General features: G+C 32.3%; 1 pseudogene across 2 annotated transcripts; it reads left to right on the top strand.

The window, feature by feature from the left end:
* Nucleotides 1-19,039: 19,039 nt before the first annotated feature.
* Nucleotides 19,040-71,565, top strand: LOC143239469 (sex peptide receptor pseudogene; annotated as a pseudogene). Of its 2 annotated transcripts, none has more exons than XR_013021196.1 (3): nucleotides 19,040-19,233; nucleotides 68,543-68,622; nucleotides 69,492-71,565. The product of XR_013021196.1 is annotated as a sex peptide receptor pseudogene, transcript variant X2 (transcript). The 2 variants fall into 2 exon arrangements; XR_013021195.1 differs by lacking the exon at nucleotides 19,040-19,233 and adding an exon at nucleotides 66,084-66,163.
* Nucleotides 71,566-72,089: the final 524 nt, after the last annotated feature.

Genomic DNA, 72,089 nt, shown 5'->3' with positions numbered 1-72,089 from the left:
TACCTGATTGTTTAAAAAATAAATTATTATTATAAGTACATAAACTTGACATATATTTTTTTTTGAGGTAAAGTTCTCTCTTCAAGTAATACAAAAATGTTATAGTATTGTTCTATTAAGAAATTCATTATCAAAATTAAATCTTTCAATGGAATTGCAGTGTATAGAATGTTAACATCAAATGTTTGAATAGTCCAAACTTGACCAGAAGGTAGAAGAAGTATTCTAAAATAGGTTGATTATTTTTCATTATCTGTTTATTTTTATTTTTATGTCTTGCAGAGAGACATACTATTTTTCTATTATTTCTCCTTTCAAATCATTTTTAATCGATCATTATTCTGTCGTGTCTCAGCTGATTAAGTTGAAATTTGGTAAGGTAAAAACATGGTCCTTTAAGTCAAGATATTGTTTTAGTGAGTTTTTTTTATTTAGACGACCTTTTTGAGAATATTATGCAATCAAAATTAAAAGAACCCAAAAATGTATATACTGAGCTTTTATACGGTTATATTAACAGCAATCAAGAAGAAAATTGGCATATGTATATAAATTTCCGTTTGCCAAACAGATTGACTTTTAAAAAAAGTTGAACTTTTTCATTTTGAGACTTTTTAATACGGGCCAGAGCTCACAACTTTTGTTGTTGTCAATTTCTCGGCCGTATTTTGATCAATTTACAAAAGAAATTTGGTACAAAGACACTTTTTCACATGTTCCAAACCAAGATATAAACAATTATGGAATTTTCGTCTTTCCTCATTTTGCAGCGTAAAATTTGGGGTTTTCGTGAACTATTCACGTTTATGTTAACCGATTTACATCAGATTTGACATAAAAATACATTATTGAAGATCCCAAGCACAAGTATAGACAGTTTTTGATTTTTCTGTTGCCAAGGTTAACTGCGCTGGGATTGCATTGACTCTCTATTTAAATTACCCTCTCCAGTGGCACAGCGGTATTTCTATGGAGTTAAAACGCTAAAAACCAGTTTTCGATACCCGTGGTGGGCAGAGCACAAAGAGCCTACTGTGTAGCTTTGTGCTTAATTCGAAACAACAACTAATTTAAATTTTTAAATATATCAAATAAAATTTTATGTAAGTTATTTAATACAACGGCTTGATGTTTAATAACTTTTATTGTGGTGGCGTTTTGCATTGTTAGTTTCGACTTGTGTTCCAGTAAATGCTCCTGAAGAAGTTGTAAAGCGAAACTTGAGTGTCTAATTAAAGTAAAACAACATTTTGTTGTATAAGGTTTTTTTATTTCACGTATTAATATGCCTTCTGTATTCCAGTATACACTGAGATTCCTGTGGGGAATTTATCTAAATTTATGACATAATTTAAATATTATTTTATTAAGTATATAAAACTTTCATTTGGAAAACCACGGATAAATGAATATAAGATGTAATATAATTAAGTTTCAAAATGTAATTATCAGTATTGTTTTCAATATATTTTACAACAGACTGCATATTACATTTTGTTGAAATTCTGTATTCAGACCCGTTTCTAATAATTTCACACAACAGTTTATCTTTTACAATCTTTACGTTACCAGTAGTAACATTTTTGTGAAAAGTATCATTAAATATACTGTTTTACATTCACATGGTATGTTATTTACTTTTACAGTCAAATTATTTCAAAAAATCTCATAATTATATAATTTATAATGGGCAAATTGGAAGTCTGTATTTATAGCTAAAAAGGGAAGCTTTACGTTTTAGCAAGAAAAACATTATTTCTTACACATTAATGAGTAATATTAGAAATCTGTAAATTATTAAACATTTTACTGAGGGTCCTACTTCTGCAGTCACCTCCAAAACCCAGGGCACATCTTATATCGCACATTGTAGCCTGTGTTCTAGTAATCTTTTTAATACATGCAGCGTTTTTGTTGTAGTTGTTTGTTTAGTGTGTGTGTGTGTTTTTCTTATAGCAAAGTCACATCGGGCTATCTGCTGAGCCCACCAAGGGGAATCGAACCCCTGATTTTAGCGTTATGAATCCGTAGACTTACCGCTGTACTAGCGGGGGGCTGTTTTTTTGGTTTGTTTTGAATTTCACGCAAAGCTACACGAGGGCTATCTGCGATAGCTGTCCCCTAATCTAGCAGTGTTAAACTAGAGGAAAGGCAGCTAGTCATCACCACCCATCGCCAACTCTTGTACTATTTTACCAACGAATAGTGGGATTGATCGTCATATTATAACGCCTCCACGACTGAAAGGACGACCATGTTTGGTGTGACAGGGATTCAAACCCACGACCCTCAGATTACGAGTCGAGTGCCTTAACCACCTGGCCATGCCGAGCCTTGTAGTTGTTAAGGCTTGTTTTGATAATTGCCATATATGTTCGTATATTTACATACGAACTTGAATCTCAATTTCAAGGTTAGTACACCAATAATTTGCCATATAAAAAAGCAACTTCAGGTAAATATTTTTGTTACTATTATTTCTTCTGTTCCAGAATAAAATATTGAAAAAATAGTATGAAGATTGCTTTGAAGTTCGGTTCGAAAATCGGTTGCGGCTGTACAAAGTGAGAAAGCGACTGACTTTTGGTCAGTTCGTATTATGGGGTAAAAACAGTAAGTTATCGAGCTCTTTCTAAATTCAGCGGATTTGAAGCTAAAAAGGACCCGTATGATTTTGATACGTTTAAAATCTGATGTTGTATTTGACGTGGTTTGAAGAAAGATTTGTAAAAGTCAAGGCGATCAACTATAAAGAGAAAGACCAGGAGATGTGAGAGTAGACAAATAAATATAGCTAGAGAAGCAAAGTAAAAAATGTTGCCGGTAAGAACCAAAACTAATTCTAAGCCTAATTAATTTTATTATGTGTCATTGAGACAATAGTTAACATAAACTTGTTATGTGTAAATTTGGTATAAGTCAGTTCCTGATAGAAATAAGTAAAACCTTAAAAACGTCGAAGAGAAAGCAGTGTACACGTATAGCCCGATTGCAACAAAGTCGAACCCTAATAAAGTGGCGTCAGAACATAGATACCACTGAATTTTTGTTAGCTGAGAGTGTATAAGAAAACAAGCATTAGGTTTATTAATTAGTTCACGATTTTAGTTTTAGCATGATTAGTATATTTGTACTGTATTAGATTATAACTTGAGTATTTTTTGGTAATTATATCTGACGAAGTGAAGCAAATGCTAATCTAAACTTCACTGTAATCGCAGTTATATCAGTATTATATCCATACCATAGTATTTGTGTTTTGCGACAAAAACCTTTTCTGAACTGTTACATATTTTTATTAATTATTACGTATTTGCTACAACTGAGTCATTACGAAGTAAACTGTATTGTAACATATGGAAACCATATAGATACTTTCTTTGATCTATCACACAAACGTAATCTTACATCCTTTCAGATAGAAAAAAAAATTGCATTGTTGTATTCTAGCACTGTAGAGTCATATTCTCAGCCTCCCCTCCAAAGTGGCTCAACGACAAGTCTGAAGACTAATTACGCTTAAAATCGGGTTTTGATACCAATGGTAGAAACAGCACAGATTATGCAGTGTTGCGGTTTAGAACAAACAAAACACGCTCACAGCTAGGGAATTGACGCTTTCAAGAAATTAAAAAAATAAAATTCAAAAGCTTTCAATTAATTTTTTGGAGTGCGTTTGAGCGTTTTTCTTATAGCAAAGCTACATCGGGCTATTTGCTGAGTCCACTGAGGGGAATCGAATCCCCTGATTTTAGCGTTGTAAATTCGTAGATTTATCGCTGTACGAGCGCGGGATAGTATTCTTTTTTTCTAAAAAAATCAGAATGTTTGTGGAGTTAATTTTATTAAGTTCTTCAGAACACGACGACGTGATAATATATTTATAACTATGCGTTCTTAAGTATAAATAGCTCGTTTTGTGTGTTTTTGAATTTCGCACAAAGCTACTCGAGGGCTATCTGTGCTAGTCATCCCTAATTTAGCAGTGTAAGACTAGAGGGAAGTCAGCTAGTCATCACCACCCACCGCCAACTCTTGGGTTGCTCTTTTACTAACGAATAGTGAGATTGACCGTCACATTATAACGCCCTTACGACTGAACGAGCAAGCATGTTTGGTGCGACAGGGATTTGAACCCGCGACCCTCAGATTACGAGTTGCACGCCTTAACACGCGTGGCTATGCCTGGCCGAGTATCAATACACCTAGTTTAAATGTTTTTTTTTCAGTGTGACAGTTTGATAAATAGCAGATCAAAGCTGAAGTTGTAATTCAGTTTCTAAGATATAATTTACATCAATCTGGAGATGAATTATGAAATGTGGACACGCTAGCATGGTTTATTAACTACGATAATAAATACACTTGCTATTTTCCGATTTATCTTAAACCTAAAAACGTGCTTCTTTCTAAAACGTTTAACCTAAGATAATTACCATTGAAAATAAATAAATATTTAAACCGTGCATCGAGAATATAGTACTTGGCTATTATAAGACAAATTTAAGTAAGAAATTCAGGATATATTCGTATGATTTCGAATATATTAAAACTTGCTTAAAAAGAAGAATTCGAAAGTTTGTTATTCGAGTTAATTGTATATTAAAAATATTATTCGTGTAGAGTTTTAACAGAGAAATGATTGATGCAGATTATGCTTGTATTTCGTTTTAACATTTATATTTGCACCCATTCTTTTGTGTGAGTTTATCAGTGTATTATGGTTGTGGTAATCGTATTCGTGATTCCTGTTGCTGCATTACAAGTAAAAATGGTCGGGCATGGCCAGATGGTTAAGGCTCTTGATTCGTAATCTGAGGGTCGTGAGCTCGAATCCCCGTCACACCACACATGCTCGCCCTTTCAGCTGTGGGGGCGTTATAATGTAACGATCAATCCCACTATTCGTTGGTAAAAGACTAGCCCAAGAGTTGGAGGTGGGTGGCTATGACTAGCTGCCTTCCCCCTAGTCTTACACTGCTAAATTAGAGACAATTAGCTTAGATAGCCCTCGTGTAGGTTTGCGCGAAATTCAAAAACAAACAAACAATTAAACGTTTACTGCATACACTGTACACTCTAATATAGAAGTGCGAAAAACAACAACAACAGAGCCTTAATCTAGCGTGCCTAATGCACCCTATTCTTATTTTCATAAACAATATAATTAAGAAAGAGGAACATATAAATAAAACTGTTTTCACCAATAAACACTTGTTTTGCGTTTTAATTATGCCTTTCGCTGTATTGCTATTTGTTTGACAAATTGTAATGTTTTCTTGATATAAAGATGACAAAAAACAAAAACAACACATTTACATCTCTTAAATTAGATTCAGTTACAGGTCCTTAGAATATTTAGTCACCACCAAAAGATTTTTCATTTCATCGGTATATTTTATATTTTTTCAACTGACATTAAATATTATGATTAATATGACTTCCCGTAAGATTAATGTATCTTTTTGAGACATAGGAATTTAGTTACAGGCAGCCATATTTAATGTATTTGGCGTACAAAAAGTTTATACTGAAGTGAAACAGAAGACGACAAGAACAGTTTGCGTGCAATTGTGTCCCCATTTAAGCATATAAAAGTTTCAGATGTTTTTAAAGTTTTGTTTCTGTTAATCAATACCATAAAATATGTTAAGTTTTACGATATGGACTCGCTTTATTTGAAGCACATCAAATATTGTTTGCCTTACCATTCTTTCCAAAGGAAAAACTTTTAGCTTAAAAATTTATCATGTGATAAGAAATATCCGGAAAGAATTGCTGTAAACAATGACAGTAAAAATGGTTTCAGCTTTTTCCTGAAGAGCTGAAAATAATCTATTTGTATAAATTCACAGACGCTGCTTTTAAATTATACTGCGCTCATCTGAAGACCTACGACGGTATTAGCGAGAAGTTTACGATTATTTCGCTAAACTATTGCAAATACCAAATATAATTATTATGTGATTAAAACTATACCAAATTACAGGTGTTTTATGCTACAGCATGGGTTTTACGCGGTGGGAGGAACAACACACAACATCTCCAGTTGAATACTAGACAAAAAAATGTCAAGTTTTTGGTTTTGTTTTCAGTAACTCATAATTATGTTTCCTGCATAATTCCTCTGACTCAACGCGTGAAACTCTGCATTGTTATAAGTTTTCTTTCAAGAAATTGAGCGTATAGAAACGCATGCATTTTTTTCAGTGAAATCATTAAAAGTATAAACTATTTAAATATGTATTTGTAAAACTATACACTGTAATATATATGTATATTTCTACAAATAATTTAATACATGAAATAACACATCAGATATTTTTATTGTTACTTGAAATAATTTTACTTTCATATTCCATAGACCAATCAAAATCATTGTAATCACTAAATTTTTCTTGCATGTTCTGATTATTTCTTTGTTCTTAAGCACAAAGCGATTGCACAATGAATTTTAACTTGGTGAAGTTTAGTGTTAGAAGTCTTTCTACCCTCTGAAAGCTCAGCGGCAAATCTTAGGGGTTATAACGTTAAAACTATAAGTAAAGTAAATCAGTTTCTAAATTGAATTTTGTAATCTTTTCAGTGGTCACCATCGTATTTTACATCACATTTTCCGTGATTAACAAATCATTACTTCTAAAGAATTCTTACCGTATATTTATCTGACTGACAAATCAAAGTTTCTCTTTATTTCTCAGATTTCAGAGAGAAATACTTAAATGCCACACAATATACTTTTAGCAAGAAATGAACAAAAGTGTCTTATAAGACACAAGTGGAGCTTCGAAGCATAAATAAAAAAATAAATATATTAATGAAGGATGCTTAAACCTTATACTTAAGTGCTTAAAATAATTACATTAACTTGCAGTAAACTTCGTTGAAGTGTTATTATGTAACATTCATTATTTTTCTAGAATAAAATTTGTGTGCGTGTGTGTTTCATAGCAAAGCCACATCGGGCTATCTGCTGTGTCTACCGTGGGGAATCGAACCTCTGATTTTAGCGTCGTATATTCGAAGACTTACTGCTGTTCCAGCGGGGAACAAATAATCTTTATTTAATTTCTGTAGTACAGTATGGTGTGTAGGAGACAGCTTAATGATGGAAATAAACAATCTGCTGTTATAAGGTCGTTCATTTCTAGTAATTGAATCATCTTTGGTTCAGCATTCATTGCTTATCATTTTTTTAGCACAAAGTTACCCTATATGTTGTCTATTCTTTGTTCATTAAGGGAGTTAAAACCGCTGAATTTAGGACTGTAAGTTTATAAACTTATCGCTGAACCAAGGAGAGGGACATAACCTTTCGTTTTTGTAGTTGTGTTTGCTCAGTAGAGCACTTTTGAAAATTTTTTAAAAAACATTCATTTGGTTGTTGTTAAGCACAAAGATACACAACAGGTTATCTATACATTGCTTTCCACTGGTATCGAACCCAGTCTGTGGACTTGCCGCTGGGGAGGAGCTTTTAAAAACAAGTGGTAATATCTGGAATATTGCTACTTTGTTCTATCTACGTCTAGGTAGCTAGTGGTTCAAAATAATAACCAAACAATAAGAACTTACTTATGGAAACAGTAATAAGTAATAGCTGAAGCTCAGTTTAGGATTGCTATTTGTGGAATGTACGTGTCTAGTAGGTTTTTATTAATATAAAAGCTTATGGAGGCAGTAATCCACCAGCCAATTCAGTTCATAAGTGATTCTACTAATGTATCTTCACTGCTTAAGACCACTGTTAGAATACATAGTCCCAATTATTATTATTACTCTAATATTCTACAAAACGTTCTCTGTATTTTACTTGAATTATTTTGATTAATTAAAATTGTCAACTTTCTAATTAACGTTCAATACAATCACAAAACTGTTTGCCATTCATTCACATGTCACATGATATGAAAGGATAAACAGTGAAGTTTTAAAATACTACTATCAGATGTTTCTGTAATTATTGTCTCTGCTTGTTTGTTTATTTTAAATTTCACGCGTAGCTATACTAGGGCTATCAACTATAGCCGTCCCTAATTTAGCAGTGTAAGACTAGAGGGAAGGCAATTAGTCATCATCATCCATCGCTAACTCTTGGGCTACCTTTTAATAACAAGTAGTGGGATTGACTGACACATTATAATGCCTCCATGGCTGAAAGGGCGAGCATATTTGGTGTAACAGGAATTCGTACCCGCAATCCTTAGATTATGATTCGAGCGCCCTAACAACCGGCCCGGACATTTAAAGTATATTTTTAATATACTTAAAATATATTAAGTGGCACAATATATTTTACTGACTTTGTTTTATTTTGTGCTTGGTTGATCACCTATTCTACTCTCTTTAAAAAACACAAGACTGACTTTCGAATATGACGGCTTGTAGGATATGTTTGTGTGTGTTTTCCTTATAACAGATCTACATCGGGATATTTGCTGTGTCCTCCGAGGGAAATCGAGCAACCTGATTTTAATGTTGTAAATTGGTAGACTTACTGCTGTCCCAGCTGGGAGACGGAAGTGTGTGCTATTTATAAATATGATATACTTCGTTACGCTAGGAGCAATAAGATTCATTGACATAAAATTAGAACAAACATAAAAGATGAAAACTATGAGAAAAAATTCTTCATTATGAATATTTCAAACAAATTAATCATACATTCTTTTACAGTATAAATATCTGAAAACTGAGAAATAGGTATAATTGATATAATTAAAATGTACAGATGAATTTCGAAACAGTATGTATAATTAAGCAGTTGGGGAAATTTTCTACAGTTAAAATAAATTAAAGACTGTCTCCGGAACATCTTTCCACTAATATAATGGAACTGAAACATAAACTAAGTTTAATATTTATACCATACCAGCAGTTTTTACATATATGTTGTTCTCTACAAGTTGGTTTTCTTATCATCACTGATAAACTAAGTTTATTCTAATGATCCAACAAAACTATTAACATAGAAAGAAGCATAAGATTAGTGTCTCCCGCTCGATATATGTTGAAAATCTAAGAAGAGAAAAGTCTGAAAAATATGTAGCAGATGGTGCTACTTTTTGAGACGTTAGATTAAATTGAGTATTCCCCTTCCCAGTGGCAGAGCGGAATGTCTGTGGACTTACTTCGCTATAAACCGGGTTTCGATACTCATGTTGGACATAGCACACAAAGCCACTTGTGTAGCTTTGTGCTTAACTTCAAACAAATTGAATTTAATAAAATTTAGAGAAAGAAATGAAAAGGAAGGAGAACGGAGATCTCCAGGTATTTACAACAAACTTTGAAAGTAATCACTTTGAGCAGAAACATTCTTTAGTATCTAGAACTTCAAGTAATTTTTAGGAAACACATTATGGCTCCAGAGACACCTATCTTTATAAATACTTTATCCCCCGATGTTGGCTGCAACCTTGGAGAGTGATCGATTCCATTGCCACAACACACTGATATTAAGCAGTCGACGTTAAAACTGCTTCTTACGTTATTTAGGATTCAACTCTCTACCGCGTTGTTTATTTACTTTACTTTTTATATTAAAACTATTATAGTTTAGTGTTGTGTTAATGATGAACTATGCTTTCAAAGTATAAGTAAAATTAGTGTGGTTTTGAACAACAAATAAATAAATGTTTGTAAGTATCAATTTATAAATACAATTTTTAAGAAACTTAGATATACCAGGCGTAAAAATCTGCAAAGTTGTTGAGTAAAATTTGATTTTTATGAATAATCTTAAAGCATATTTTGACAAAACATACTATAAGACTTTTTACAAGTTGTTAATTTTATCCATATAGTTTTGTCACGATGACTTGCTGAAGGTACTCATGACGTCACTAACTCTAAGTAACTTGCACTATTTACACTTTCTTACTCTTGAGAGCTGATGAAAGAAACTACATTTTCAAAGCGGTAGAGTTACTTATGTTGGGTTTGGTTTGATATCACAAGGCAGCTAGTTTCCATCACCCACCGCCAACTCTTTGGCTACTATTTTACTAACGAGTAGTAGGATTGACCATCACATTATAAAGCCACCACGGCTGAAAGGGCGAACATGTTTGGTGTGACGGGGATTCGAACTCGCAACCCTCGGATTACGAGTCGAGTGCCTTAACCAACTGGCCATACCGGGCTCCTTATTTTGGGATTCAACTGTTTGTTAGCCTATATAATTTCTTAATGTTCGCTGGTGGGACAGGGGTAAGTCTTCGGTTTTATAATACTAAAAGTAGAGGTTCGATTCTCTTCCGTAGATACAGTACTTATTATGCAGTTTTACTTTAAGAAAACACATACACTGAATTTTTTAATATCACAGATGGTGTAATATATTTTTCATTTGCTTAAAATTTTAATTAAATTGTTAATACCGTTAAGATAAAACATTTTTTTCACAGTCATTAAATAAGCTATAGAAAAAGGATCTCAAGAATAAGTAAATATATTTGATATTTTGGATGCTTTGAGTTCCTAGCTGAACAAGAAAATGAGAACCAAACTGGTTTTATAAAACGGTGTTAAGTATTAAACATTAAGTTCTTGAAAGAACGCTTAACAACTTTAATTTATTTTCTCACTTTTCTATATCATAATAATATAATTTTGGTATTTTTACGAGCTAGACAAGATATGAATGTAAACGAATACCTATGAAATTGTGAATATAACTCTTAACGCTAGAATTAATGTGCTTTAAGTTCACTTAATGTACATTTTCATATGTGATCCGTAAAATGTATCCCACTTAGTACAGTGTGTGACAATTGTATGTTTCTGAAATAAGATAGTTTCGATGTTCGTTATGTCTTCCCAATGCAGGTGGCCCGACACGACTAGGTGGTTAAAGCACTCGACTCGTGATTTGAGGGTCGCGGGTTCGAATCCATGTCATACCAAACATGCTCGCTTTTTTAGCTGTGGGGGCTTTATAATGTGACGGTCAATCCCACTATTCGTTGGTAAAAGAGTAGCCCAAGAGTTGGCGATGGGTGGTGATGATTAGCTGTCTTCCTTTTAGTCTTACACGGCTATCTCAGATAGGATAACCCCTGTGTAGCTTTGCGCGAAATTCAAAACAAACAAAACCAAACCCACTGCAGGTAACAAACACGGTTGTTAGTAACCCATCAACTTAAAAGCAAAGGACTCTTTCTTCATAACCTTATTTGAGCCATAAACTTAAAATACATAATATAAAATGTAAGCATTTTCAGTAGAAAAGAACTTTTTTAGCAATAAATACATACTTTTTTATTTTAACGTAACATTATTTATTCAGATTACAACTATAGCCTGGCAAGAAATAACTGTTCTAGTTGTTAATTTTGCATAATTAAATTATAAAACTGAATGAAAATAAAGTATTTCTAATGGCACCTAAAAAAGAAACGCTCGTTTTTTCTTCTCACAGTTTAATCAAAATAGTTATGTACATATTTGTATCGAAACTTATTTTAATACAAAAAAAACAAACAAACAGAAAAATTCGGTCAAATAAGGATAATAACGAGATTTAATTCTTTGTAATTGGGACTGTTTCCGATTTGTACCATTTGTGAATAGTATATAAAACGTAACCTTTTTCTTGCACGTTTTTCAAAAAAGGCCTACGTTGTCTGCCATTTTTTAATAAAGATAATAAGTTGCAATAAACACGCCTTTTAAGAACAACCCTTTATTCTATCTATGTTGACGAAAGTCTGGTAATTTCTTTTTTAAAAAAAAACCGCTATTCTATAGGTACTGTTTGAGAAGAGGTAGAGTCACACAAAAATAGTGTACGTTATAAGTTGGCAAAAAACAATGTTTAGTAACTATAAAAATATAGTTTATTTCAAAACACAAGAGACTAGCACATTTGCTCAAAATTTTAGATTTTTTCCGTCTATTTTTGGGAATGTGCTGGTTAAGACTGATTTGTTTGTTTTTGCACCAATTACGCAATGAGCTATTTGTATTCTGTTCATCGTGGGGAATCTAGCCTCACATTTTAATGCTATAAATTCTTGAACTTACCCTTGACCTACAGGGTACAGAGTATTTTTATAGCTGTCTGATTTTGTTTGTTTGAAGTTAAGCACAGAGCTACCAAATGGCTATCTATGCTCTGGAAACTACGGGTATCGAACCCCAGTTTCTAGCGTTGTAAATCCACAGACATACCGCTGTGCAATTGGTTATCAAGTATATCTAACAGACACAAGAGATTAGGCATTTATATATTTTTAAAACATATTTTTTTCGCCAGGTGTTTATAAATAGTCATATGGAAACGAGCTAACTATGAGACGTAAAAGTATTTTAAAACATTAAAATAAAACGCCTGAAATAAAGGCATGAAATGTTTATGTTTAAGTATTTAAGTAATGAGAACTTAGACAAGTAAACTTAAAACAATCCTGAACGCTTCATGTGTTCAATTTTATTGTTTGTTTATAGTTAAGCACAAAACTTCATTATGGCTACATTTTCTGTTCCCACCACAAGTATCATAACCTGGTTTCTATTATAAGTCCCCAAACTTGCCGTTGTGACACTGTGGGCATTAATGTTATAAAAAAAATAGTTTGTTTTTTGCATTTCGTTCAAGGCTGCTCGAGGGCTATCTGCGCTAGCCGTTCCTAATTTAGCAATGTAAGATTGGAGTGAAGGCAGCTAGTCACCACCACCCACCGCCAACTCTTGGGGTGCTCTTTTACCAACGAATAGTGGGATTGACAGTCACATTAAAACACCTTTACGGCTGGAAGGGTGAGCATGTTTGGTATGACTGAGATTAGAACCCGCGAGCCTCAGAGTTCGAGTCGAGAGCCTTAACTACGTGGCCATGCCGAGCGAAGAACATAGTTAGAGCTTTCGATGATATCTCTTGTGAATCATATCTTATACAACTGTGTCACCAATAATTTTATATTGTTAATGCTATTTTATTTTTACAGTTAGTACAACATTCTATAAAATTTAATTCGTATTATTAACACACTGTAAATCTAACATCTTAGGGTCAGGTTTACAGTGTTATTCAAAATAGTAATTCTTACAACATATGATTTGAACTATTTCAAATATTTAACATACTTTGATCAAATTATCTAAAAAATTCCGAATTTTCATCGCACATGGTTTAATTTAATGACATTTTCCTCTTAGTTTTTGTGAACACTATACAGTACGCTATATTGGAAAAACAATGCAAATACTTAATTAACGAATATAAATTAATTGCATTTCTGTTTGGAGATTTCTGTATGTAGAATCCGATATTTTCTTTAAGAAAAATTAGATAACACTAGTAAAATGGAATAATGAAAACAACTGCTTTAGAAGTTTTATTAATTTTAAACTGATTCGTTATTTGAAGTTATTAAATGAAATATAAACACTTTAAACGCTATTCAACCACTTTCCAGTGAAACAGTTAATAACCTCGCTACAATTAAGCGTCCATTCATTTGAAATCAGACTGACAATGACACGCTGGTGTGCACATTGAGCCCACTTTCTATGTTATCTGTTCTTTGAACTTTGCGCAAAGCTACGCGAAAGCTATCTGCGCTAGCAATCTCTAATTCAAACAGTAAAAGCTAGAGGGAAGACAGCTTGCCATCTCCGGTCAACGCCAAGTCTTGGGTTACTCTTTTTACCAAGGAATAGTGGGGCTGTGGATAACATTATAACGCCCTCACAGCTAAAAGGGCGAGAATATTGGTATAACGGAAATTCCAACCTCAGATTGCGAGTCAATATCATACGGAACCACAAAAATATCATTTTAAGAGTAAAATATTCGACAATATTTACCATACCTTTTAAATTTATTATATTCGTTGAATGCATTGAATAATATAAATGTTTGTAAAGGTCGAACTGTAGCCTTATTTATGTGCTATAAATTGACAGCATTATGCGAGATATAATAGAGAATAAGATTGAAAATGACTTTACCAGAAGGGTATCAAGGTGATGATTCAATACAATTGTACTTGTTATATTTATGTTAGGCTGAATAACCTGTATTTTAAACTGCAACATGTTATTTAATCACTTAAAATTCAGCTCTAAATATGGAGTAATGGACTTATACAATATATATTATTACTTATACTTAGCACTGTTCATGGAAGTATAGTTAATTTTAAATTAGTTCCGCTTTTTTTTTGTGACATTTTGAATAGCATTTAGCCGTTGTTTTCTCTTTCAGACTAGCTCTAGGCTGAAACTTTGTAGAATGGACGACAACTGCCTGTTGTGGACACACAAGTGTAGAGGACGACGTTTCGAAAGTCTTCCGCCTTTCGTCTTCAGGTCAGCGTGTTTGTAAGGTGTTGTCGGTCAAACGACCTGAAGACGAAAGGCGGAAGATTTTGGAACGTCGTCCTCTCCACGTGAGTCTCCACATCAGGCAGTTGCCGTCCATTCTACAAAATTTCTTCATAAATACTCAGCTCAAACAATCTATCAAAGAATAGCTCTGGGCTATTGACGATGTTACGTAATGATTTAAACCTGCTTAATCTATATGGAGGGGATGCTGGAAATAAAGAATTGATCCACAAACTAAGAAGTTTCTAATCACTAGAAGCTGGGAAAGATGACTTGTAGACATATCGTTTCGTTAAGACTTTTGAGAATAAAATGGTAGCAGTTTTGTTTGCCGTTATTTCAAGCTGTATTTTATAGTAAGATATTTAGCGGTATAAGTAATCTTATGTAAATCAGTAATCAAATAAAACTGCTTTAAAATTATTTTCGCTAACACTAAATACCAACTCTCGTCACATTAGGAGTTTAAGAGATATATATATTTTCAGAACTACTGCATTACGTCCAAATGAATATAAAATACTGTAGTTCTATGAGAGGCTTTGTAGCCTTACTTACTTATTAATATTTTATATTAATTCAATTTATAGCTTTATATGTATGGTCAGCTAACTCCTCTTACAGTTCTGTAACTAGTAGGATAAAACTTGACCCACGGACTCTGTGTGTCCTTATCTATATGACGTAACCTCTATCAAGGTGGCTAAAACGCCCTCGAAATGTTATAAAGGTGGAATGGGGATTTGTGAATAGATTTGGAGGGTTACTGATCTTTAATCTGGCATCGAAATTTGTGCTTTTAGCTTCCGTCAGGGTCACCTGGGTAGGTCATATTTTAAGCCTACAAACTAGCAGGGCCAAACTTGGCACATGCTCTCAAGTACTATGAGCGAATGTTTTAAAAAGGTTTGTTTTGAGCACACTTACCTCTTCAGTTTGGGGTACTTTAAAAGTAATTTGGAATAATGGAGAAGCTTGGCCGGTACATTAGGGCTACTATGAATCGCCATGAAATCTTCGAACCTCGTTCAAAGGAAGCTTAGATACGTTTGGTAGTTATATTAAGTATTTCAATATAGTAATGGGCTGCCTTAAGTGAATTTTTTATGTATTATGTTTTATCTTATGTTAGTTGTTATCCTAACAAAAGTAGTAAATTTTACTCATAAGTGTATGTTTTCTTATATCAAAGCCACATCGAGCTATCTGCTGTGTCCAGCGACAAGAATCGAACCCCTGATTTTAGAGTTGTAAATCTGAAGACTTACTGCTGTCCCAGCAGTGGACTTATTAAGTAATGTAATATTTTTTACTGTACCTCTCTCACAAAAAAGATTTTCTTAGAAATTAGCGTCTTCTTAATATCCTATAAACTCGTTTACGCGCTCCAATTATTTCAGCAATGTGCATTTAGGTATTTAATAAAAATTACTCTCACATAATCGTGGGTCTAAATATTTAAAACGTTTATGTTTTAGAACTTCCATTTAGTTAAGTTATGATAAGTATTTTTCGTCCATCTTGAATCTACTTAAAATAGAAACTAATTTATAAATTTTGAAGTCGAAAAACTATACATTCAACCAAATTAGTATTTGTACAATCAATAATTTTTATAATAAAATTTTAATATAAATTGTAAATTTTTTATTGGCACCGAACAATTTGTTTTTGCACAAATTAATGTACCGTCTTTTACGAAATGTTTGCACTATTTCAGAAGAGCTCACTTTTAAAAACAAAATAGGTCTTTTTAACATCATCTTCTGACATGTGTCAATAAATAGGAATGAAATAAAAAAATAAAAGTTTAAGAGGCTATTTTAACTCATATTCATATATACTAAATGTACTTCCACAGGGTTCCCGAAAGTGTTCTACTTGAAGAGTAAATAAAATCAAAATTAAGAATAACGAATATTTTTATTTCTTGTTTTGGAAGCTCACATGTCATACTGTCTTGTAGACTATAGAGTACATAATTTTCTCGTGATTCCTGGCTTGAAAAACATTTTACCTGCATCACAAAACTGCAAACTGCAATGTTAAGCGTCTCCTATGTGACGTCTTTTTAATGTCTATTGACTGACTGACAGATAACATGTCACTGTATGGTGATGCAACTGGTTAAGACAGGTGACCCTCTCCAGGTGAACTTCGATTCCTCTTTCGGAGAAATAAGTGTATTTTACGAAATGAACATATGTCGCATTTTATCAGATGTTAAACTTTTAAGGAAAGTGTATGGGTAACCCCTCCTCCTCAAGTAACAAAATTACTCCATTTAACGAGATTTCTTTAGTATAATACGATTACAAAACGCAACATTTTGAGTTTTGTACTGATTGAAAAATTTCTTCTTAGAACCATCTGCTGGTAGTTCTCTTTATAAAACAGCAATTATAATTTGCTATATACTTAAGCTATTACTTATTTATAGTTGCTTTTATTCGTATGGAGCTAATTCTTGTCAACTATTCTTATAGAGATAACTGAAGTTTGCACGAAAATATCATTAGAATGTAAAAATAAAAAAGATAAAAAATTACTTTAGATTAAAGATTTGAACATTTAAATGTTAAGTGAACAGAAAAAAGTCAAGTTAACATGGTCTACAGACACACGGTTCCTCTTTATGTTTTTATTTTATAACAATTTATCAAAATAACGAATATACATAATCAGATGTTATTATGTAGGTTGGGTTGCAGAAATTATTGAATCATTTAAATGTTAGATTAAGTAAGGGAAAAGCTCATTTTTCTTAAGTATTAATTATATAGAATAACTTGGTCTATTCTAAGTCCACGATAGAATTAGACACAAGTATGCTGGGTTTCTGTTGTCGGCCTCGGTTGGTTAAGCACTGTAGGTTATACAACTTAAGATTAATTGTAGAAAATTTGAAATCAAATGTAAATTGACTTAATCATGTAAAGAAATAAAAGACGAAAAGTATTCACTTCGTTTTAGCTCAATAACTACTAAATGTTTTGCCACAGTATAAAGTTGATGACTTATACATATTCAGAAAATAATCTACATATTTGTTCCACTCGACAGTGACGAAAATATACATAAGTTTTAATTTTATACAGTAATGTCTCTTTCTAATTGCTTTTGTATTATCCTCAAAAACATAATTACGTCCAATACATAAATATTAATGGGAACCATATAATTATTTCACCTTATTGTTTTGAAGTAAAGAACTTAAAACGTTTAGCAAATGAAATGACTTCAAGGTTCCACAGAAACGAATTTGTTATAAATGTATGGTTGGGAGTGTTAATTCTATAAAAATCATTTGACTTTGTTAAATGCATTTAAAGCCCTTGAATGTTAGCTTTTTTACATTTCCTATTAGAGCGTCTCATGGTATAAAATTAAGTTTAATGGGTAAACATCTAATTAAACATTATCAGACACTGAAGAATTTTAAATCACATTCTTTTACAAATACGGCTTCGAATATCATATATTAAAACAAAGATGTTTAATAGTTAATATCATTATCAGCTATACATTGGATTTTGTTTTGCAATTGAAACTGCAATTCATAGGAGCAAACCGTCATCAGACGATGTATGGTTAACAACAATCACAAATTCAAAGGATAACGGTTATACCTGGTATAATACCTATTGAATTATAAGCATTCAACCTAGGTGTCAACAATTACTTATAAAATACAAAATTACAAAATGTGATAAGGAATTATATGAATAACAATTAGTAGGGATAGGGGAAAGTTCTGGAACATTTATTGATCATTTTTTTATCATTAAAGCTTCTACGATTTTTCTTTATGTTTATATTAGTTCCACTTTGTAACTTTTTGAGTGCGGAGTGTTTGATTTCTTTTTAATGTTGTTAAACACAATGTAGTCCTTAAAATATTCCCTTTCCTTCTTTTTCCTTCCATCTAAGTAAATTCGTTCATACGTATGACATTTAATTTCATATTTTATTTCTTTGACGCCATTTTGTTTGGAATAATTTGATCATTTTTTTGTGTGTGAGAAGATGAAAACGCCTCACTCAAATAAAGTTTTTCTGAACTACAGTATTTACCTAAGAAAGTCTAATTTATTTAATTTCTAAACAAAGTTTTGATAGATGATATCAAAACAGTGGACGCCATTACAATTGCGTGTGTTTTGAAATCAGAATACAACTTTTATATCACTACTTTCCACTCATAGAAATAATAACTATTTTCAACATTTTTATTATTTTTATGATGCTCTGTATTTTCACAATTATTAAAAGTAGGATTGGATTTACCTGATGTAGAAAGTCGAAACTGTTCATTAATAAAGAAGCATTATCATCATTCTAATTTCTTAAGAACAAAAATGTTCCATTTGCATATTATAATTTTAATTATGACAAACTTACTTCTAAAACGTAGGATAATATCCATTGTTCATCTTTGTTGAGAATGTATGGTGGATGAGTCTTTCTTTCATGTTAATTCTAAAAAAAAAAAAAAAAAACACATTACAAATACCGTATTATATTGGAAATAATTCTAACCTTTGGCCTTTGGAAACAGAAGATCTTGGGACTGGCTGTAAAGACAGTGTAGATTATTAAATTACATACTGCGCATGTTTCCAACGCAGCCGCACTGAAAACTGGGAGCTAGAAAAGATACGGTTGGCGGTTCTTACAGATGCAACGCAGAAGCAGCTCAGCGACCAAGATCATTTTTCAGAAGAGAAGTCTGTAAACTCCATTAAGTCAGCACCATATAAAACATACAGTAGCAGTTTCAAAGACAACCTACATATGTATAAATACGAAAAACTAACAAACAAATAAACAGTTAATGAGTTTTTTCCCCAAAATTATTAGAATTAGGCTATAATCGAAGTTTAGCTTGTCATGCTGAAGGTAAGGAATTTCTATAATTAATACTTTTCCTTTGCTACTCAATAGCTGCTATTTTCATATAGTGGTTTTGTTGTAGACTAACTCTTAAGGCACATAAAGGTTCCAAAACGAGGAGCGTGATTTTGCGGCAGGAGGACGCGAACCGTGGATTATCTGCTTTTTAGATTGTTAGGCTAACCACAGGCCACAACCATACGAGAAATTTATTCGTGTAATGATGATACTTAGATACCTATTGTGTGATAATTATACAGCATTTTGGGCAATATAGGCGAGTTTTGTGCGTTTCAAACCTGTTTATGTTTAAAGGTGAAATATTAAACTTAGAATATTAAAAATGTTGAATTATGTTTGTTTAACCACTTAATAATCACTTAATTATAATATATTTTATCATATTTTATTAGCCGTGGCATAGCGGTTCATAGAATAGCTGATTTCTTTACAAGTTTGGTTTCTTTTGAATTTCGCGCAAAGCTACACGAGAGCTATCTATGGTAGCCGTCCCTAATTTAGCAGTGTAAGACTAGAGAGAAGGCAACTAGTCTTCACCACCCACCACTAACTACTTAACTACTCTTTTACCAACGAATAGTGGGATTGACCGTCACATTATAAAGCCCCCACTGCTGAAAGGGCGAGCATAATTGGTGTGACGGGGATTCGAACCCGAGACTCTCAAACTACAAGTTGAGTGCCTTAACCACCTGGTCATGCCAGTCCTTCCGTTTAAGCATAAATTTTCAGCTCAAAGATCCATCTTTTGACCGATTTTATATCTAATTACACTCTCGGCTACTGAGGAGTCTCTCTTGTTTTTAGTCGTGCTCATAGAATGACCCTGAATTTTTTTGATTTTTCATGAACCAACTTTTAACTAGTGGCTTTTTCATCTATTGACCGATTTGAGATATAATTACAGTAGCCGAGGGTGTAATTAGGTCTAAAATCGCTCAAAAGATGGATCTTTGAGCTGAAAATTTATACTTAAAAAGAAGGCGTGGCATGGTCAGGTGGTTAAAGTCTCATAGATTAATTTACTCTAATCCTGCTTAGAATAATTTCAATTTCAGTGTAGATTGGTAAAGATCCTGATGAGTAATAAAATCGAATTGGGTATACGCATACTCAACATTTGATATTGCTGGCGCAGTAAAATATAGTTAACAACAACTGAAAAAGCTTCATAGACTACTTTATTCCAATCCTGCCTAAAATAATTTTAAATGCCGATGCTATTGAGGATTCCCACTTGTTTGATGTTTTTATATTGTATTTAATTTGTAAGAGATAGTTTTGACCTAACTCAAGCCAATGTGTTATATTCATTTTTTTGCACAATGAATGAGACATTTACGCTATGCAAGCCATAGGAATCGAAATCCGAATTTTAGCTAGTAAGCGATCGAGCTTGCTGTTAACACTGGGAGAGGCTTTGAATTATGAAGTTATTCTACACATACACACATATATAAGTGTGAGTATACGTAATATTCTTGCAAACTATGTATGTAGTCAAGCATACTTTTTTGTAGAATTAACTATTCTTCAGTATTATGATGGCATAATACATTAAATTAAGATGAGTTATGCTTTTAGACTTAAAGCTTATTAGTTATTGTAGATATTAATGCAATTGAACAAAGATGCGGTTTAAATGTTAAAGTATATATTATAGAATGGTTAATACCGGCGAAATAATGATGAATTTAAAATATAAAGTAGTGAAAAAGTATAAAATATGCAGTGAATATCAGTTGCTTCAACTATAAAGTTTTCTGATTGACAAAAATGCACGTAATAACAAATTTATTTTATTTGTATCTATATTCAGTAGAAATTAAATCAGTACAATGATTCTCATTTTTGATTATAAGTATAATCGTAAGTTCAAAATAATTTCGCTACTTACAGTATTGATTTTTCAATAATTTACAACATTTTTACCGAAAAGTTCAAATTATTTTTAGGTTTGTTCAGACGAAGACTACATTTGTAAACTCGTTATTATAACTTATGTTTATAATATAATCACGAAGTTATGAAACATAAATTTGTTACTTAATTTCATATATTTCTACCCTATTACGCTAAATATTTGATAACTTCGTTTTGGTACTAATATTTAATAATCGTTGCGTTAAATTTCTGAAGTGCTAAAAATTGTTTGTTGTTAAATCGCACAACTACATAAAAAGCTACCTGTACTGTGCTTATCGCTATTATTGTAATTAAATTTTTAGTGTTATAATCCATTAAACTTACCTCTTAAAAACCGATAAGCTGATACAAGTAAAGAGAATACCTTTATTAATTATTGCCGTGACTACAGAATTTCTGCTTTCAACTTTTAATATGATCATCCGTTAAACGAATATTAAATGTACATTTGCTTTTACGTCTGTAATTGAAAAAAAGTTAATATAAAGGTTTTAATTTTTTTAAATATCTGTTTATGATATATGATATAAGGAGTGTTTAATCTGGTAAACTGAAATTAGAAGAATGATCGAGTTTTATTAATTTTACTCTCGATTAAACTACAAGTTTCTAGTGCTATTTTAGTAAATTGATGAAACTTCAGAATGCTGGATCAGTTTGTTAATTACTTTCATGCTCATTAACTATCAACTAACTTTCTTAATGATTGGTAAACATAAGAAAAAGTATTAGTGAAGGCTACTCATTTTTAACTATTTCTGCTCTCCAATGTAACAAGTAGACATTGGAAAATTCATAATTAAAGTCTAGGGTAACTTGCCTTAATGATTCTGCATTTTTAAAAACTTAACTTATATTTCACCAAGTTTAATTGCTTTATAATTAGATCTTTAAATATGCATTGAATAATTAACTATCGTTCAGATATGTTAAATATGCACCAGTTTAGTGTATAACTAAATTATTTCATAAAATATAATTTATTGATTATAATAATGTTACATTTTACGTTTTGGTCTAGTAAAATGCAAAATGCATGTTCTTAATGTTGTTAAACATTAAAATTATTTTATGATTCTTACACATTTGATTGTTATCATTGTTAATAATATTAGTACCAGTAACGGACATAAAAATCATCGTAGATCCTTTCTCAAAGCATGGTTTATAGTATATACAATTCATATATATGAGTGTGTGTGTGTGTGTGTGTGTGAATTCTTTGTAATTGGCTTTGTTTATTTATTTTCTTATTTGAGGAAAGCTACTCCAGGCTCATCTGAACTAGTCGTGCTTAATTTGGAACTGTCAGACAAGAAGGCATGCAGGTAATAAACAGCATTCATCGCTAACACTTAGGCCACCCTTTACCAATACATAGTGCGGTGAATCGTCACGTTATTATGTCCCCCACGGCTGAAATGGCGATCACATTTGGTGTCATGTTTCGATCGCGCGACCCAAAGATTGTGAGTCACGGTTAGCAAATTTTGTAAATAAATTTTCATTGTGCTCATTTTGAAAACATTTGATAATGATGAGAAGTAATATGTTTATAAAGTTAATAATATACAGTTGTACAGTTCTCGGCAAAATATAATATTTATTCAGTTAATATTATTTGGAACTTATTTATTTTATCTCTGAAAAAAATTGAAACGGTATTAGAAACAGATGTTCCGTATATAGAGATATAGACTAAGCTACACAAATACGAAATATCTCAAGACCTTTCATACATTGCGAATATTCAGAATTTCTGCATGTGCAGAAAAGCTGAACTTTGAAGTATATAATGACGTATTGCCTTTCCAGTGGGCCCGGCATGGCCTAGCGCGTAAGGCGTGCGACTCGTAATCCGAGGGTCGCGGGTTCGCGCCCGTGTCGCGCTAAACATGCTCGCCCTCCCAGCCGTGGGGGTGTATAATGTGACGGTCAATCCCACTATTCGTTGGTAAAGAGTAGCCCAAGAGTTGGCGGTGGGTGGTGATGACTAGCTGCCTTCCCTCTAGTCTTACACTGCTAAATTAGGGACGGCTAGCACAGATAGCCCTCGAGTAGCTTTGTGCGAAATTTCCAAACAAACAAACAAGCCTTTCCATTTTAACTTTCCAGTGAACCAGTTACACATAACTACACCTCTTTAGCAACAAAGAGAAAAGACGCTAGTTGTACGTAGTACTAACTATAACAAAATAACATTACGACTCTCTGTCGCCGAAAACAGCAAATTCCTTTATAATATTAACTATGACAAAATAACATTACGATTCTCTGTCGCCGAAAACAGCAAATTCCTTTATAATATTAACTATGACAAAATAACATTACGGCTCTTTGTTGTTGAAAACAAATTTCCTCATAATATTATCTATGGCCAAATAACATTACGGCTCTCTGTCCTTGAAACAACAACTTCCTTCATAATATTAACTATGGCAAAATAACATTAAGCCTCTTAACTGCTAAAAATAACAAATTTCTTTATAATATTAAGTATGGCAAAATAACATTACGTCTCTCTATTGTTGAAAACATCAAATTCCTTTATAAGATTAACTACGACAAAATAACATTACTGCTCTCTAATGCAGAGAATAGCAAATTTTTTCACATTCCAAAATAATATTACGGTTTTATGTTGTTTAAAACAGTAAGCATCTTCATAATATTAACTATGGCAATATAAGATAACGGTTCTCTGTTGAAGCAAACAACAAATTCCTTCATAAGAAAATGAAGGTAAACTCAGATCTTATCTTCGTAGTTGACAGAGGAAGAAAACAAGACCAGTGAGATATATTCATAACAAAAGCTTACTGTAGTAGTCTAAAGCTTGGTTTATTGTTAATTATTTTATACCGTAGTGTTAGTGAAAATTTTTTGGGTTGTTTGCAGTTAATCACAGAGCTACACAATAGGTTATCTGTGTTGTGCCAACCACTGGTATGGAAACTCGGTTTATAGTGTTGTAAGTACGCAGACTTATCGCTGTGCACGCAATCTCTTGATCGTCTTTTTATTTTTAATTGTTTCTCACAATTAGTAGTTCTATAAGCAAAAATGAAAGGTAATTAATGCTCCACTAAGTACTCATAGACTGTCGTTGGTGTTTAACTGTTTTTTTCCCATTCGTTAGTACTCTGTTATAATAAAAACCTCATTATATAGCTGAACATAATAATACATTAAATATATTATTAAGAAGGACGAAATTCATCATTTTAAGTAACACTATATCGTAGTTTTGGTTTGGATTTCAGTGGAAAGGTGATGGTATTCCTCAAAACTGGTTTAAACCTCTTTTGTGAAACAAAACTTGTAACTGGTCTTTTACTGTTTTCTTCTAGATATTGGTAGAGAAAACACAGATTAAGTAATTCTGATTAAATTTATTTGAAATTTTTTTATGAGATGTATAGGGTCCAATTATTGCGAATCTTACCATATAAATTATTCAGTCGTAAAATCTCTCAAACACAAATTGTCTTCCAAGACATTCAATTAAACAATAGTCATATATTTTAGCACATTGCTTTTGGAAGTTCTGAACCGTTAAGTGAAAAAAAAAGAAAGTGAAATGTCTCATCTGGTGCCTACGAAATAATAAGTGATGGCGCATTCATTTAATGCTACTACTCGACAGAGTGCGACACCTACCATTTTAATATGTAAAGATTTCATATAAGTATTTCCATTACTATTCTAAACTACATACTTTTCAGTGACGAACGCAAAATACAAGAAAGTCGTTATTTGGGAGCTTCACGTTATTATTCTTACGTAGAAGCTAGCATGAATGATATTAAAAGTTTTGTGTACCCTAATAACAGATGAATTAATATATATCGGTTTCGTTTTTACTTTGTTTCTCAAAAGGTTGAGAAATTTAAAATACGTCTGAGTACCGAAAAACATATAATCCATTACCTCAGCTTCATTATATTCACAATCTCAGCAATATTGAAATATATATATCTTTTCTTACAAATGTATATATATATATATATATTTTAGTCATTCAAAAACTTTAGAATGAGATTCATTGCATATTAACCTAAGTAATTTTAGAAATTAATAGAAAGACTGCTTAAAGGTAAACAGTACTTTTCAGGAATACTTTAAATAAGTATAAGCTACGTAGTCTTACATTATTGTTTATGACTTACTAAGTACAATAAACATTATAAGAATTTACTGAGAAACACCCATGTATCAGCAGCTGTTTTGGCAAGTACGGTGACTCATGGCACTAAACTGCTTAAAGCACGCTTCTTCCCATCTTGCCTTTGTTACTTTAGTGGTTCATTCTAAACTCCGAGGTCTTATAACACTAAAAGAAATCGGATTTCGATAACCGCGGTAGGCAGAGCACAAGTAACATATTGTGTTTAACAATAAACAAGAAACCCATAAGCTTTATTTTACAGAGCTTTGGCCTACAGAGCAGACTTGTGATGGAAAATTTTGACTTTGTTAGAATAATGTAAGGCGTCTATTGGAAATATTGTTACATAGATTTTCATAAGAGTAAGGTTCATTAAACAGGGATCTAACAAATATCATGCCACAGAGTATAAATCTGTGTTTGTTTCTGAACTCTACTAGCTAAGTTCGTCGAAATAAAAGAATGAATATACAAAATATATATAGTCACATTTGATAAGTCTGTTAAATCTAATATTAAAACTACAAGAACGTTAATTTCGTAGAATCTTAATGAACAAAAATATCTGCCTGATGGGGAAGTCTTGCCTTTAAATATCAAAATACAATGACACAAACACGGCTAGGCTATTCGCGTATATCGTCTACTTAACTCTAAACCACTTTTCATCTGTCTCGAATATACAAGTACATGTTTTCTTATCTTACTTGCTACATAAATACGCAACATCTGTTTTCGTTTTTGCTCGTTTACTTAATCATTTATGTTTATTTAACAGTTTTGACGCTTACACACAATAAGAATTTAGCAAAAACCTAAGGATAACTATAATTCATCCATCAACTCATCATTATTTCTTCATGTGATTTACGCGAATTTACTGCGATATAATATAACTCTTAATACATACCCACTAATTTGTACATATTCACTTAGGCAAGAGTTAAGGATTTGAATACCTTCAACAAACGTATTTGTCCTGGCGCTATAAATTTATGGTCAATCAGATTTTTTGTTGGTAAAGAGTAGCCGAAGCGTTGACTGTGGATGGTATTGAGTGGCTGCATTTCGTCTACTCTGTCGTTTCTAACTAGGGGCGGCTACCACAGATAGCTATTGAATAGCTTTGTTCGAAATTCACAGAATTCAACAAACACACAAACAAGTCCCTGCGGTGAACCAAGAAAAGAAAACCTATCGTGTAGCTCAGGGCCAAAATAACAACATATCCGATGTAATTCCTTGATGGGAGAGCGATAATTTTATAGCCTTAAAACAATAAAATCCTGCGTTTGATCCCCTCCCAGTGGACATAGCAGACAACCCAATGTGGTTTTAATATAAAACATACAATGTCTGGTGCATGTAATATAAAGAAAAACCTTAAGTAGGCCTGAAATTGATTGCTTGTACATGCTGATTCTATTATGTTTTACTTTAAGGGATCTGAATATTTAGTATAATTGCTATATAAGCTCGTGAAAATTAAATTTGGACTCTGTAAAATAGATTATTAATTTGCGCGATCCAAGGTTTCTGAAACAAATAATATTGTGGTCAATCTTCTCGTCTTTTTAATGTTCGTTTTTTTTTTTAATGACGAGAAAAAGAGGAGCGAAGGAAAATGATCTTAAACATTGGTTAAAATTATACGAACAGTTTAACATATATTACTCTGCAAATATAAGATTGCTGTTATACTCGGCTAAAGTGTTAAACAAATGCAACCACTTAACTGCATTTGTTTTCTTATGTTTTGGTTGCTTTATGGAAGATGCATTTTTGTACTTTATGTTATGTTATATATATATATATATATATATACGGTGTTTTTGCTTTTCAAGACGATTTAGCAGCTTAAAATGCACTTTAAAAACATAAATACGGGTTTCGAGATAGTGGTGTTTGAAGTACATCTCAATGACTAATCCGGAAACATTCGATGTCTTATTCTTTTATTTACCATGGTGAATTTTTTCTAACAATAAATAGAATATTGGAATCGGTTTTCAATAGCACATGCCTTTATGGAGACCCATAGGACAATTTTAGCTTCCATTTATGATACATAAGTCGTACCTATACATATATCACATATTTTATGTATAATTCACTTGATAATATGTTCATAAAAAATCAGGTTTTAATTGTCTCTACCTTTAGTAAAAATGGGTGATTCTTAGGAAGGATGGTATATCCATTTCTTAGAAGACTACATATTTACTTATTAGAGTTCACTTTTATTACATCTTTGACAGCTTTCTGAGTCATCGTTTCTAAATTTTAACACTTATAACACTATAAAACATTTAAAAAATTTTTATAATACTTTATAATAAATTTCTCCAACCTCATTATAGAAATTGTAGGATAAGTTTATATAAATGGAAATAACTTTACTAGAAAACAGCTACTGTGAACGAAATAAACAATTATTCTCTAAAACTGGGTGCTAGTCTTGATTCAACCCGTATAGACCATAAATCTAATTTTATACACGAACTACAACTTTCGTTTTTTTACCGTATAATACGTGTAAAACAGTATCACGCGTATAACATTTCACCTGTTGTGAGGCTTTCTTGCAGGAATTATTTTTTATCTAATTCAATTAAAAAAATTGTTTACGTATCAAAAACTTTTGTTTGATTGGATCTATTAGATTTATGGCGTTTTTTACTTTTTTTTTCCTTAAGGATTAGAAGTATAATTAGATTATGTTTCTGCCCAAAATAAAGAAATGTAGTGTACCTTTCCAACTCATCGGATCAAATAAACAATACTGTAGAATAATAAACCTATAAATACGACAACGGAGTGCTTTCAATTGATTAAATAAACATATTATGTGAAAAAATCTTGCGTAGGAGCTACATGATATGGCACAACTTTTTTATTAACTGAACTTCTTTAGTGCGTTTCGTGTAAACAGTTCGTATACATGTCTAATAATTCTGTTACAATTTTTACAAGTAAATAAAATTAAACTGTTGTTGGATTTTTGACAGAGAAATGAGATTTACTGTGTGTTTCTATGCTCTTCCTCCTCTCTCTCTTTATTGTTTAGTAATTGTTCTAAGACCACTGTGTTCCGAATTCCGTGGATTTGACCATGTATTCATGTCATGAAATGGACTGATTTATTTTGTCTTATGAAACCCCGGGTTTTATTACCCGCGGTGGACAGAGAGTGCAGATAGCCTATTGTGTAGCTTTGCCCTAGTACAACAGCAGCGATTTATAATAAGAAAAGCAAAGGATTTACGTAATAAATACTCAACAAAAATATTCACTTGATGGAGCAGCTTGGATTATCGTACGTCAAAAAAATATCAGCATTTGAACTTTCATTCGATGTTGTGACAAGATTAAAGACAGCAATACATATATCTGTGTTGGTTTGCTTTTGATGTTCGTTGATATTGTTGTAAGTTTCCTCACGTTTTTGTAGTATATAAATTTTGACTTTGTTCTACTAACAATGTTTAGAGTCTCTTCCAAGATTCGGTGCACGTATTCCAGTATTTTCAGGAGTCAGTTATGGTTATTAATGTAATACATTCAACCAAACTGACCTGCATAGTCTTCAACACTTTTATTTTATCACTACAACGAAGAAAAAGTTGAAGTGTGTATTGGACTTTGAAAACAATCATTTACTGAATCTGTAAGTGCAGAGATTTAAAACCTTAATTATTCATATATAGATTATTAAAGCTATTAATACACAAAAACTGATACAGACTGAACATAAATATAAAATGTAGATTTAGTAAATAATTTAGAATAATGAGAATTTATAATAATCGTTTGAATTTTTCCCAAACGATTTCAACAAAACAGAAAATTTCCTAAGCGAAATGTTGTTTAATTAATCACGCCACAAATGAATTTCTTTCTTTCTTTCCTTAGCAGATGAGAATAATGAATATTCTTGGATTAATATCTTGCTCTTACACGTAATGGAGAGAGTTTTTAATATCTGTCTTTAGACGTGTGTGTGTGTGTATGTGTCTTTTCTATAGCAAAGCCACATCGGGCTATCAGCTGTGTTCACCAAGGGGAATCAAAGCCCTGATTTTAGCGTTGCAAATCCATAGACTTATTGTTGTCACTGTGGGTGACCTGTCTTTAGCTCTTAGAACATTATTTCAACTTCTCAAATTATTTAGTCGTACCAGTGTCCAATAATAAAAACATGTTAGTAATAAAGGAAACTTAAACTGTAGAGGTAATAGGAAATAATATATTTTGAAACATTATAAATACGAAAAAACAAAGGTTGTTATCACAAATCATAAATACAAGGTTCCTGACTGTACATGTCTTTAACGAAAAATATTTGCTTTGTTTATTTTGGAATTTTCATGCAAAGCTAGACTATCTGCACATAGTTTTGAGCTAATAGACTAAAAGTAAGATAATTAATATGAGAACAACCGTTAATTATCGTAATACGCTTAACTGATCAAATAATCTGATTCGAAACTCATTTTTATAGCGCACCTATAACTTCAAGGTGAGTTGTAACTTTATTCTGGCAATGAGCCATGAACAGTAAATCGTTAAGCTTGCAGTCTCAGCACGTCAACCACCGAGTCACGCTCAGCTGAATAAAAATCAGGTTAACAACTTTAAGAACATAAACAATGTTATTTGTTACCAAAATAATTTTTTGCTATGAGTATTTGTCTGTTTCAGCGTAAAACTAAGCAAAGGGATATCTGTGCTCTGTTCACCATAGAGAATTGAATTCCGAAATTCCGCTCTAAACTTGTCGTTGACTCAGTTGTAATCGTTGTCAAAATATGTGATTACACAAATTTTATTAGTATCATCACACATAGGCACACAAAAATGTTATCAGTGTTCTACTGGTGTCCACCACCAGTGGCGCAGCGGTATGTCTGCACACTAACACCGCTAGAAACGGGGTTTTGATACCCCTTACGAGCAGAGCACCGACAGCCCAGTAGTAGTTTTGTACTTAATTCCCAACAAATCACTCTAATAGGCTCAGCGAAGATTCATCTTTAATTTTATTTAATCTGAGGAAATTGTTTGAGTAGAATTTTAAAAGTTTTTTTTCCAAATATAAAAGTTTTTTTGCATTTTAAATATTTCATTTTTTTTAAATGAAACGTTTAAGACAAGACCAAAAACAAAGTGACATGAAACATAAAGTTTATATAAGGTGTACGTTTTTCATTTAATAACTAAATAGCGGTACAGAAAGGCTTTTTTTAAGTTGAAGCAGATATTGCATGACTTAAAAAAAAACAACCAAGTTCTTTAGAATATCGTGATTTATTAGTACGGAAAATACATTTAACACCACATTTGAAAAATAATTACAATGCCAAATAATACAAAAAATAGATCGTTAGTAGTCTCACACAACAAATATAAGTTTCGATGCTTTACCCAAATAGAACACAATAGATACATCCTATGCAGCCATTGGTCAAACAAAGCTGAGGGGTTCTGATATTGAATGAAAGGGCTGATTGCTGAATTGTTCAGACAAAAGAATTTATATTCATGTACGTAAACATTACGTTAATTACTTAAAAGTTTACACCATTTCCACTGGAAAGAGTAGTATTAAGAAAGAGATTGAAAATGATCACTGATAGTATTATATGATAGTCTCTCCTAACAGTTAAGAAGTTTAATAACCTATATTTTTTTACTACCTTATAAGTTTATGTTTTTATCCCAACTTTTCTCTACTAACAGTTAAGAAGTTTAATATATTTATTTACTACCTTATAAGTGTATGTTTTTATCTTAACAGTTAGAAAGTTTAACAAACATATTTATTTACTATCTTAGAAGTTTAGATTTTTATCCCGACTTAACGTAAAATCTTCACGTTGTGCAACAAACATTTCACTTTATAATACCAGATTAACCAGATGAAACAAGAAAGTTTTTCAACTTTAGCCTCGTGATCTGACTCGTGAAAAAGTTATATTTTTAGCTATTTTCATAGAATACTTTTCAAAATAAATTTATTTAATTAAATGCCTTACCACTGGCGATAATAAATGAATTAATTATATAATAAACTATATATATATTACAAATATTTGAAAAGTTCATAACTACTGTCTTTGTAGACTAGCAATTTTTCATTTCGTGAGTAAACTGTTAATATTAAAGTTGTAAATAAAAGCTTTCAAAATAAGAACAAGTACTTAACTAGTATCAAACTCTTTTGAAGGACAACAAAATTTGAGATTTTGATTTGATGCAATTCGTCTCTCAAGTTTAACTTGACTAAAGAAATAAATTAATTAATAAACTACTCTATTTTGAAAAGTGTTATTATAATGCCAAATTTAATAGCTACTCAATATCAATATTACAAATGAAAATTAGATTATGAGAAATGTATGTGATTGTAATATTATCATGAAGTCACTGATTAACAAGGAACTTTGGAAAGATATTTCCACAACATTTATCTTTATTTTCTATTAAAATTACAACTACCAAACAAAATTTTAACCACATTATTGTATATACTTTTGTATTTAGACCTTATACTTTTTTGCAAGAAAGTTTAACACTTTCCTTCCTGACTACCACTTTGAAAGTACAGTGCTAGTATGGCACTCTTCTATATTATTTGACAAAGCACTTTCATAATTTTTAACTGGATCGAACAGGATACGTGAGGTTGTCGCAACAAGTATCTGTGTAGACTTGTTGCTCCGTAATAATGGTCCAAAACTCATTTTGGATTGTCTATAATAACATAGGGCTGCGATGGTTTTTACATGTTCTACAATAATTTCTGTACGCTGAATCCGAAAATAATATTCCTCCTATTCTATTACGTACAGATTTTTCACAAAACGTCATAAGTGAATCATTTTCATTTAAATCGGGTTACCGTTTGTTATGCTTTAAATGTTGACAACTACTGACTATAGATTTCTGTAGACCAGCAGCGACGTGAGTGTCTTATCGATTGTTCTAGAGCTCAAACGTAACAAATATAATAATACAAAATGTTGATTGTGGTAAACGAAATAATAGTTTAATCTACGTGAGAGGTTTTCTTTCCCATTTGTAAAAAAATCGTTTCGTGAAAGAAAAAAACGAATATTATTTTCGAAATTTAACTAGATGAATTATGTAAATTCCGTTATTAAAACGAAAACAACTTTTATGAAATTTAAATTTGCTGGCATGTATAATTAGTAAACAATTTGATTGTTTAAGTGAATTTGTTTGCTTGTTTTAGAAAATGTATATAATATATTATTTAATAGAAGCTTTCCTAAAGCTTTTACTCAACCTCGGATATTTGATGGCATTAATCAGCCTTAATGGTTTATCAGCTTTGTTTGTCTTTAACTGATAAGTCAAGTGAAGAGAAAAATTTTGTTAATGACGCAATGAGTGGTTTGTGCTTCACTTCTGTTATCTAAGTTGTAACCGATTTTCATAGAAAATCATCGCTGCTTAACGTATTGCATACTTACATAATTATTTAAATATTACTACGATCTAAAAAAAAATGGTTAGGATTGCGTAACTGGTCGTTTATAATAATCTAACTTAGTATAAATCGAAACTTTGACGTTAACATAACGTCGCGTGGTTTCTTCTTATATGTTTGTTGTATTATTAATTTTGCACATTATGCTACGTTATTTTACACTTAGGACGTGCCACACTTTTTCAATGCCATTTTTCGTCCAGTAATATTTCACAGTTTGCACGTATATATGTACTTTTACATATGTGTGTATACAAATATACAAAACACCATTCTATATGTATATACGCACATACACATTTACACATTCATATATAAATATAATGAAACATAAATTTACTTTCAGAAACCCAAATCAATGCTTCAGCTACTTTGAATCACATTTGGTGAAAAGAAATGAATAATAAAGTTATATATTCATAGTCACATGGTTCATCTCTTGCCTTGCTGGGTGAAACTTGTCGTTCAAGACGTAAACGTGTAAAAAAATGGAGGTACGTGTATTACATATTAGTGTTCATATATTATCTTACAGCTCCAAAACATAACAAATTCCCACGTTATATCGTCAATAAACACTAACTTTGAATCCAGCCAGTTGCTACATAGCAAGGTAAACCTTCATAAATTGTTATAATTCCATTACAGCCTATTTATTGACTGTCAGATTCGACTAATTCCATATTATACTTGAGAACTTTATATTTCCATGCGATCAAAAAACCAAGCAATAGAATGTACTAGTAACAGAAATATGACTTCTTTTTTTTCGAGCATTTACATTGAGTAGAATATATGTGTGATTAGTAAATGAAAACACTGAACGAATCTCTGTTTGGTCAATCAAAGGCACCTGTCATCCTTAAAAATAATAGGCATCTCAACTGAAGGAAAAAATTAAATTAAAACATTCAAGTCTTAACTCCCACTATGTTTATTTAATAAAAACGTAAGAGGTCTATAGCTCTTATGAAAATATTCCTATGATAATCTCAGTTTTTGTGTTGTTGTTTTTTTACATTCATAAGGAAGAATGAACTCAAATTGTCAACTCGTTAGACAGAATATATTATGATTATATACAAAATTACTACTAAGGAGAAAACAGCAAGTTCAATGAACTCAAAAGAACTTTTTATTTATTTTTTAACACTTTGAAACAACATGTGAAAGTTGTATAGATTTTAGTCCCAGTAGCACCGTGAAAATGTAATGACAAATCTATAAAACTTATAATTTTCTTATAAATGTATATTTCTTTATGTTTTGTTTCGTTTAACCATTAAACGGCGGTCATAATCAATTGATACTGCTGCGTACAATGTTTAAGGGTTAAGCACAAAAGCAAATAATGTGTTTTATGGTTTGGTTTTTGGAATTTCGCACAAAGCTACTCGAGGGCTATCTGTGCTAGCCGTCCCTAATTTAGCAGTGTAAGACTAGAGGGAAGGCAGCTAGTCATCACCACCCACCGCCAACTCTTGGGCTACTCTTTTACCAACGAATAGTGGGATTGACCGTCACATTATAACGCCCCCACGGCTGGGAGGGCGAGCATGTTTTGGCACGACTCGGGCGCGAACCCGCGACCCTCAGATTACGAAGCGCACGCCCTAACGCGCTAGGCCAGTGTTTTATGTGCTCTGTCTTTTGAAACCTGATTTTTAGTGTTTATTGCAATAAAGAATTATATTTGGGCCCTTTATAATTTATCAATCATTAGAACGTTTAGGATTATCCTCTAACAACCGTGTGTTTGTCCACATTCATCTACAATAATTATTTTAATTTTTTTTTTTAATTTAACTTCAGAGTTTGTGTATATTTTGTTTTCTCTATATGATGATGCCATACTTCCTATGTTGATTCTAGTTTTTGATAACGTTATCTTCACTTGATAAGGTATATAGATCATACAATTTATATGTTAATATACTTAGTGATGTTTGAAGAATAGCAGAAAATAAATGAAAGTATGTAAATTTTGGTGTTTTTAAATTATTGAATTTAAATTTAAGCTGTTAAATATTATTCCAAGGTTATTTATACAAAACATCATTCATGTAATAAGATTAAATTGTTTGATAGATATATTCACTCTGAAAGAACTTATTGTTTCCTTAGTTAATGTGGTTTAAACTTGTTAACAATGTATTGTAGTTTTATATGATGTTTACTATATATTTCTAACATTCTTAGCTTCACGCATCAGTAGACTGCTGAATTTAAGTTAGAATAACTTTCAAAGGGTGTTTAAAGATATTTTCTATTGTTTTTTGCAATATGTGAAACTTCATTCTACATGAAAGATGTCATTGCCGTTTGATTGTAACCAAAATTTTCCAAAGGGCAAAATACGGAAAAATACAGTTTTTAGCAAGCTTAAACATCAGTATAAATAATAAAAATGTTCTGCTTGAGATACACATCTTAATAAAAATCTTTCAATTACATTTTCAGATTTTTCTCTTTTTTTTTGTATAGAAAGACGATATTCATTTGACAGTAATTTATAATTTACATATATGTTTCTCTTTTCAACATATTCATCAATAAATTTTAGAATTCTCCTTCTGGAAAAATCTGCAGGCTGACATAAATAAAGAGGGAAGAACTAGAAAAGAAAACAAAAATTATTATCACTACTTGCTTTGAGTTCTTACTAACAAACGTTTTGAATAAGAGCCTATAAAATTATACAATACATATTTTCAAGTTACTGAACATTAAATAAATGACAATGTCACTCGAAACGGTCAGTTGACTTCTTTACGATTCGTTAATATTAAAACAAAAGACATAACAAAACCCATTTCATAGAAGTTTCTTTGTCTTACTCAATTTTAAATATATTTAATGTTTCATGGTGATATTACTTTTATTTGAGGTTTATTTTTCCTTAACGTAAAAAAACGAATGTTTTTTCTCGTTATTGTTAGGCGATGCAATACAAAGAAAAATAAATAGTATGCAGTAATGTACTAACTTAAACTGGCTTAATGTTTCTTGTAGTAATCGGATTTGTATTTTTTTTTCTGTTTTAACAAACCAAAGAGCATTACCAACACAAAAATCCTACAAGACTTGAAATATATGTAACACAGAAAAAATAAAAACGTTTAATTTGCGAAACACAAATAAGCTTCGTCAAGCTTAGCTTCTGAATAGAGTGCTGTATTTTGTTTGATTCTTTTTTAACTTTACGCAAAACTACACGAATGTTATCTGCGCTAGCCGTCCCTAATTTAGCAGTGTAAAACTAGAGGGAAGACAGCTAATCATCGTCACCCACCGCCAACTCTTGGGCTATTCTTTTGCCAATGAATAGTGCGATTGACCCTCACATTATATCGCTCCCACGGCTGAAAGGGCGAGCATGTTTGGTGTGACGGGATTCGAACCCACAGCCCTCAGATTACGAGTCGAGCGCCCTAACAACCTGGCGATGCAATACCTTTCACTTATAGCATTTAATAATTTTTCTTACATTAAAGTGGTCCCCCGCTGGTAGAGCGGTAAGTCTGCGAATTTACAACGCTAAAATCAGGGGTGCGATTTCCCTCGGTGGACTCAGCAGAGAGCCTGATGTGGCCATGCAATAATAAAACACACACATACACTGAACTGACTTTTCGTTTACTGATTATTTATACTACCGAACCATTTTTTCTCTATACTACACAAACCTTCTTAAATCTCAACTTTCACAAACTTTCCGGATCTCAATTGTATTGTAATCACAATCTCCCTCTATCATAAGTATGAACTAAAACATTGGTAATATGGTTTACAATGACAGATATATTTGACACCGTTGTCATATTACACAATGTATTGGCATCTTATCCTTTATAAATCTGTTAGAAAGTAAGCAAGGTTAAGTCACTCTATTTATCATAATATATATATAGACGTATACACACACACACACACACATATATATATATATAGGATACAAACAACATAGTTGTATTGCGATAATGTTTCCCCTAAAGATAGGTTTCTCAATGAGTAGGCTTCACACACATACATCAGATTTATTTCCAAACCTTACTTATGAAATAATAATAAACTAGAAGTTAAAAACTAGAAGCAGATGTGAGTGTTCAAGCTCACAATGTCTCACAAATAGAATTACCATTAAAACATTACTGGGGAAAGATAATTACTTCTAACGGACAGAAAATGCATAAAATAACAGTATTAATAAAAACATAACAATATGTTATTAACAACAGACCAATAGGGATGGTAAGTGAAATAAATATTTTGAGAATGGAATTTTTGCCTGCACATGGACATACCTATATAAATAGCATAATAAGACATATGAAATTGATACGTGTATATAATACTATCTTTGCAAAAGGAGACATGGAAACTAATTTTTTAATGTCATAACTGTTAAGCAATATGGCCAGCAGTGTATGCATGTGTGTGTGTGTTTAACATGATGGTAAGTTTATCATATCTTAATAGTCAAGATGATAAAGGATATAAAATCACTTCTTTAATTGACTGTCAATTTAAAATTTATACTTTAGGCATTTGTTAAACACACTACTAAGTAAATAATATATCGGTGTATATAAAACTGAATTCTTACTAACACATTTTATAGAAACTATCTTTTCACAAGAGAAATTAAACAACTCGATAATTTTCATCTTTGTTTTAGTAAAACAACTATAACAACAATATTTGTACCAGCATTACATATCTAGATGACATTTATGAATTATATATTAATATTTAACAAAAACGTTATGTAGAGATAACTTCCACATTAGTTTTTTCATGTTTTGAAAAACCTTGATATACCATGAAAAACAGAATGTGATAATAAAACGCAACTTTCTAATTATAAAAAAGTAGTGATTTCATCATTGTTTATATAGTGGTTTAACTTTTTCATTGACGTGTACAGTGTTTTTGAAAGTGGTACCCAGTACAAAGTCGTACAATTTGCATGATTTTTATGTAAATTGCTAGACGAGCACTCGTGAGAATAAACCTCCTGACTTCCTGCGTTTTCAGCGATTTCAAGTCTACTAAACTGGTTTTAAGTGTAAAACGATACCGGCGCAGACAGAAGCAAAAAAACTTCACAAGGTAAGAGATAAGGCAAATAAATTCCATTTAACCTGCAACGCTTTCTTTCGCCTTTGGAATATGTACATTGTTTTATGGTACTGATGGTATCGATTATTTTAGTTTAAGAGCTATGAAGTTACAAAAATGAAGCAAGTGAGATTCAAATTCGAATGAAAACTTTGAATTTTACAAACAATAAATTAAAGTAAGTAAATCGCTCTACGTTTATTAAAAGTATGTTTTTCTTTTGAGTTTCAAACTATACATTTATGGTTCACGTTAGAATTATTTCATTTTAATTTTTAAACCCTTAGAGAAAAGAAGGCTACTAAAAATGTGGTTTGAAATGTATCGACCGCCACCGGCACAGCGGCATGTCTGCGGACTCGAACCTCTAGAAACCGGGTTTCGATACCCGTGGTAGGCAGAGCATAGATGAACCATCGTGTAGTTTTGTGCTCAATTCCAAAAATCAATTAATAGAAATTTATCCTTTCTTTCATTTTCCTGATCATCAGTAACATTCCATTCTTGTTTTCTAAGTTAAACCCACTAAAATATTGATTCTTGCATTTTTAATTGAAACAAATTCTCATATTAAAGAATTGATCAATTTTCGATGTCTTCTTCAATAAATATTTCGATTTTTTTTTTTACATTTCACTCGCGAAGCAATAGTTAGTACAGAAATTTTTAGTAACGAAATTTATGATTAACTTACCCAAAGAATGTTTTTAAGTATGTCTCTCCTTGACCTCATAGCAATACGAACGGTTTCTATTATACTTATCCAGATATCCATGCTAATTATTTATTCATCTCTCTCTCTCACATTTTAAAACAAAATCCACATTTTCTCCTTATGTTCTCTCAAATCTGCTATAAACTTTTTTTTTTTATTACAGCCACGTGTTCGTTATTTGCTATCTGATGGCATTTTCTGAAACTTTGAGGTACTTTCCGATACTTAGTTTCACTTTAAGGGCTCATGTTTCCGTGTTCTTCTGAATAAGATTACGAACTTTAGACCTTCACAAAACTCAACAACATAATCAAAATGACCAAATGTTGATTGCGTTCCACACTGTGGAGCTGCGGCACAATGTTTTTTGTCATGTTACTTCCAAAAACTAAATAGTGTGTTATGAAGTTAAGTGTAAGGAACGTCGATTGAAGTTGAAAGATTTAAGAAAACTACCGTATTATGGTCAGCACTCTTATATCCGAGGGTCGCTGGTTTGAATCCCCGTCACACCAAACATACTCGCACTTTCAGCCATAGGGGTGTTATAATATGACAGTCAATCTCACTATTCGTTGGTAAAAGAGTAGCCCAAGAGTTGGCGGTGGGTGGTGATGACTAGCTGCCTTCTCTCTGGTCTTGCACTGCTAAATTAGCAACGGCTAGCGCAGATAGCTCTCGTGTAGCTTTGCGCGAAATTTAAAAACAAAAAACACTTATATCATTAGAAAATGATTGATTGAGCTGTCACATTTCTATTTCATCCGGTAGAGATTACTGGACTGCTGTGATTATGAGACTTTAAAATCTGATCTACGAAAAAAACATGCGTGGAATATCAGGAAGAAAACGACCTGTTCGGCATGTGTTTGTGAAAGAAATATAAATGATTGTTTGTTTTCTTTGGTTGTTTCATAATTAAGCATAACGTTACAGAAAGGGTCATCTGTTTTCTGCCCACAACGTGTATAGAAACCGCAGACACAGTTCAGTGAAAAAGGAAACGATTAGGAGATACGAGAACAATAATAATAGAAAACGGCAAAATCATAAAGTCAGTTCCTGCTGCCAACAAGCAACAGAAGCGATTTTAAAATCTAGGTTTTATTGCTTATAGTAATAAAAAAAAACAATTGATGTGAGTCAGTTCCTGAAAACAGTTAATGGACATAACCAGTGAAAGAACTTTGAAAGTATAGCATGATCGCAACAAAGTGGTATCGAAACAAACTCTGAGACCGTTGATGTGATATAGAAGTGACTAAGATTTTACTGTTCGGTAAACAGTGCTTATCGTTAAACATTATTTAACTTTTTATAAACATAGACTAACGCCTCCCAGTGGCACAGCGGGATGTCTGAGGAATCGCACTATTAGAAACTGGGTTTCTATACTCGTGGTGGACAGAGTTTAGATAGCCCATTGTGCAGCTTCGTCCTTAATCGCAAACAAACATGAATTAATTTGTAGGTAAGATTTCAGTACATTGCTTTCGCAGGTTTTCCCAGTTAGATCATTTAACAAAATAGCATCAAGGTGCTTTTCTTATGTTTATGTATTAAAACTATGAGAACAAAATACTCTCTTTCAACGTGTACTAATGAGAGCAGAAGAATAATGAAATACATCGAACAATTTTATAACGTACTCTAAACATCATAAGAAAAAAAATCTTATAACTGTACATTTGTTATAGTAAAGAAATTCAAAAAAAAAAAAAATTAGACTCACCAAACAATGTAAACATATCTGACTACTAGCTTTAAACTTACACCCGGTGGGATTTCTAAATCAACTTCAAATGGATGAAACGAACAATGATAGGCAAGTTCACTTTCTTTCGTTGTTGTTTACCCAAGACGCCTGTAAAACTTTTAAACACAAGCTGCCTTGAAATGCAGAAAGCACTGAAACTATCTTTCTACAAAAGAATAAATATTTTCTCGAATTTACTTAACAAGTTAAATAATAAATCTTGAGAAGTTGTCATGTCCCAGTAGCGATGCTCATGTTTAGTGTTAATATTTGCATTGAACAAAGTAGATTGTTGTACATCGCTCAAACTTGTAACTTTCAAACAGAAGTGTTCTTTAATGTTTGAAAGTCTGACGTCAGAGATAACTTTTGTTTTTGCTTTTTTAGAAATGGTGGGAGAGAAGAGGAAACGTATTTATAGTCTTTGCTGATCGATTTGTATATCTTATACTTTCTACAATAGCTCGCACTGAATACAGTTTAGCAACTTTAATTTCCTGTCCTCAGGCGAGCACCTCTTCTAGTCTGGTTAAATACATTGGTGGCGTTTGGCTGCTTGGTTGGCGTGCATTGGTTTTAAGCTGTAAATATATTTATGGGTGTTTCGACATTTTAATCGGCAGTAATATGTAACGTTTTTATAGATTAAAATGTCAGACAATGTAGAAACTATCCTTCGAGACATTTGGCACAATATAACAGAGTAAGACAAATGTGTAATTTTTTAAGGTTATAAATCATGAATTGTTATCCCTGACACGGGTAACTATGAATTGAAATTTCAAAAATCATTATATCGTAAAAATTTGTCATCTCTGCGATAAGTCTGAAGGACTATTACAGTGAAACTTTGGTTCCGATACCCGTGGTGGTGGCAGTAAAGATACCCAGTTGTGTTTGTTTTGAATTTCGCGCAAAGCTACTTGAGTGCTATCTGAACAAGCATGTTTGGTACGATCAGGATTCGAACCCGCGTCCTTCGGATTATAAGCCGGACGCCTTAACACGCTTGGCTATCTCGGGCCCACCGAGTTTTCTAGCTTTGCACTAAGTAAACAAACAAAGCAAACAAACATTTAAAACTTTATTGAGTGAAAAAGTTAACTTTATGTTGTCTTAATGTTCACGTGGCTCGTTTATAAATGATAATAAAGTGATGTTGAAAAGCATGTTTGTTTAAAAACGTAGGATTGTTATACAAAAATCCTGATTAGCGTGTTTCAAACGTTATATTTTAATACAAAACTTTGTTCATTCCCCACCACCATCATCATTGGCTGAGAGGTAGAGTTCATGGCTTTAGCACACTAAAATTCAGCGTTAGGTCCCTGAAGAGCACAACTATCAAATCGATGCAGCTTTGTTCTTGACAATAAACAAACCTTTTAAATTTTGATATGAGAGTTTTGAACTTGATATTTTTAAGTAATATGTATTAAATTGAAAATGTATTTGTTACCTGTACTCTCATAGGATATGAAATTTAAAATTAAAGTTACTTTAATTTTCAGAATGTGAATGGCTCAAGGCGTCTCTAGAACAAAGAAATCAGGTACGCATACTATAAATTATACAGAGAACACTGTTGTTTTTTTTATTTTAATAAACAAACTTCATCTTATCTGATTTCTACTTTTCAAAAATTATACAAGAAGAAACAAATGGTCTGATATTTGAATTTGTTAGATCACCTTAAATTTTTTCTTTGTATAAGTTTATTTATTCATGTTGAGGATATTAACTAATTATATCTAACGTTCACATTCTATCAACTTTCTCATTACTTATTATGAAATACAAATAATTAACTGTACTTATGTATATAATATATCTTATCATTATGTTTGGTTTGTTTGCTCTGTACACTGTGCGTATCGAAACCGGATTTTTAATGTTAACAGCCCTCAGACTAACAGGAGGAGAGCTAATCATTAAGCAACGCAAAACTATAATTATTCCTAAACGGCTCTTAACTGAGTCCAAACATATCAAATAATGTAATATCTGTAATTTAGGGAACAATTAAACATTATTATAAGTAATTAACTTTTATAGCAAATGGTATATCTTACAGTGGGACCATCCAGTCGATGAAAACCTGACACCGTTTTTTGATATATTAGATCTACAGAAAGAATTAGACATTTTCGACAGATAGTATTAAGTACAAGTGAAAAGAACTGAGGATTTCTTTTACCTGCCCTTTTTAGTAAAACTCATGTGGAGCACAATAAAGTTGCATCATTACTTCTTGTAAAACTCATGTGAACCTGACGATGACCGAAGAAGGTCGAAACGTTGTTCGCTCTTCTATGTAAAATATTTTCTCAACGCAAACGAGCCGTTTTTGCATATAAATTTCTCAACAAGTGGGTTTCTCGACATTACTGAGTTTTGTCTCTATATTTACAGATTTGGTTTGTGTTATTTTATTTCGAATTTCGTGCAAAACTGGATGAGAACTGTCTGTTCTAGCCGTCCTTCATTTAGCGTTGTAAGACCAGAGGGAAGGCAGCTAGTCATCACCATCCCGTCCACAGCTAACTCTTGGGCTACTCTTTTACCAGCAAATAATGAGATTGATCCTCAGTGCATAACGCTCCCACGCCTGTAAGAGCGAGCATGTTTGGTCTGATGAGGATTCAAACCCGCAACACTCAGATTACGAGTCGAATGCCTTAACCATATTGCCATGCTTGGCCTGTGTAGTTGTTAAGGCTTTTTTTTGATAATTACCATAAATACTCGTATATTTACATAAAAACTTGAATCTCAATTACACCCTGACCACCTGGCCATGCCAGGTCTCATATATCTCTTTATATATACCTTATTGTGCTACTTCATTTTTATCTTGATGATTAAGTTTCGCATAAAGTAAACATTACAGTTACTTTTTAAAGGCTTTCCAATTTAATCTTTTTAATGGCGTCTCGTAACTTGTTATTAATGTTACGCATTTTAGTTTTCAAAATAGCTCAATTTATTGTTAGTTGTAATTATTAATTTTATATACTTTCTAACAAATTTTCTGGTACAAGTTATCACATATCTAAAGATATGTGACGTTAAAGCTGTTCCTGCAAATTGTGAAATATTTGTAGTTTGTGCTTACGAATTTGAACTAAAATATATAAACTTCAGAACAAGCAAATATGGACTAGGCATAAAGAATATCATGTGGAAGTGAAATATCGCGACAACAAACAAATATAAAAGAACCAACGACACCACAAGCTATTCTTAGACATATGTAAAACTATTGAAGCACATATGGTTTTTAGATAAGACTCAAAGTAATTTATAACCATTTAGATTAACAGTAACAAAAGCTGATATATGATATAATGACTATTATTTACAAATCTTTTCAACCCACAATTTTAGTTTAAAAGTTCAAACAGAAATAATACGTCCATAAAATAAATTAATGATTTTTGATCTATTATATACACAGGTATTTATCATTCAAATGATTTGTTTGCGTTGTTTTGAATTTTGCGCAAAGATACATGAGGACTATCTGTGTTAGCCGTTTCTAATTTAGTAGTCTAAGACTACCGCAGCTCTTGGACTACTCTTTCACCAACGAATAGTGGGATTGACCACCACGTTTTAATGCATCCATGGCTGAAAGGGACGAGCACGTTTGGTGTGAGGGGGATTCAAACCCGCGACCCTCAGATTACCTTACCCACCTGGCCATGTCAGTCCGTTAATTGAATGAATGACACTTTTTCCACATCAGATATTTCTATCACTGAGAAAAGTAGTTCTTTAACAAAACTACACAAAAATGCTCGTGATTAACGTAGCGGTAAAAATAAGAAATAATATCCGCATCTTCTCCATACTGCAAGATTCAAACGCGTGGTATGGAAGATTACGTTAACACTGTAACAGTTTCGCGAAATATTAAGTTGAAATAGGTTAGCAAAGCGTTATTCATATTTTTACTCTGGTCTCCAATTAATTGGTAATGAAAGCTTCTTTAGAAAGATATATTTCAGATTTAAATGTGTAATTAGTCTAGGAAGAATTAACAAAATTTAATAACAAAATAGTTTTCATTTCATTAAAACGTTGCAAAAACGTTTTAATTAGTTTCTTTTTTAAAACAGCTTTATTGGGTTAGTCGATTAAAGCAATCAGGATAAAAATACACAATGTAACTAAATATAATAGCCAGTTGTTTTGATATTGTATACGAATTTCAATATTTTATTTGGAATTTTTGACATTAGTGTAAACATTGAAGTATTGTCGTCATAAAATACAATACGAAACCGAGTGGTTTCATTGCAAATAGAAAATATATTTTTATAATTAAGAAATAAGCTTTATTCTTCTCTTTCTTGTTTGTTTTTTTAATTTCACGCAAAGCTACACGAGGGCTATCTGCTCTAGCCGTCCCTAATTTAGCAGTGTAAGACTAAAGGGAAGGCCGCTAGTCATCACCCCCACTGCCAACTCTTGGGCTTCTCTTTCACCAATGAATAGTGGGATTCACCATCACATTATAACGCTCCCATGGCTGAAAGGACGAGCATGTTTTATATTACTGGGATTCGAACCTCCGACCCTCGTATTTCGAGTCTAGTGTCTTAATCACCTGACTTTGCCGGGCCTTTCTCTTTCTTGAAAGATAAGATCAATTTTTATACAAATTTGTGTTTGCTATGGAAAATTCTCCAACAGCACGTGAAGCTTGGACCCTAAGGTCCATTATCTGATATCCTAATCACTGGTACACGACCAATCAGTATGTAAATGTGACCCAACAAAAATATTTTCGTACTTAAAAACGAATTGTGATTGTAAAAAGTTATCTGACTAAATAATAAAAATACCATTTTAAGATCTATATAGATTAACTTAAAATATCTGTGTCTAATACTTATATTTATCAAAAGATTATTTGTATATACTCTTATATTTCGTCTTATTTAAGTTCGATTTAAGAAACGAGAAGTTCCCCAATACGCTAAATGTTATGTAGTTTCTTTGCTGGATTTCAGAATTCGGTTTGTTACATACCTTTAAGTAGTTTATACTTTGAAATCAATTTCATAATATAATCCTGTTCTTGAGAACACTATTACCTCCATCCCAATGAAAACAAAGTGTTTTTATTATTGAAACTTAAAAACAACCTTCATTTTTACTGTCTGTTACTAGTTAGGTTGAGACATAAATAGTTATTCCACTGATAAGGTCAGTTGTTTTTCTTTTCAGTACTCACGTTGTTGTTTTCATATATAATAATATGGATAATGTAAAAGCTTAAGTCTCTTAAATTACCTAAATAACTTTAATTAGATGAGACCTTTACAATAACACATAAGTGGAGGAGCTCGTGAATTCGATTATTTAAGGTAGTGGGCGATAATCTGTTAAACCGAATACTAACCATTGCTTTTACTTTGTATTTTTAAACTTCCATAAATTGGTTTTCTGAAACAAGATTAACCAAAATATTCCCACAACTTATTATTTGATAGATTGTTTAGGCAGAGCATTCATAATGAAACTTTGTAGAATGGGCAGCAACTGCCTGTTGTGGAGACACAAATCTAGAGGAAGACCTTTTGAAATGTCTCCACAACAGGCAGTTGCTGCCCATTCTACAAAGTTTCATCATTCCCACAACTTATTTTTTGTGCAGTATTTAGAAAGGTGTATGTAACTCATGCAAGAAACATTTTTACTCATGAGTAGAGAGATAGAATTATTAGCTGTCTATGGAACGATTTTTAATTGACTGTTTTTATTTTTATTTTATTACGTTTATGAGAATTATAAGGAGAATTTAAAGTGTTTGGGTAAAGAAATACAAAAACATACAAAATATTTATAAATAGGTTTGAAAAATTATTTTACACGGACTAATAAGAGTGGAAAACAAAAAGAAGCTTGAGCTACTCATTGTGTAACAAGTAAAATAATTTAGAAATAATGTAAAAAGAACCTAAGTAGGAGGTTTCTTGTAATTAATGTATCAACAATTAAATAGGCTAAACTGTACCGAGTTAAAATAGTCCCAATACATCTCTAATTTGATAACTTGTGTTAATTGTGTTTTTTTTTTACATTTTGGGTTTCAATAAATAATATGTATTTATTTATTGTTACTAACTTATACTTTAAAAATCAATATATTTCATTCACGTTTGTTGTCAGTGTCTCTCACTGAGGTCATTATAATCTAGTCTTCTGAATATTTTTGTTTTTTATAGCTTGAAAGTGATCTAATATTTCATAAAAAATACATGGAATAAAAGCTTTACATTTTACTCTTTGTCAAGGCTTTCACCCAAATATATGTTTGGTTGGAATATTCTAATAAAAACTGTATTCAAAATTTAACTATTCTCTCGGTGGTTTTGGGTAAGTATGGGAGCTTTTAATATTACAATTCGGGTGTCGATACCCACGAAGAGCAGATGGTGCAAGTTTGTGCTTAACAACAGACGAAAAACCTTTTTAACAGAAGTGAACAAACGCATATGTATTTCAAAGCTAAGAGTCCTTTTTCTCTGTTCGATCTTCAACGTTCTGAACAATTTTGAGATTTTTAAAAACTTTAATTTTCTCTAGCAACAGGGTAGATTTAAACAAGATGAAAACATTTAAAAATATTTTAAAAGCGTTCTTGTGTACAGCTAAAACCAGCTTTATGTGGTACTCGTGAATTTATAAAGGTTTTTGACAGTGTTGTGCGAATGTGGGAAAGATACATAAGTAACGCAAATTACATTATGAACATAAAGCCATTATGTATTGTGAAAAGACACTAGGAACATACAGCCTTAATCTATTGTGAAAAGTAGATATAGCCAAATAGATTTCTCGACACTACAGGTAGACTTAATTTCAAATCTTATTTACGAATTGACAAAGTTCCTGCATTCACATTCACACTCTCTTTTTTATTTTCTTTTATTCCAAAAGGGATTTTGAGACTATTCAACTTCCATGCTATATTTGGCACTTCCGCCTTATTTACACTTTTTGTTGGAGTAAACTGCTTTATGAAAACATATGAGCTCGCATTAGGTAATAAAACCCATAATATGACATTTGAGAACTGAAATTGCGAGCATTGCCAGCTTTCATCATCCAAACAAGATCTATAAAGCGATTATACCACTTTCGTGAGAAGGAACTTTATTATTATGTGCTATGTAGTTTTTTCCGTACAGATAATTTTTCAGGATATGCATTTTGACATATTTGTATATATATAGTTATATCTATATACATAATACTATTTTATAATATAAGGAATAGATTTTTCTCTAGTTAAATATAATATTCCTTCAATAGGTTGTTGTTCAGTCATTTATTATCACGAAAGTAAAATCAAAATATGATGAGAAATTACATTATTTTATACAAAGATAATTAGAATCTTTGCATCACAATAGAATAGTAAAAATAGCTGAATTGAGCTTATAAAAAACAAAAAAATGTTTACTGATTTATTAGAAGGAATGGTGAACAAATTTTTCTCACGTATAAAAGTTATTTTCTGCGTTGGTTGTTACAGATATGTGTTGAAACTTGAATATTTTACATTACCTCAAAATAAAAAACAAGGTTCTCATTGGCCATTCTGCTCCTTTCAAATATACTATTATTGTCTTAAATCAATATATTTCATTTTAATATATTTTGGACGTAATTTTCCTTTGTTTATTTTTTCAATTTACTTTCTATAAAACATATTAATTGGTAAAATACATAAATTATTTTATAGCGCATTCAGTTCAGGTAGCATTTAGATAACTGAATGTCAACCAGTACTGTTTCCACTGAGCTCTATTGTACCAAAAATGTCTCTCTTTTATGTCGTTTTATTCTTAAACTGCTAACCATTTATAATAATTTTTAATAAACCATGTAGAACTCAAAATTCTTCCCTGTCTTCTAAATAGATTTAATTATACATTGCTGTGGATTTTGTTTCTGATGGAAACTTAATCCGGGAAATACTTCATCAAATGCTTTATATATAACGAGTTTAAATCCAGAAAACGTCATTTTCACATTTTGTGAAATTAAGAAATTGGCTTGTAGTTCTGAGAACAAGTTGAACAACCTGTTAGTCCGAGGTAGGACACGAAAACATCTAAAACATAGAGACAAGCTAATTTTATTTCGACGATTAAATCAGTTTCTACATCAAAACAGTTTTTTCATAGACTTTCTGATTAATAATTTGATATGTTTAGAAAAATAACAAGTTTAATTACATATAAATAACTTAACTAAAGTACAGATTTTTTAAAATTCTTGCGATTGTATATTTTCAAGAGAAGTGAAGCCTAATTAATTTATATCTCAGAAACGAGAAATATTGAACTAAAATTACTACTGGTTTAAATATAAAACGTCCTTTACAGTGACAAATGCTTTAACAGATTATTCTACTAAATAGTTATGAACTAATTATCGGGATAACTTCAACATGACATTAACGCATGGCTGTTTTTGTTTTGTTTTTTAAGAAATAACTTATATTGTAGAAAAGTAATGTATTTTATTTTTATTATATATGTTTTGCGACTGATATTGTAACTTCAATTGTTATAAATGTATTGTAATTAGTACTATTCATTTTATGCCATTCTTTATAAAATATATTAATAGTATTATTATAAATAGGTATGTGCTTGTATTACAAAAAATTATTTTATCGTAAATGTTTATGCTTTAATAATCTTAATGAAACTCTTACTAAACTAATCAAAATAATTTAACAGTTTTCGCTTCAGGATTTGATAAAATAAAATAGAATAACTTGATTGATCCCATACACAAGCACAAAAAGAATAAACATCAGTCTGAACTAAATAGAGCAAAAGTATCTTTAATGCACTAAATTTTAGGAAAGGAAGGATCTAACACGAGTGTTTTATCTATTTCTGCTCGAATGAGTACTGTCGCTATGCTACATTCAAGGTGTAAAGACATTGTTCGTTGAAACGTGAAAGTTTAAAATACTTAGACCGACGTAGAAACAAGATTTTGTTTTAAAAATACATCTCGGCTTCTGTGAGCAATAAAATAAAATTGTTAAAAAGAAGTACTAGCAAACAATGAAACAAAACCTATTTTAAGCAAGAGTGAATCGTATGAAAGTACCATATCTAGGATAAACGTTTTTAAAATCAGACGTCGTATCTCTTAGTACACAATGATATTGTATGGACGTTTCAGGTGGAAGTACTTTGCTTGTGTGAACTGTAGTACATTTAGTAGCTTATACATACATATTTATATACATATGTATATTACAAATGAAAGATAATAGAAAATTTAATAAATTATATTAAAATAATGTTCTTATTTTAATTAAGCCAAAGACTGTTATAATAAATTATTTTCTGGTAAACATTTGGGTTATAAACTGTGGGGTTTATATCAAACAGATGTAACATATGGTTTATTTTATCTAATTTCACGTAACGTTTATGCAGCAAATGGGAAAATGTTCATTAATTTGAAATTTGTAGCTAATTTTGCTACACTCACACTAATAAGAATGATATCACACTACTAGTTGCATTCTACTAATTATCTAATAAAAATCATTGTGTCACTCCGCTTACCACGAAATATCAATGATATAACATGAGATTGAAAATTAGGAATGATATATATATTTTGAGATACTAGTATACCCTTCTTTTTTTTGTTGCTGATAAGAGTCAATAAATAACAAAATTTAAAAGGAGAAATAACTTGTATTATGACGATAGTTATATGCACTTATTAAAACCAAAAAAAGGCTTTTTTTTTTATATCCAACGGTATAATTTTATTTTGCCTCTCTTGTGGGTGCTGTGGTCGCTAAGCAGTAAATTTGAAGGGTTATAATCCTTGAAGTAAGGACTCGATTCTCTTCGCGGAAACAGTGCAAGTAGTCCATTGCGTAGCTTTGTGGTAAAACAAGTGGAGACTGAAACTTTACGGACACGAACATAACGAAGAAAAGCGACCACACGTACTATAATGCACTTCATAATATTGTGCTCTTAGTTTTTCTTTTCTGTCAAAGCCGTGTAAATGTTTTTCATTGCTTGTTAACGCCAGTGAAATTCGCTTGTTTACTTTAATAAGAAAGCTCATATGAAAGCTGCAAATCATCTGTGATATCTCGGTTAATGACTCTTTGATGCTCAGTGTATTTTAAAATTTTATTCAAGACGTTTAAGTTGTGTTTAAATTCAAAATATTACACCATGTGGACTGAAGTCAGTGCGAAACTGATTGTTTCCAGCTATAAAGTAAAGTGCTGTAGTTTTACACTTCTTTTAAAATCTTTAAGTTTCTAGAGGGTTTAAAGACTAATCTCATGGTCAGAGTTATTGCTTTAACAGTATGTTAAAATATCTTTTTCGTTGAAGTTATTGCTTCAATAGTACGCTACAAGACCTTTCTTGATTAGAATTACTGCTTTAACAGAACAAGATGCTTTTCCTTGGAGTTTTCAACAGTACGTTGCAAGACCGTTTTAACTGGAATTATTGCTTCAACGGTACAAGACTGTTTTCGTTGGAGTTTTTGTTTCAATAGTACGTTACATGACGTTTTTCATTAATCATATTCATTTACTGTCTACCACTCAGCTGGTATATATATATATACTCTTGAAAAAAAGAAACGTAAAAGGAATATTTTTGTTATTTTAAAGAGAAATATATGTAATAACGTTACAAGCTCAGAGTATGTGATGTTACACGTGTTAAGGCACTGATTGTCAGACCAAAATGACAATAAAAGTTGTGCACTTTGAAAACGGAGGAAAACATCGGATTTTTCGCCAAAACGCATGCGTGTTCAATAAATTTGTTTGAGAGATCTGCATGTTCTGCAAGTGCAACATGTGCAAAATCCCTATAAAAGTGACGGGTTCTCGGTTTCCTTAGCTCATTGTTAAGCCACCGACACGCAATACAGTTACGCCAAGACTGACTGAAGCATAACGCAACAACGCCATTGATCGCATGGAAGCAGGCAAATCTCGATCAGATGTTGCCAGAGCTGTGAATGTCCACCCAAGCACCATCACAAGGCTATGGAATCGTCTCCAACAACATGGATCAACTCGTGACCGTCCACAGTCTAGCAGACCTGGTGTGACCACGCCCTTACAAGATCGCTACATCCGGTTACGTCACCTTCGGAATAGGACCACCACTGCGACGTCTACTGCCTCAACCATACCAGGGCTGCGTATGATTTCTGATCAAACCGTACGCAACCGTCTACGAGATTCTTAGGCCCCATGTGCAACCCATCATGGTGAACGTCAACGACGTTTTTCAACATGACAACGCCCGTCCTCACACAGCCCGACTCACCACTGTCTTTTTGAGACACCACAACATCAACGTTCTTCCCTGGCCCTCCAGATCACCAGATTTAAACCCCATCGAACATCTTTGGGACGAGTTGGACCGACGTCTGCGACGGTAACAACCTCAACCGCAGACTCTACCTCAGCTTGCAGCAGCTTTGCAGGCTGAGTGGACAGCCATTCCACAGGATGTGATTCGTCATCTCATCGCTTCCATGGGCAGGAGATGCCAAGCAGTTATTGATGCTCACGGATGGCATACTCGCTATTGACGCTGAGTGACGTTAAACTTCACCTAGTGAGCGTGGACTTCGCCTTTGCAGACTTTGGATGCTCAGCAGTGAATGTGCAAAGTTTCACACATGTCATACAGAACTACCCGGAATAAACTTGTTAACAATGTGTCTCATATTTTTCCTTTTGCGTTTCTTTTTTTGAAGAGTATATATATATTTACGTATCGACATTACTTGTGTAAGTTTAAACATTTGATACTATGAAGCCTCTTTTCAAATGTGACTGACATAATCGTGTAAAACATTTACTTATCAAAGCTTCACACTTTATAGTAGGTTAGCATTAAATCAAATGTTTATCATACATCAAGGTGTACGGTTGCATGTTACAAAATGTAATTCATATTTTAGCTTACAAATTTTGTATGTTAAATAGCATAAAAGAACCTAGATAATACTATAGATATTGAAATTAAAACAGAATTTTTTTACTTTACTAAGGAAAATCATAAAACATCAAAAAATACAGTCCTGATTAATGTTCTAGCCGTACCGTAAATTAACATATAGCTGTCGATCTAATAATAATTTTTATAGTAATTCAGTAAAATGAAATAAATGTTTTATAACTTTATTTCTGTTATAGGCCACTGATAAAGAAGTATTTTATTCAGTTCGCCCACCACTGACACAGCGGTATGACTACGAACTTCATAGTTATAAATCGCATGGTGGGCAGAGCACAGATAGCTTATTGTGTAGCTTTGTGCATAGTAATAAAGAAACAAACAAATTTTGTTCAGTTTAAGACTCCGTAAATTAAGTTGGATAAAGTGACTTTGAAATATTCTTTTTTAGTTCTAAAATGTGATATTTATGTGTAATGTTCATTGTTTCTTACTAGATATAAAGCACTATTTAAGACAAACATTTGGCAACATTTGGGTAAAACCTAGGTGAAAAGTTGTAGCTACAAGAAAAAATATTCTGGGCAGTTACTTCTAGCAAATACAAATTTATCATATACATCACTCACATGAATCCCCAGTGAAATAATTAAGATTTGTTTATTTTAGAAATTTGCACAAAGCTATACGGGACTACTTACACTAGCGCTACTTACACTACTTCTAAATCTGAACTGATATGCTAAATGAAAGATAAAAATAGTAGATTTAGACGTCACTTTTATAAATCATACACGACCCAAAAGTGCGAAGCACATTTTGCGACAACAAGACGCGAACCGCGGTCCTCATTTTGTAGTAAGACATGCTAACCATTAGCTTCACTTTCATATTAAAAGGAATATGAAAGAAACAATTTAATTATATTTGAAACAATTATGCCTGTAAATCATCTAATCTTATTATATGTTATTTTCAATTTATAAAAAAAGTGCACTAGCATAAACTGCTGGTTAAAATGCTTGACAAGCAGTCTTCGGGTCGCGGGATACAAACCCGTCGCTGGACATGCTTGTACATTTAGCAGTAAGATGTTATAAAGTGTTAACCATTTCCTATTCGCTTGTAAAGAGTAACATAAAAGTTGGCAGTAGGTGGAGTTGAATGTCTGTCTTCCTTCTTGTTTATCATATCTAACTTATAGACAGCTAGCATTGATACCCCTTGAGCAGTTTTGCGAGACATTTAATAACTAATCGATCGAAAAGTATAATCTGCTGAAGAATTTTGGGTTAATTTTAAGAGTAGTTGGATACTTATTTAAGCTTCTTTGTAATAAAACTCTTATTAAAGTTTCCAGTCAGCATTGTCTTCAATGATTTCAAGTAACGTTTGTAAATGAGTGACTAATGTTTAAGCATGGTTGCAAGCTAACATAAAATATTTAAAAACGCACATTGTTTTTAATTAGGTTTGTTAGAATTAATGGATTTCTTTGAAAATAGTCTTTACGTGTTTCTTTAACAAACAACAAAGATTACATTTCCGTTGGCTTCTATATTTCTTTTTGTTTTTGTTTTTTCCAGCAGTTACTGAGGTTCTTCCTCTGTTTTCTTACTCAAACTGGTTTTTCAGTCTCTGCTCTCTCTCTTGTTGTTACTGTTAAGCACCAAACTACACAACGAGATATCTCTGCTGTTCCTATTTCTGGTATAGAATCCTAATTTTTAACATTAAAAGTCTACAGACTGACCACTGACCTACTAGATAAAAGCGACTGCACTACCACTGTATTAATTTTCTAAAGCGAAGAAATCAAACTTTTATTTTTTTAAGATAAAAGGGTAATCAAAAAATAAACTTTAAAGTCCTTTAAAGTCCTTAAAATGTCATAGTATAAAACAATAGCTTTTATTGCCCAGCAATCAATCTATGATAGTTTGTTTTCTTTTTATCAGCTGTATCTTTCCGCGCCATCAATACCAAGCTTGAGAGGCGTGTATAGTTAGATGATTCGATTTCATCAGCCTACTCTCAAATTGATATTTTTTAAATAGTAGGATTAGATAAGTTAATCTATGAGACCTTGAGTGTGTTTCCATATATCAATCGAAAGTGTTTGATCTCCTTAATCCAAAAATGTAATTAGATCAAAAATCAGTCAAAAGATGACGGAGATATAAACGTTTGTATTTAATAAAAAAACAAATAAAATATTTTTTTTTTATTTCGCACAAAGCTACTCGAGGGCTATTTGTGCTAGCCGTCCCTAATTTAGCAGTGTAAGACTAGAGGGAAGGCAGCTAGTCATCACCACCCACCACCAACTCTTGGGCTACTCTTTTACCAACAAATAGTGGGATTGACCGTCACATTATAACGCCCCCAGGGCTGAAAGGGCGAGCATGTTTGGCGCGACGGGGATGCGACGGGGCACGCCTTAACACGCTTGGCCATGCCGAGCCAAGTAATAAGAGATCAAATAGACTTGCTTGCAGTATGATTTTTATGTGAAAGAGAGAGTTATGTTTCTCTTATAGCAAAGCCACACCAGGCTGTCTGCTGAGCTCACCGAGGGGAATCGAACACCTAATTGTAGCGTTGTAAATCCGTAGACATACTGCTGTACTAGCGAGATGCTAAACAAAATTCACGGTCTTTTTCCCTCCAATGGCACAGTAGTATGGTCCACGGATTTATACTACCAGAAACCGGGTTATTATATCCGTAGTGAACAGAGCACATACAGCCCTTTGTGTAAGTTTTATGCTTAATAGCACACCACAATATCAGATATGTTGTATGAGTTGCTATGCAGCGAAGTAAAAGAGCAAAGTTACTTAAAAGAAAAAAGCTTTTTAAATATGTAATGTAAAAGTAGACTTTTCCTTTCGTATAACGTACTTCTTTTATATCACTTCTTTATAAGACTGACTCCTTTATTCCAATTTATCTGTTTCTATGCATTTAAAATGTTTTGGTAAATATATATAGAATAAATAGCCTACGGATGAAAGAATCCTACCATAAAATCTAGCTCATAAATAAATCAACAAACAATGCCGACGTACAGAACACAGACAGCAGCAATGTTAGCTAGCAAGCAAGACAAAAACGTTGCTATATGACATTTATTGTATAATAATTGGAAATAATATGTTTACACATCTCTGGTTTGAAAATCGTAATGGTTTTATTAGGAAGAATCCGGAAAAAAGTATCTCATCATATTATGTTTCCCGATACTAAAACATGAACTTTACTTTAGGTTTCTAAGTAATCAATGTTTAAGTGACGTATGGCGTTTGTAACTTCTCGGTCAGAGTAATTATGTTATCAAATTTTATCTCTGATTCTTCTCAAAACATGTTATTTCTACAAACTTAATAATGCATAAGCTAACTCGAAATTTCGACAAATGCCTGAATACTGAAAAGCATATAATGATGAGTGTTATTTTCATTAAATGTCTGATCTAGTAACGTTGTATTGCAATGAGTACAGTTAATTTGATAATTCAAGTTAATGAAGATTGGTTCGTGCTGAATTTTAAATAAAACTTTAACAAAATGATGACAAGAAATGAAGAAAAAAAGATTGCGATCAAACACTGCGCTTTAAATCAATTTCTGTTTTGTTTTCACATTTATGAAATGTACTTAAAGGATTCTTATAAATACTAGAAGGTAACTGTTATAATTAAATAAATTCCTATGGTGGCTCAATGATAAGTCTGAGGGCTCGTAACGATAAAAGTGACGTTTTGGTAACTATAGTCTTCATGGTAACGAGCAAAAAAATATATCAAATAAGTTAGCTTTTTCAGTTCAAATTTTCTTATTTCTGTGGCAGAGGAAGTTGCTATTATAATAATGGCTTTTTGACGATTACCAATTTTCAGTTCTTATTTTACGCAATATATTTATGAATAAACAAAATAGAATGCGGCTTCTCAAACTCTTTAGCTAAAAAAAAGAATTTTGTAGCCTCATAATAGGAAAAAATTGTAATATAGCAAAAAATCTGTTTATCTTTTTTTTATTTACATCTTGGAATAAAGTGAGTATGCAAAGGCTGTAATAAGTTTTAATCAATAGAAAACTAAACAAGAGTGTCAAAGTTTTATCTTCCTCAGGTCTATAAATTGCAGGCTTGGAAGCTTCTGACGCCAAACAACGTGTTTTTATAATCGCGTTAGGCAAAGCATAGATAACCCATTCTGTAGGTAGCCTTGCGCATAACAAAAAAATAGATATTTGTTATGAAAATATTGGGCAGGGCTAGTGTATTGTTAGATACTTTCATGGATGTGGTTTACTTTGGAAGTTTTTGGACAATGTTTTACACTAACGTCTAGAGTAACAGGCCAAATGACTAATGTTTTGTTGATGTATATTTTTATACACATTGTTTTAGTAGAGCTAAAAATTTAGGGTTAGGTGCAACATTGCTCATATATGCTCATTAAAGTCGCTAAGAAATGGTTGGGCGATCAATGGGTGAACACATCCTTTTTACTAATTTTGGGATTCCACTTGCGGCTTCTCAGTTATAGCCGCGTTTCATCAACCCATACATACACAACTTAACCAGTTGGACTTAATGAAGATCTGCTCTATTATGGAACTTATCGTGCACATGATGTAAGATGATTCTCCTTAAATAATAATACAAATACTTCGGGAACTAAGAAACGCCTAAAAACCTGCAGGAGCAGGAGAGACAACAATAAGCTTAAATTTTTGAACAAAATGTTGAGATTTCTTCAAATAAGATGAATCGTCAATACTGTGAGGATGAAATAATCCAAAGAAAAAATCTTACGTATTATCCTGTTATATACTGCATATGAGAACGTTGAGAGACTCAGTGAAACACCTGGTTTCAGTGTATTTCTATTAGCAATAGCCTTATATCTCATTTAATTTGGTTCTAATTTTACAAAATACACTATTCACTGAAACCAATTATTATTAGCAGTGCTCATAAATTATAAAAACATTTTTGAAATGTAAAAACAAAATATATTGGGCTATATTTAAATCAGTGCTCTACTTTTGAGTCAATAGATGTAGGGTAAGTCCTTAAAAATGCATTACTTATAAAGTATTTGTAAAACAAGTACATTCGTTATAGAAAAAATAATATTTATGTATGTTCTCATACAGAGTTTTCAAAGAGTTCAAAGGAAATACAACTTTAAGTGATACATACCAAAAGTGTTAACGTAAATAATAAGGTGGAGCGTGGCACAGTATGTTCTTGTTTGTTACTAAGTACAAAACTACACAAAGGGTTGTCTGTGCCCTGCCCTCCACAGGTCTCGAAACCTGGTTTCTAGCAGTATACGTCCGCAAACATATCGCTATACGAGTAGAGAGCGTTAAATTTTGAATAAAAGAGTCCATGGTTCGCGTTCTGTGGCCGCAAAATCGCTCTTCACATTTTAAGGCTGTAGTTGCTATTATTTGATCAGAGTAGCCCAAGAGCTAGCGATGAGTGCTGTAAACTATCAGTTTTCCCTTCAGTCTATTATCTAAAAGTTAGTGACAAGTTGCACTGACAGCTCTTATGTAGTTTTGTAAGATTACGTGAAACAAACAAATTAGCAATATTTATTCTTAAGGCAATATACCCACCAGTAATACCCAGAAACACGGAAATTCAACCTCTCATAACATAACTACTTGTACTACTTACTTCCCGGGGAAAAAGAGTCACTTGTAATACACACTCTCAAGGAAGTACACAAAAGTGTAATGGTTAACCCAAAACTAAAAAGCCATATAAAGAACTTGATGGGGCAAATGTAGTTCAGTAAAATTAACATGTAAATAAACTGCCTTGAAAGTTGAACGACATAACAGTATTCTCCAACAGTCTCTGAAGAAAAAACGTTAAGTTCTCGTTACTCGGTTCAGGAAATATGTATGTCAATACGTAAGTTAGGAGTAAACTTTCTTTGGTGAATTCCTCATAAGGGTGCACGAAAGCTATCTGCTTTAGTGTGTCTAATTTTGAAGTGATAGATTAGAGAGAAAACAGCTAGTCAATACTACCCACTACCAACTCTTGGGCTACTCTTTTGCCAACGAGTAGTAGCAGAGCCGGATTAAAGGCAAGTGATGTCCTAAGCACAGCCCAACAATGGTGCCCCCCTCGGTCCCTCCATTGCGTAATTGACAAGACATTAAGGCTCAATAAGTGATGAAACTTAAATAAAAGTTTGAAAATTTATAACCCTTCTTCAGTTTCTTTTCAGGTCAGTCACCACAACTATATTAAATTAAAACTTTTTTATTTTATTTATTTAACAGATTGGTCATGGATCAAATCAAGCAATGACTGAAGCCTTTTATTTAGAAATGATGAGGGAAATCACTTGTTTGATTAAAGATAATTAAAAAGAATTATTTTTACTGTATATTTGTTTTCACTTTGAGTTAACAATTCTCACTTTGATGTTAAAAATTCTCACTCCGATGTTCACAAATTCACACTTTTATGTTAACAAAAATGATAAATTTACTCAAAACCCTTTTATTAAGAAAATCTCATTTTGATGTTAATAATTTCTCATTTTGAACTTAAAACCCTCTATGTAAATTATTTACTTATATCTTAATATTTGTTTAAATTTTAAAAAGTTTTCTTCTAGATTTTTTAATTGCAAAGTCTTTGATCAAGTCCTCAAAATTAATTTGGGGTGACAAATGTGCTTTTATACTTAGCATAGACAAGGCATCCAGCCTGTTTTGTCGCATAGTTATTCTGTTGGGATTTTTGAGTTGAGAAAATGAACGCTCATCTGTGCAGTTTGTGACCATTAATGTTAAAAATATACGTTATACAATGTATAGGTTTGAAAACGCACACTCAATTTTGTTTTCTGAAATTATTTTATGAACTTCAGCATGACTGAATCTGGTTTTTACAGTTTTTGTTGCACTGAACGTATCGTGCACATATGAGTGAAACTCCTGTAGCTCGGCAGAGGGATTAGTGTCCAAGTCCTCTGGGTAAGCATCAATTAGCTTTTGGGCACACTGAGAGTACCTTTCAGTTTTAACAGAAGAAGTGACATCATTTGGTACGTCACTTAGGAAATAAAATGTTTTCTATTTCTTTGTATACCTCTTCTCTTCTTCTCATCTGGGTTTTTAGTTTGTGAACAATTGTGTGGAAGGTGGTGACACGAAATTTATCTCTGGCGTTCAGATCTACTTCTTGTGTATCTCCGTCATTGAGTACCTTCCTTCTGACACGTTTGCGAGTTTGAGCTGCATTGTAATTAACATCTGGTAGTATTTCCTTTGCAATTGCTTTATATCTTTCAAAGTCATTCCTTAAAGCGCGTTGTTGGCCAGCTAATGATCCATACAGATTTGCACATGTTTTTAAGTTCACATCCTCATTTTGCAAGACTTGACTTGTTTTATGAAACTTTTTGCAAACTCTCATACCACATGATCAACATTAAAAGAAATTATAGCTCTTACACTTTATTTGCAATATTGCCTGCTTTTCTTCTGGTGTCTCCCTTTTGTGACTGGTCTTCAACTAGACATTCTAAAGCTTCCAAAATCTTAAAGAAAGACCTCAAATTTGCTGTTGTTGCCATAGCATGTGCCTTCTATCTATCAGAGAGGGATTTTAACTCACTTTCATTTCCAAGACAAGCTTTAAGAATTTTCCACCGGCTGGTTGAGACTGAAAAAATGTATAGAGCAAATGCATTGTGGAGAAAAAATTAACAACTTGTCAGTCAACAGCACTTTGGCCTATCAGATTTATAATGGGCTGCACAGATCACATATATAGCAATATTATCTTCTTTTAAAATCCTTTGCTGCATTCCATTATAATGCCCAGACGTAATAGCAGCATTATCGTAAGACTGACCCCTACATTTTGAAAAATTAAATTTGCAAACTTCACGTAAGTACTGCAATACCTGATTTGTCATTTCCTCACCGGTATGGCTTTTCAGTTCCAGAAAGGTTAAAAAGCTTTCAATAGGTTGCTCATCTTTTAAGTATCGAAGTACAACACTTAACTGAGTTATATGTGATATATCTGGCGTCAAGTCAACTGACAAGCTAAAATAATCAGAATAATTTACTTCATCAACAATCAACACGTGGACCGTCTAAGCCATTGGTTCAATGAGTTATTCACTGGTAGTTTTGGACAAGTAAGAAGGATTTCCTTTTCCAGAATTTCCATATTTCGAAATGTGCTCTGCCAAAAATGGACCAAACTAACTTATGAGCTCAAGAAATCCTAAAAAATTCCCATTCTGCAGTGAACCAAATTTTTCATCTGTTCCTCAAAAAACCAAGCCACATTCAGCTAACGTACGAATAACAGCTATTACACGCTCTAAGACATATTCTCAGTAATTGCACTCTTCTTTAATTTGTCTTTCCAAATTATGTTGCAAGCCTAAACCTTGTCTGCTAGTTAAGTATGTTAGCATAGAGTCTCGGTGAGTAGTGATTTTTTATGATGATCAATTACAATAGTATTTAGCCAGTCACTGAACCCTTCTCTTTCAACAAAACGCGAGGAAAAATTAGGGTCAAAAAATTTTCCAAAAATGCAGTAAACTGACCCTGTTGATGATGTATACAATAACCACTCTCTCTTGCACTACTCACCATTAGATTTTAACCCAAAGAAATGTTTTTGCAAACAGTATCTCGTCGGTTTGCTACTATTAAAAGTCTGGCAAGATTTTTCAAGTGGTTCATGGTGGTGTTGACAGTCCGAGGCTTCACAAGTAATCCAATAAGCCAATCAGCATCAGAGAAATCGAGCCACAACCCTGGATCTTTTGCTTTAGTTTCTTTATCTTTTGTAGACTGAAGCATTTTACCATAGTCTAGTAAATTTTCATTTTCAGCAATTATTTCAACTTCAGACTGTTTTGTAGCGCAACTTGCATCAATATTAACACTAGAGATATCAGGAGAATTTACAAGCAAAGTGAGATCAGTTTCGAGACCTGTGTCAGTTGATCCAGCCTATGACACCTCAACGTCATCATGATGTTCTGACCTTGAAGTAGACAAAGTGGATCTCGGTTTAACTTCAATCTTTTTCGAGTCAGATGCAGTTCAAGTGATTTCTGATGGCGCAGAGAGGTTTTGATTTGGAAAATCATGTTGTGTAGCTTGAGTGAAAAAATTAGCTTTGCAGTCTTGGCCACTAAATCTAAAACCTTTTTAATGGTTCTCTTTGGCCAGTTTTCTCTTTTGTGCACCACTTAATTGAACACATTTCATCTTGCAGTCTGAAAAATACAGAAAAAAACAAAAAACAGAAAATAATATGCATCATATATAGTTATAATGATAAGAAAAGCACTGAAATTTATAAAGAAAAACGTTGGTAAGACAGTCAAACATACTAAACGCTAGGTCTACATATAGACAAAGATTGTCAGAAAGTTATCCTAGGACCTAGATCCATCAGCGCATAAATATGAATTCATAAATGCCTTCACTGATTTGCTGCATTCGGATTGGTTGAAAACAATTCGAGACCAATTTCACATCGATTCAAGACTGGCTTCAATCCATTTTAGAATATTTAATTTTCAGTTATTGCAAAAGTATCATTAAGGTTGTTGCTATAGTAGCTGTATGCAAGAAGCAATGTCAATGATAATATGCAAATCCATTGTGAGCCAAAAAGTATTCCAAAACAATTTGTGATCAACAACACATACTGTATTAGCCTATATACACAGTGATCATTTTGTACTAATATACATGGATACCATGTAATCAATTGTAAACTGTATTGCACGATGAACTACTAAATACTGGGTTAGGCCTAGGCTAAAGTACCTTAATCTTAAATTAAATATCTGAAGAATGAGTTGTAACCTCAACTTTAAGGACAGGTTTGACCTGGGGACTTTGGATGAGCCAACAAACCATACATCAACAAAATAGGCATATGTCTGAAACTTTATCTGCATGCCTGGATGCGAAGGCAAATTCAAAACGACAGCCTTAAATTGGGAATAGTCCTCTTCATTATTCCATGCAACAGTAGCGTTTCCTGTGTACTTACACTAAACTGGTTACAAATGTGATTTAAGACCGGGCACCCTTGTTTTTATCCCCTAAGTAAATCTCAGCTTCAGATCTGTTTATATTATTACATAATCACATGTCCAAATCTCTTATAGATTACATGTAATACATGAACGATGGCATTGCTACGGTAGCATTCTTTTCTAAATTTGTTCTTGGTATGATAAATTTCAAAACATGTACTCACATACAAAGGGTTTTTTTATAGAAAGTTGTTTAAGCCAAAAAAAATTACGGCTGAGTAAAGCTTCAGCGAGAAACACTTATAAAAATATTACAAGACACATGAATAATGCAACATTAACGCAAATAAAACTAAAACAAACAAGACAATAACTCAAATATAACGTACAAAAACAGAAGCCGATAAAACGTAAAACTAGCTACGTCCCTTTATACATTTGTCACCATTTCGTTTGATTTATGTTTCTGTGATATTACACTCTTATTTTTCTGTAGATGTAACTGAATGAAGCAGTAAAAGGTAAAACAAAAACAACTTCACTGCTAAAAATTTATTACAAAAAGCCATAACAGAAGAAATGATTGAGAAAAATATTTCATATTCAAAGTCAGACATCATAAAATACGATGATTTTTTCAACTGAAGTTTTATCAACATTTTGTACTGCTCTTTTACAGTAATATTTCGCAAATTAATGACTTCATTACTTCATATACATTATTTAGTAGTCACTCGCTGAGCCAAAGAAAACTTTTTGAACAATGCAGAGTAAAGTCGAACACGGTAGGTATGGACAACGACAAAAATATCGACTCAAGTTGAGTGTGGCAGTGAAAGAGTTAACATGATAGCTAGGGTAAAATCTCTGTGGTGGCCCCTTCCCTTGGTGCTCTAAGCACATGCTTATTTCGCTTAATGATTAATCCAGGGCTGAGCAGTAGGAAGGTCCATTACATTATAACGCCCTCACGGCTGAAAGGGCGGGCAGGTACGGTGATAAGTTCGAACTCGAGATCCGTGGATTGCGAGTCGTTGCCCTAACCATCAGGCTATGCCAAGTATACAGTTTAAATGAATGTTTCCATTTTAGAGAGGAGATGAGAAGATATTATTTAATATATTTTCGTAATAATTTAATATTGTTTTGAATACAATATCAGTAATTAATTTAAATATTACAAGAAGTTTAACAAGAAAATTGTGTACACATTTTTCTAGCAGAATAGTTTTTATTGCTCTTTATTTCCTGTAGCTGTTGATAAAACAAATAACATATACTCAGCATCGTTACGTATTTATTTTTGTTTTTAACTGTTAAGCGCAGAGTCACACTATACAATGGAATAGCTGTATTTTGAGGGTATCAAAACCCGTTTTGTAAGCTAAAAAAAAAAAAGATTTGCCACTGAATTACTGGATAGTATCGCTATGGTACCAATCATGCAGTATGTATATGAAATTGTTTTCTTAATTACTTATGTTGAAATACTTTATTATTTCAATAAAGCTGGTGTTTATATGACCGCTAACGATAACTGCCTAGGCGAATATGCAAAACAATAAATTACTTGTACATTTTTCTCAACCTTCCCATAGCTACACATATAATCGTGTTTTTATTTTAAGTTTATTGGAAGACACATTATAAGAAAAAAAAATTTTCAGAGAAAAAAATAAACTTATTTAATCCAATGTAATTCAAAATCTTTCCAAAAATGCCAAATATTTTCAGTTTTATTTTTACTGAGTATCTAGTTTATCGAGTGGATGCTTGTTTGTTTGTTTGTTTTGGAATTTCGCACAAAGCTACTCGAGGGCTATCTGTGCTAGCCGTCCCTAATTTAGCAGTGTAAGACTAGAGGGAAGGCAGCTAGTCATCACCACCCACCGCCAACTCTTGGGCTACTCTTTTACCAATGAATAGTGGGATTGACCGTCACATTATACACCCTTACGGCTGGGAGGGCGAGCATGTTTAACGCGACGCGGGCGCGAACCCGCGACCCTCGGATTACGAGTCGCACGCCTTACGCGCTTGGCCATGTCAGGCCCGAGTGGATACACTAGTAAAATATCAGCCCTGACTTTTCGATGAAAAGAAAAGTAAAAGAAAATAATCAATAATATACTTGATTTTTTAAATTCCATTGATGTTTTATATCACATAATGGTAGTATTGTATTATTTATTTTATGTTTTAACATTGGCCTTATTTCATATCAAATAAAAATCGATATAAATATTTACATTTAATATTCAAATAAAATGTGTTCATTATCAACACTTACAGAAATTCTATTATTTATTTATGTTATAGGTTCTGATTCGTCGTTGTTCAAGTAGGCATAATATACATCAAAGCGTCAGTTTAAACAATTCTACTCAAAGACCATTAGAGGCAGATACTGTGCAAAGTGCTGAGGAAATGTATGTTTAAAACATTTCAATTATAAAGTGTAAATTTGGTCCTCAGATAAAGAGTTTCGAGGAGAGTGCTCTTTCATTGTATTGCTTACTTTATTATTTCCAGTAGACTAAATTATCTTTGTTGGTAGGAGTGGAAGCCATCTTTAGGTCTTTGTTTTCGATAACAGTATCTCAAGAAAGTCTAATAAAATAAAAAACTTCTAAATGTACACATTCACAGCACTTTGTCACTCCTTGCCAGTACTACTTCTCTTAGCCAAATAAGCTTAATCAAGCAACAACTGGAAACGATCAGAGAAAACTCTTACAGGTTCTCTGATGTAGGCAAGAAAGAAATGATGTCCTAAACTTATACGAGCTCGTCCGGTGTATTATCATACGGCCTGTGAATAATATGTGCAAATGTAGAAAGCTTTATGCAACTTCAGAAAAGCTGAACCATTTTTATATCCGTCTTTTTATATGTATATAAAGAGAATGAAGGAGGACTTTCTAGTGGCAGAATCATCGTTATGCTAGTTATATAAATATGATATGAACAAAGTGTTGGCATAAAGCCATTTTACGTATCCACTTACTGTATTAAACATTTGGTACCTTCATAGCACTTCAGCTATATCATTAACTCTCGCTAATAAGACTCTTCTGGATAATAGCACTGACGTATTTTCAATACCACATGACTCACCATAATTACATTACATTTCAAGTTAACCTGACCAGGTCAGGTACATAATAATTTAATATGATACAAATTAAATGAGGTAATACTCAAAATACACTTGTAAAAATACTAGTAGTGCGTTCATACTTAGATATTACCTACTTAGCACCGAATTAAACTTTACAGTTACTCTTCCAGACAGCGGCGGTTTGTTAGTGTATTTTTAGGTTACAAATGGAAAGTAATTTTATAGATATTTGTGTTGCATATTATTATATTAAGCTTGCGTGTTTCCTCTTATCATTATGCTTTGCAGTTGTCATCACTTAAAAAAATCTGTTTAATAACCATGTATATGTACAACACTTTATATCTCGCAACAGTTTAAATTAGGCTACTTAGCTGTTGTCATAGCAACATCCTAACCTACACTACGTCAAACTTGGAAGGTTGTACGAAGTCAGTTCTTTGATTCCTTCTCTTCCAACGATAGTCTCGCGTTAGTAAACCTCGCATTTTATCAACTGAACCATACATCTCATAAAGGTAATTACCAATACCATTTGATTTAAGTATGTTACCTACATAGATCAGAACTAAAATCAATCTAATAATACGTATGAGTGATTTAGTATTTCCAATCTTATTATTAATATACAAAGCCATAAAACGAAAGTTTATAATAACTTGAATATATTGTTTTATCAGTTGGGTATCTTCGCTGTAAACGCTATTTTCGGTCGTAATCCCAATAATAGTTCACTTGGTTTGGCCATCTTAAGATATTAACGTTAATTCTAAACGTGAATACTAAGTTAACAGTGCAAAAATCCATAATACTATGTAACAAAATGTATAAATAAAAATCATAATAAGTAAATATACACGAACATATTAAATATATATATATATATTACACATTTTAATCACTACTAGTTGAAGACTAGAACACAAACTACAAAACACACAAAAAATAACTAGAAAAGCCTTGTATAATCCTTCATAAATAATATCTAGTAACGAATGAAAGTCACTTAATCGGTTCCATGTACTTTTAGAGTAACACAGCAACATATCTTACTGTTGAAGTATAGAGTTGACTAACAGTGTTATGAGAAACTAACGTTTATGAAAAAAAGTAAACGGATAACAATACAAATAGTAAAAAATATTAGTACTTCAATTAAACATGAATTAATTATAATAACTGATAAAAAAAGTTACTAAACAAACCATTAGTACTCTGACCTTTACTATCTTCTATATACGTTGTCAATTTTATGAGCTGGCAGTCGGAAATTAAAAATGGATTTAACTCCTTGTAGCAAGTTGAAACTTGTGAGTGTTTTATGCTAATGATGCTACAAAAATAACCTAAAACACTGTTATGTCTGACGTATTTCGCACGGTCTGATAACCTCTGATTCTGATCAAAAACTTCATAAGCACTAAATATTGCAAATTCAGCGTGCTTGACATGTTATGTACATATTCGTCGTTGCTTTAATTGATAAGTTCCTAGAATAAGACATGAGAAGTGTCACATCAATAACACTTCTTAAGCAAAAAAGTAACAACAACGACAAATTTTACAGTTACGGTAAGTAACAGAATGTATTGTACCTACAATAGGAGAGTTTTGCTGTAAAATAAACTTATATTATTAGAGGTTAGGACTTTTGCAATAAGGAAGGTTATTTTTAAAAAAAGGTACGACGTTGTGATCACTTGTGAGATCATTCTCAAGTACATTGATCAAAACGTCATACCTGTAATCAAAAAGTAAAAACGTTAACTTATAATAGAATAATTCTTAATCAGTAAGTAAACTGGATGGAACTATGGAATAGTTTAAAATATAGCGAGGTAAAAACTAACTGTAGTCGCCACTTTAAAGTTGGTCATTGTGATCTTAAATTGTTAGTTAATAAAATAAAGTGTAGATAAGACATTTCTGAAAAGGTCAAGATATCTCGTGAAAATATTAATCCCACAATATAAAGGAAGAGCATTTTTGAATTTACTGCAAACCTGAAAATAACGTTCAAAATATGGTAGAAGAAACAATGATTTGAAATAAATGAAAGTGAGGTTATGGGATCTATTCATGAATTCTTGTAACGTTAAACACGTTGTGTCTAATAAGTTGTGATTCGTAACATGATAATATAATCTATTTAGAATATTTGTTCTCAGAAATTGGAGAGTTTATGTTTAAAAATAAAAATGTGTTTTACTGAAAAGTATGAATGTAAAGTTAATTTAAGTAACCTTACAAAATTCAAAACAAACTAATAATCTGTATAAAAGATTCATAATTTAATTATTTTATGTTTCACAGTTTTCTTGTTTAGGAAGAAACTTTGCCAGGTGAAAACAACATGTTTTATTTAGCATCTTTAAATTATTCTAAAAATATATGTGCGTTATTAATAAACCAACGTTTGTGATATAGCACAATACTAGTTCTAGAATGTTTTATTATATAAACAGAAACGCAACTTTGCTACACAGTAAGATATGAGTAAGTACTGGCTGTTGTTAATTTAAATTGAGTCGTATGCTTTACTTTGACGAACGTATGTTATGAGCAACTATAATGTTTCAAGAAACATTGTCTAATTACATTTACTTGGCCTTACCATGTTTAAAACAGTTCTGAAGAAATTCATCCTAACTAGTCTCACGCCATTAGATAGAACTGAATCGCTGTTAAAATGCTTATAAACTGTTTATTTCAGACTAAACTATATTTTTCGATAGAACAATTTCAATAAGAAAATAAGCAACAATAAAATACTAACTCAAGTGTATGTCCCAAAAACAATGTATATTTTATTTTTATTAAAGCGTCATTTGTATAGTAATGATTTAATAAAATGTAATAATTATGATTATTTTGATCTTATTTACTTAATATAACAGCAAAGCGAATGTGAATTGTAAGGGAGAAGATGTTGACTGGACTCTTGTGACTTTGCTGTGATAACAGAGGAAAAACAAAGGTAGATATTATAATTATATGTTGTTTAGGCATATTTCGCGTTTCTTTTTCTTAATTGACAGAAGTTTCGATGTAGGATTCATAATCATTTTTTCATATAAGGTAATTTTATATGTCTGAGGTTTTGTACTTTAATGTATGCCCTACTCGTGAATGTTTAACGTGAATATTGTTAAACCTTAATTTGTATTGGATTTTTACGTTTTACTAAAATTAAACATTACCTTGCTTTGACGATTGAAGGAAATATGATAATTCAGCAGTTATTAGTTATCGCAACATTTAGTAAAGTCATAAACACGGGCAGGTGTTTGTACTAATAATTTCTAATCGTAGTATTCATACCCCATTGAAAAAATGAGGTATAAACATTGAGCATTTTTAAACAATTTTTTTAGAACTACTGCACGGTTTTTACGCATTAAAAGTGGTACACTTTATTGATGAAAAAAGCATTTTAAGAATTCAATTTTTATTATTGTATTTACAAACTATATTAATAAATATGCAATAAAATCCTCACGTAAAATGCTAGGTAAATATCATGTTCTTGTTGTGAGGAAATGATTTTATTTAGAATTGTGTTCTGGGACAAAGAAATGGTTGTTGCACATACCATACTTGTTTCTCTAACTGTCCAAATCATGAATAACGAATGTGTGACTTTTTAATGGATTTGTGTTTGTGGTATTGTATTTATTATTTCGGACACATACATAGATTGATATATACATGCTACATCCATTATAGTAAGATAGTGTAATAGAATAATACTATTTCTGTTGTTAACATATTCTTGAAGTTAATTATTTGATTGCCTAAACAATGTATCGGAATGATTTTGAGTCTTTATTTTTTAACTGTTTGAAGGTATACCAGAAAACAGATGTGTCAAGGAAGATTTTGAAGAAATCAGCAACGTTAAAAGAGAGACACATGGATTTTATTTGTGGATTGTCCACAAAATATTTTAATTAGTTTACTATGATTTTAATTATATAACCAGAGTTAAGAAACGTTTTCTAAGGTCACAATATACCCACGGCAGGTGTTTTAATTTAGCTGAAGAAAGACATTACGCATTAGAAAAGTTGTTGTTTGTCCAAAAGTTCTTTTTCAGGCTGTTAAACAGTAATATCAAAAACTGAATAATTAAAGATTTTGATATTTTACTGAGAGAAGTTATAATCCAAAGCTAATAATGAACGAAAAATATTTCTGGTCTACTTATACTGTTGAAAAGGTAATTCTAGATGAAGAAAAACAAGCGTACACATCAATAATGCCTTTATATGAGGACATCTTTAACTGTACAAATGAGACAGATAGTACGTATAACCTTCCAAATGTATTCGACATCCACCTTCTAAACATGACGCGTGACGTACCATTTGAGTATGCTATGCCTCTTTTCGGTTATATTATGCCCTCATTGCTACTAGTTACAATAATTGCCAACACTTTAGTTGTAGTAGTTCTGGCCCAGCGCCACATGAGAACCCCAACAAACTTGGTATTGCTGGCGATGGCCATTTCGGACCTGCTGACTTTGCTATTTCCTGCTCCTTGGTACTTTTATATGTACACACTGGGAAATTATAACAAGATCCTCTTCCCACCCGCTGCATGCTACGCTTACCATTACATGTACGAAGTGGTACCTGCATTCTTCCATACTGCCTCCATCTGGCTGACGTTAGTGTTAGCAGTTCAAAGGTACATTTATGTTTGTCACCCCACTGCGGCTCGCACCTGGTGCACGGTTCCTCGTGTTACTCGAGCTATGACCTCTGTCTACTTGTTGGCTTTCCTACACCAGTCTACAAGAATATTTGATCGGGTCTTTCTACCTGTCCAGTTTCGTTGGCAGGGAAAGGCCCACATGGGCTGCGTAGCTCAGACAGCTCGCTGGGTAGGAGGGGTGCTGACGCAAAACATATACTATATCTTCTACTACGTCTTTCGCATTATTTTTGTACATGTTGGACCTTGCGCAGCGCTGGTTGTCCTAAACATGCTTCTTTTCCGTGCCATGAAGGAAGCGCAACAGAAAAGGAAAAGGTTGTTTAAAGAAAATAAAAAAAGTGAATGTAAAAACCTACGAGAAAGTAACTGTACCACTCTGATGCTGATCGTCGTGGTAACTGTATTTCTTGCCGTTGAGATTCCTTTGGCAGTTACTAGCCTGCTACACGTCATGAAAAATGCTTTGAATCTTGATATTCCCAACTATAATGATCTAAATGCTACAATTCTCTTTACAAATTTTTTCATTATGCTCAGTTATCCTTTCAACTTTGCCATTTACTGTGGAATGAGTCGACAGTTTCGAGAGACTTTCAAGGACCTTTTCATGATTGGTAATCTCGTCAACCGACGAGAGGGGTCGTCCAAATATAGCTTAGTTAACGGGCCTCGTATGTCAAACAACGAAACAGTTCTGTAATTTGGGGGTGGGCTTAGCCACTCGTTTGTTTTGTTGTGTTAGAACTTAGAAACCATTAAAATAAGAACAAATCTGTCATATCATTAAATGGCGTGTTGGCGTAAAAGTAGACAAATAAACATTCAAAACCGCTCAACTTCATGATTTAATCAATTCCTTGTTGAGGAACTCACTTTATTCTTTTATAATGTGAGAAATAATGTATCATATACTATTCTATAGAGATAGGGTTATTATAAAATTTCATAGATGAAATTGAAAGAAGGAGGCAGATGTGTCTGTACTAAGATCTGGGGCTCCTTAGCACAGTCAGACCCGCCTTAAAATATAAAAAGCGGCATTTTCAAAATATCCTTTATTCCACTGTCTTCATTGACTAATTGTCAGTACACACTGTGTAGTATCTGTGTTTGTGCTTATCATAGTAAGTTAAGCTATATTACTGTACTTGGTGTAATGTGTTTTATGGAAAGAAATACTGTATTATTGAAGTACTAATAAAATGGCAAAATATTTAACGACAGGCTGAAGAAATGTTTATTATATATATATATATATATATAATATATATTCAACAATATTGAATATAGTTGAAAAGCTAATTTTTCTTTGGTTTGTTTGTTTGTTTTTGAATTTCGCGCAAAGATATTTAAGGGTTATCAGCGCTAGCCGTCCCTAATTTAGCAGTGTAAGACTAGAGGGAAATCAATTAGTCGTCACCACCTCCCACCAACTTTTGGGCTACTTGTTTACCAACGAATAGTGGGATTGACCGTAACATTATAACGTCCCACGGCTGAAAGGGCGAGCATGTTGGGTGTGAGGAGAATTCGAACCCATGACCCTCAGATTACGAGTCGAACGCCTTAACCCACCTGGCCATGCCGGGCCATTTCATTAGTCAAATATTTAAATTTTTTTACTAAGAAATTAATAATATAACATTTTAAACTATTCCAAAACTTATCAAAATACGTATAAACACGCAAAATCACAAAAAAAAAATTAACAAAAACTAAACA

This window comes from Tachypleus tridentatus, chromosome 13 (genome assembly GCF_004210375.1).
Source record: "Tachypleus tridentatus isolate NWPU-2018 chromosome 13, ASM421037v1, whole genome shotgun sequence".
NCBI classification, from domain to species: Eukaryota; Metazoa; Arthropoda; class Merostomata; order Xiphosura; family Limulidae; genus Tachypleus; species Tachypleus tridentatus.
This window is presented reverse-complemented; position numbering and strand designations above follow the sequence as displayed.